Raw genomic sequence first — 69673 nt, 5'->3', positions numbered from 1 at the left:
ACCCAGAATCAGGGTCAGAATTTTTGAAGACCCACATGGTGAGCTTTTTCACAATCATGTCTCCCATGTGGGAAAATTCTGGCCAACCTAGGGAGGCTCAGACAATATAAATACTTCCTGAGCAAGGCAGACTAGGGGGTACAAAGCAGAAACGGGATCTCAGTCCCACCAGGCTCAGCTTCTCCCAGAGCTTGGGCCCAATGCATCCCTGCTGCAGAACAGCTGAGGGCCAGGAGATGGCTGGGGAAGTGACACAGAAGTATTTTGTAAGCAGATAGTACGTCTGTAAGTATAAAGTTCTCACATTCCTCTTGAATCAAATTCCCACCTGCAATGCCACCGCACGGGGCTTAGTTGCAACCATAGCTTACCCAAGAAACAAGCAACCAGGGGTAGCTGTGTCATCAGCAGGGCTCATCAGCAGGACCCAGGAGCAGCTTTAGCTGGTGGAAAGAGAATAGATACAAAACAGGACTCATAATTCCTCACCAGAGCAGCTCCACCTATAGGAGTGCTAGTGTAGACAGGGCACAGGGGAGTCACCTAGCTCAGTGGTTAAAAGACGGAGCCCTGTCTACACTGCAGCCTCCACCACCAATAGAGTTGCACCGCAGAGGGATTGTGGGTCCCATTTCTACTTGTGTGGAAGCAACCTCAATGCATGCAGAGGGAGGGATGGCCCAATTGACTGGCAGCCCCTCAGACATGTCTGTCTGTCTGTCTCTCCTGAGTCCCCTAGTGACACAGCTATTTCCGGTAAAACCCCCAGCAGTGCCAACAGAAGAGTCATTCAGGTAAGGGGCTAGTGGGCTTTGCCAGCGTAGCTCTACGGGCAAAGCATTTATAGTGTAGACGAGGCCTCTGACTGTTCCAAAGTCCTGGCCACAGATTTTGAAGGGATGTTCCCCAGGATACCACAGAAAACCCAGGCTAGTCTCACTGGGGTGAGCTTAAGGAAAGAGCTTATGAGCCAGTCACAACTATTATAGGTACCACTGGCTGTGGGAGGTGAGCTAGTGTGCGCTATAGGGTCGGGGTGAGTACACTGTAGCAGGGAGGTGCATGTCTTGACGCGTTCTCATTCAAATACACCTTAGACTGTAGTGCTGAAGAACCCTTCTTCCCACCTCTATCTTAACACCAGTCCAAGGTGAGATTCCCACATGCTCCTCTGATACTTCCCCCGTAGTCGGCACACAAAAGCTCACAGAGAAACACATGACTCACCTGCCTGTCAGGATATCTAGGCTCCATCAGCAAGAATACATTAGAGAGCTGCACTCTAGTTCAGTGGCTCTCAATCTTTCCAGACTACTGTACCCCTTTCAGGAGTCTGATTTGTCTTCTGTACCCCCAAGTTTCATCTCACTTAAAAACTACTGGCTTACAAAGTCAGACATCAAAATACAAAAGTGTCACACAGTCATAGGACACTGTTACTGAAAAATTGCTGATTTTCTCATTTTTACCATATAATTATAAAACAAATCATTTAGATTGTAAATATTGTACAGTATCTAGGGCAGCATAAACTCATTGTCTGTATGAAAGTTTCATTTGTATGGACTTTGCTAGTGCTTTTTATGTAGCCTGTTGTAAAACTAGGCAAATATCTAGAGTTGATGTCCCTCCGGAAGACCTTAGCATACCCCCAGGGGTATGTGTACCACTGCTCAAGAACCACTGCAAGCTAGCTGATTCGGCACAGGAATCACTGGGAGAGGTTCTCTGCCCTATGTTGTGCAGCAGGTCAGATCCCAGTGGTCCCTTCTGTCCTTAAGATCTATAAGCAGGACAAAACAATGATTCAAGTGACGCAACATAGGGCAGCAAAGAGCTTGACAACAATGCAGGGAGTATGGCATTACCGTTATTTACCTGAGTAGTCCTGACAAAGCACTTGGAGCTGCACAAGACGCAAAGATAAAAACAATCCTTGCCCCAATGAACTTACATTCTGAGAGAGGCAGTGAGCCCCATCCTGCCCCTATGTTAAGGGAGCTACACGCTGCTTCCCTGGCACAACGCCAGCTCACTCCCCACCCCCGGGGAAGGGCACATCAGCAGGCATCCCTGCACCCCGGAAATCCCTAGCAGCTTGAAGGGCTCCTTTCTACAGTGCTTTGAGATCCTTAGATGAAAGGTTCCATTTATTATATTACTATCATTTATATTGCAGCAGCGCACAGAGACCTCAGCCAAGATCAGGGCCGCATCGTGCAGGCATTTAATAGTTAAGCACGAGTTGATGCGTTTTGCTGGATTGAAGTTGTAACGTCCATGAAGTCCAGACGAGGTGGTCATTTCCCGGAAGCGGCATAGGAGAGGTTGATTCAGGTACCTGTAATAGTTCTGACTGTGCCTCTGGGGTTTTCACAGGGTGGCACTTGTCCAGCCTCCAAAATGATATTGACAAGTGACTATGTTTTTCCACCGGTGCTAGCTTTCTGAATCAGCCTGGCAGCAGCTGGTTCAATCAATGACACTGTTACAGCAAGCATGCCTTGTACATGGTAGCATGGCTGAGATCCGGTCTAATTCAAGGTGCAGAATAAGGTTGTTCTAGGTAGACAAAAAACAACATTATATGTGTCTCCATCATAAACACCAGATTCACTGTGGTTGGCTGGACCCACCACATAAACATTAACAAACGTTGAACACATCCTGTGTGAACAATATTGGTCAGCCAAGCTTTTCCATGAACACTGGGACGCTAAACCAGCACGTACATTTCAATCATGTTTTCTCTTCCAGGGATGGACATTCTGAAAACACATCAAAGGCCTTAAGCAAGACCTGGATAAAGTGATTCATTAGTTCACATCTGCTTTGTAGCCATGCTGACTGAGGCCAGCTGAGCATCTGGCCTGGAGAACATTACCACCCGAAGAGCTAATTATTTATTATAGCTGAGTAAGCACATACCTGAACTGCAACAGCAGAGGAGGTAATGAATGTCGTTTCGCAGTTAGTTAGTGACCTTGTGGAATGATTGCTACCCTGGGAAATCAGGAAGGCTGGGTTCTTATCATGACACTGATCTAGAAAATGGCGCTCTGTGCCTCAGTTTCCCCATGCCTCTAAAATGGAGACAATGATGCTGCCCCACCTTTGTGATTTATGGCTAAAAGCCACTATGCCATGAAGGATTATTAATCCTGATTGTAAATGCAATTTATTATTAAGAACATAGACACGTTGGGGATAATGCTACTACTGACCTCCCTTGTAAAGCATTGGGAGATCTAGGGATGAAAATAAGGGCATGAGAACTAGGTAGCAATAATTATTATTGTTATTATTATTGCATTCCTTTAAGGAAGGCTGGCTTTGGGGTTAAGTCACTGGCCTAGCACTCAGGAAACCTGCGTCCAATTCCCATCTCTACTGAATACTCCCTGTACGACCTGGGGAGAATCATTTCATCTCTCTGGCTCAGTACAGTACTTCTGGCCTCGGCCATCCTCTCTAAGACTCTTGCCCTGGGTCCCCTCCATTGCCTCCATTCCTGGACAAGCTCACTGTTCCCTTCAGGAGATCCTTCCTGGGATCCTTTCTGAGTCTAATTACATCCAGTCCCCGGCACTGCTCCTCAGACTAACAGACAGTAGACATCCAGATCCTCTCTCAGGGCTGCAGGGTCTGTCTGCCCTAAAACGGAGCGGTGGAGAGGAGGCTAGTCACTGCCTTGATCTGGTTAGAAGGTTCCCTACCAGTTTCTCTTCTTGGGCAAATTTCCCCCTAATAATCTGTGGCCTGCTTCACCCTTTTAAGCTTGTCTTCTCCAGCTGCAGCATGCTTCACAGGTGCATCTGAATGGAATGCTCGCTTGGCTTGGTGTAGAATATTTGGTCAGTCATTCTGCTGTGACAATAAGATTGTATATATATATATATAAACAGTAAATAATGAATTCACATGACTGTGGCACTTCTGGGTAATTTTGGCTGCTAATATGGCTCTGAAGCACTGAGGTCTGAGGAGCACTGCTCTAGGTGTTACTGTAATATACATAATAACAGCATCTTGCTCCTCAAAGAATTCAAAACCAAGATTCTTCAAAATCCAAAATTGTCAAACTCGGGGGCCTAAAGTTAGGCACCTATTTAAGCACCAAATAACAGATTTAGATGCATAACTTAAGGTGCCCACATTCAACGGTTTTGGCCATTGTATATACAGATCACCTCACTCACTATCTAAACGCAACGTCCTCTGGAGTGAAGCACAGCAGCTCTCTAACAGCACAAAGCTACAACAGCTTAGTGGGGAGAGAGAGGAAAGGAGAATACCGTATCCAGAAACTGCAGGGGAAAACTGCAGGGGAGATTTAACCAGGTTATCACGCCTAACTCCTGCAGAAAGTGCCAAGGGCTCTGTACTGGCTAGAGCTGGACAGAAATTTTCACTCACATTTGGATGAAAAACAAAGGGAATTTGGTGAAAATGCTTCGGAATTTTTGTTTCCCAGCCAACTCTGCGTTTTAACAGCTACAGCGAAGCAGCAGCGTAACAGCTTCTAGCTCCCTCGCGAGGCACTGACTCAGAGGGAATATCCAAAAAGGGACCTAGCCAAACCCTGCTGAGTTTGGAACTCGTACCAGGACTGAAGCCTACGTTAGCGTGACACTCTGTCTGCCATAGTCAGCTTAACTCTCCTCTTATTGCGTCATTGGCTTGGCATCCTTCCAGATGGCATCTCCAAACCAAGCAGAAATGGAATGCGACGGATTTTGCCATTCCTGAAAGAATGTGCTGGTGGGTTCCATGCAGCATTCCCACCCCTTGGGCATGACATCTCTTCGACTGACAAGCACACATGTTAGCTCTTCGCGGAACGCATTCAGTCTGCAAAGCTGCATCCTCCACCCCACACTCTCCCAGCAGCAGGTGGTGTGACAGCACGCAGGAGGCAAGGGTCCCAGCTGTTTGCTTTCAAACAAAGCATCCACTTTTGCTGGCCATTTCCTTCATTTTTATCAATAATGAATTCCTCCTGATAGCAAAACTCTAAGCATTTCCGTAGTGCATTTAGCACAGGTTGACGTGCCCAGAAGCTGGGTAGTTACACTGCATTAAGTGTCACTCTTCAAGAGCCTCCCTTTTGATCCATTCCGTCATTTTATGTAATTCCTAAGACATTACCTCATGACCATCCCCTCTCACATACCCTGCTGTAAATACGCAGCACATCTGCTAAAGCCAGTGAAATTGTCCTACTGTAAAATCAGTGTGAGTGAGAGCAGAATCAGGCATGCTGAACCAAATTCTAAGCAGTTGCACCAGGGTAAATCCAGACAGCTTCATCAAAGTCAATGGCAGGCTTTTCTGAAAGAAACCCACAAATACCACTTCTTCCATTGTGAATATTCGGGAATTATCCCTTAGGAGAACAAGTCTGTCTAACGGTTAGTGCAGTGTGACAGACTTCAGTGGGTACAGAAGTCTGGTAGAGGGCAAATATACTGGTCACTGGATGAGTAGTTTTCTGTTCCCGGAGTGACCAGAGCAGGAGCTGCACTAGAGTAATCAGGAATCTGCTAGAACTAATTCAGGCAGACAGGCTGATTAGATCACCTGCAGCCAATCAAGGCAGGCTAACCAGAGCACCTGGGTTTAAAAAGGAGCTCATTCCAGTCAGGTGAAGAGGAGTCAGAAGAGGGGAAGTGTGTGAGAGGATCTGGGAGCAAGAGGCACAAGGAGCTGAGAGTGAGAGGCTGTGCTGCTGGAGGACTAAGGAGTACAAGTGTTATCAGGCACCAGGAGGAAGGTCCTGTGGTGAGGATAAAGAAGGTGTTTGGAGGAGCCCATGGGGAAGTAGCCCAGGGAGTTGTAGCTGTCATGCAGCTGTTACAAGAGGCACTATAGATAGCTGCAATCCACAGGGCCCTGGGCTGGAACCCAGAGTAGAGGGCAGGCCTGGGTTCCCCCCAAACCTCCTAACTCCTGATCAGACACAGGAGGAGTTGATCCAGACTGTGGGGAAAATCACTGAGGTGAGCAAATCTGCCAATAAGCGCAGGACCCACTAAGGTAGAGGAGGAACTTTGTCACAGCAGTAAAAAATGAGTCCAGAGACCTGGGTTCTTTTCCTGGCTCTGTCACTGACATGTGGTTAAGGCAGTGGATCGGGAGTCAAGAAATTTGGCTTCAAATCCGCCCCCCCACCCACACACACACTTCTGAGTGACATTGGGCAAGTCACTGAGGAACAGATTCTGATGCCCTTATTCTAGTAGTAAGGGCACTGGGCTGGAACTCAGGACGCTTGGGTTCTATTCCTGACTCAGCTACTGGATGGCCTTGGGCAAGTCACTTGACTGCCTGATGCCTCAGTTTCCCCTTCTATACAATGGGGATGACAATAGTGACTTCCTTTGTAAAGCACTTTGAGATCTACTGATGGAAAGTGCTAGATAAGAGCTAGATGTGATTGTGGCTCTGCCACTGGCCTGCTGAGTGACCTTGAGCAAGTCATTTCCCCCTCCCACCATTTGTCAGTCTTGTCTATGTAGACAGTAAGCTCTCCTGAGTAGGGACTGTCTCTCACTGTGTCTATGTACAGCACCTAGCATAAAGGGGTCCTGAGCTCTGTTAGGGCCTCCCGGCCCTATGCATAAAATGGGGATAACAACAGTTTGTCAGCCTTGTCTATTTACATTGTAAGCTCTTGGGGTCCAGGACTATCTCTAACTACATGTTTGCAAAGCTCCTAGCACAACTGGACCCTGAGCTCTGTTAGGGCCTGCCAGTGTGACCAAAAAACCATAATAATGACCCCAGGCGTGTCCCTTCCCTTCCCTGTGCCTCAGTTTGCCCATCATCAAATGGAGAGAGTAATAATATTTACCTGCCTCACCAGAGGGCCGAGAGGCTGAATTAATGTTTGCACCTTGAGTTTGTCAGCTGAGCAGCTCTGGAGAAAAGCAAGTTATTATTGTGTCAAGCTATAACTTTCTGCTGCACCCGTTAACGACTGTTGTGTGCCATAAGCACAACAGTGTTGCATTGCCTCTGACAACTGGCCAGCTGTGCCTTCACCCATCACGTCAGCACACCGTGAAGGAGGTGTCTCATCACAAGAGTTTTTTTTCTCCCAGCTTGGACATTAATTGTTCTAACCACTCGGACAAGCCTCCTTTGCATGGGACGTATAAGAGCCAATCGGGTCTCAGTGCTGGTGCAGTAGGCAACAGCCAAACAGCGGCTGAGTTTTAGCATGGACGAGGAGTTTAGTCTCTGAACTACAGCAGATCTTGCCTTGGGAGAGGAATACTGTGCAAAGCTGATGTGGCACCTGGCCTTTTAAACTGCGTTAGAATGAAGGACACATGTAATTAATTATTCTGAATAATCAAGTCCCCGCTGTGGGAAGAGGGACCTTTTGCTCGGCTTCCAGAGAAAGGATGGGCTTGTGGTTACAGTGTTGGACTGGTGCTCAAGAGAGAAAGGTTCGAATCATGGCTCTGTCAGATTTCCTGCACAATCTCTGGCTCATCTGTCCTTGTTCTAGTACCAAGGATTGGGGCCCCATTGTGCTCGGCTCTATACACACATATAATGAAAAAAGCTGGGTAGCCTCACAGTCCAATCTCTCTATATCCCAGTTGTACAATGAGGATACCCACTCCCTGCCACTGATTTCCTGGGTGACCACGGGCAAGTCACTTAATTGTTCCATGCCTCAGTTTGCCCATCTGTTAAATGGAGATGCAAATCGTAGAAATGCGGGGCTGGAAGGGACCTCAAGAGGTCATCCCCCCTACACTAGGGTAGGATTAAGTATACTTACACCATCCCGGACAGGCGTTTGTTCTTAAAAACCTCCAATGACAAGAATTCCACAACCACCCTAGGTAACGGGGGCTCCCATCCTTAACTGTCCTTGTTAGCAGTAACACTTCCCTACCACACAGAGGTTCTCAGATAGTACAGAGATGGGGGGCCACATAAGAACCTAGCTAAACAGACTCACCACAGGAAGCATAATCTCGATAAACGCTGCCTTCACTTGGATACAAACGACAACAGACTCTCAGCACCCCGCTGCAATTGACAAGCAGCTCACCATTAGAATAACCACCGTCTTTACTGGGTGGGGGTTGAGCTTTTCATTCTGCAAACCACTTAACTGGAGAAAAACCTTCTCATGGACCACCACCAATCAGCCACTGCTTGGTTCTCAAGACCACTCATTCTGCGGAGCCCCACAAAAGGTGGGCCAGGTCATTGGTGACCCATGGGCTGCTGCTTCAGAAGCACAGCCTTACAAAATCCATCTGCAAGGCTTGTTACGACAGTTATAGCCTGTACTGGCACATATGGGAAGGTTTTTTTCTGAGCTACTGCAGACCCAGGGAGAATGACTATCAAAATCCAAAGCCAAAAAAATGTCACCAGTTTCACACAACTGAAAAACTAATAGATCAGCTCTTTGGAGTAAAGTACACAGGCTCTGAAAAGCACTTCAAAAGCAGTCAGAGAAACAGATCCAGATGCGTAACACCATCCATCCAGAGAGCCTGGATGGCTTGAGTGCTTTCAGTTAATCCAGCTTTGAAAATGCAAGACAACAACCAGCCTGGAATGAGTCTTAAACTCAAGAATCGGTATCTAGGACCAACATGTTTCTTCTTCAGGCCAACCTTAGCACCTCTCCATCTAAATCAGGAGTAGACAACCTATGGCACGTGTGCCGAAGTCGGCACGCAAGCTTATTTTCAGTGGCACTCACACTGCCCGGGTCCTGGCCACCAGTCTGGGGGGCTCTGCATTTTAATTTAATTTTAAATGGAGCTTCTGAAACATTTTAAAAACCTTATTTACTTTACATACAACAATAGTTTAGTTATATATTATAGACTTAGAGAAATAGACCTTCTAAAAATGATCAAATGTATTACTGGCAGGCAAAACCTTAAACTAAAGTGAACAAATGAAGTCTCAGCACACCACTTCTGACAGGTTGCCGACCCCTGATCTAAATCAATATGAGGTTTGGTCCTTCTTAGGCTTTTGAAAGCCTCAGCAATAATTGTAGTGGTTGAATAATTACATTTATAGGGCGAAATCCTGTCCCCCAGTGAACTCAACTGGAATTTTGCCATTGACATCAGTAGAGCCAGGACCTCCTCTATTGCAGGGAGGTAGTCATCTAGTCCGGCCTCTTGCATAGCACAAGTGTGGGGATTTCACCCAACAGAAAGAAATGTTCCTGGGCATCTTGGAAAAAGCTTTGGCCTAAATGTTCCAAAAATGACCAGTGATTCTGGGTGCCCATCCTGAGATAGCAGATTTTCCAGTGGAGTTGGGTGCTCAGCACTTTCTGAAAATCAGGCCCTTTTAAAGGTCTCTCAGGTAGGGCCGGCTCCAGGCCCCAGCGCACCAAGTGTGTGCTTGGGGCAGCATGCCGCGGGGGGCGCTCTGCCGGTTGCCGGGAGGGCAGCAGGCAGCTCCGGTGGACCTCTCGCAGGCGTCCCTGCAGAGGGTCTGCTGGTCCCACGGCTCCTGTGGACCTCTCGCAGGCGTGTCTGCGGATGCTGCACCGGAGCCGCAGGACCAGCAGACCCTCCGCAGGGACGCCTGCGGGAGGTCCACAGGAGCCGCGGGACCTGCGAGTGGCAGAGCACCCCCCGCGGCATGCCACCGTGCTTGGGGCAGCGAAATGGCTAGAGCTGGCCCTGCTTTCAAGTTGGGTCTCCAAAATCACTAGTCACTTCTGACAATTTAGACCTTGCATAGTTTTTTCCCCAAGAGCAACAGCCAGGATGGGAGCTGATCTACTGAGAGGAATTCCCGAATGGCAGTCTGACTTTTCAATCCCCAGGAGCATCGCTATCTAGCGGCTAGACAATTGCAGGCTCTATCAGACTATGGGGCCAGCCCCACTGGTGAAATCTAAATGGGGTCTGCATGGAACCTGAAACTCTCATCCTATTTTTTTTTGTTATTACTTACAGTCTTGACTGTATTTTCGATTGGCACGGTCTCTCACCACGGCACGTGCATGTGCAATACCAAGCACAGTGGGACCCAGACCTCACTCAGTACACATAATATCGCTACGACCAACTGGGTCTTTGTCCCAGCTCCGGCTGAAGGCTCTGACATACATGCAGCAGGGCTGCAGGCACTGCACAGCTGCTGTACAGGGTTGCCCTGGCCACTCCCCACCACTGCAGCACTGAGGAGCAGTGAACCTGTCTCCTCTCTCTTCTCAGTTCTCCCACGAGGGCTGCCCAGACACTGTGCAGCACCCGGGGCTGAAGAATGCCCCAGCAGCTGGTGTCTGCTTCTGGGCCCTGTCAGCAGGGAGCTGGGTAAGAAGAGTGGCTCAGGTGTTCAAGGGGCTCAGTGGAGGGAAGAGACAAAGTCTCCGTGGAGGGTGAACAGTATCAGGGGGATGGAACAGTATTAGAGGCTTAGAGGGGGTGCACAATGGGAGGACGGTCTTGATGGGGGGCAAGAGGCTTATAGTGAGATGTACAACGGGGGAAAGGGGCTCAGCATGGCGGGGGTGGGATAGGTGGCTCCAGGGGGGTAATGGGAGGCAGGGATACAATAGGTAAATTTTACCAGAATCCCACCCCCCCCTTACACACACACAATCCCGAAGTTTTCAGGCTCCCACTCCCCACAAACCACCCCTCACCATCAGGCTGGCTCCCTCCTCCAGTTCCTACTCCCCCATACTCCCCAGGCTGCTCTAAGTTTCTATAGTTAATCGACACAGATCACCGGAAGGCTTTTCTCACGCTATGTCTTGTAGTTTATCTATGTGAATGTGGTCTCCAGCATGAGCCAAGGTGGGGTCTGAACTCCTTTGCAATGATTAAAAGTAGGGGCCTGCCAGTAAAAAACAAGAGAAAAAAGGAGGATGACAGGACTCTGAGTTATGACTCCTGGGTTCTACCCCTGGGGGCTCGTCTCATCACCTCTGTGTGCCTCAGTTTGTCCATCTATAACATGGGAACATCATTGCTCACCTAATTCCAACCCAGAGGTGGCTGCGTTTTAATGATGGATGAATGATCCACTGTATATCTACACAGTATATCCACTGGAATATACATGGCTAATTCTCAGGGCTGTTTGGTTTCATTAGTGTTTGGAAACTCCTCCAATAAAAGGCACCAAAGCAGAACCAAGTGTTATTAACCTGGACCTGGTTTGTTGGCCTTGAGAATGAACCATCCACCGGATAACCAGTTCAGCCAGGAGTGCCTTGCCCAAATTGTTTCTGAAATGCTTGAGCACCCATTTCAAAGGGCAGCAGACAGTATTTTCACTCATGTGAACACATGAAGAAAGAGGATGGAGACCGTGTTCCCAGAGAGTCTGGCTGAACAGAGAGTCAAAGCCTCCGACTGGAAAGAGGTGTGGGCTGAGCATCAGACTGGGAGCCAGGAAATGTGATTCACACTCTGCCACTGATTTATTATGTGACCTTGAGCAAGTCACTTCACCTGTGTGCCCCAGGTTATCCACCTGTAAAATGGGCATAATCAGACTCTAGTTCACAATACAGTTGTGAGGATTAACTATTGTTCCATAAGACTTTGAAGATGACAAACACTATACTTATGTTCATGTCCTGTATTATTACATCCTCTCTCCAGTGTCAGAGCACAGGGCAGAAACCAGTCTCTTCCATCCCTCTCAATCACTAGCTGCTGCTTCTACCTGCTCTCTGTGCTGAGATCGACTGTTCCCTGCTAAGGGTACTTTGTAAGGTTTCTCTTGGGCACCCTTGTTTCCTCACACCAGTTGGTTTCCACTTGACAGCTTCATGTGGGAGTTTGTTTGCTGGCCTCAGGAGCATATGTCCCAACTGTGTCCTTCTAATTGTGATGAAGATGAGCTGCCAGTTGGTGATTCCTCAGATCTCTTCAGTAGTGGCAAAGTAACTCCATCCAATGCCCAAAATCTTTCACGGGCACTTATTTTCACACACGTCTTACTTTCTGTCTAACATTTTAATAGCTCTCCAGTGGTCACAGCCATGGGTTGGCACTGAAGTTACATCTACACCGAAAATTCTCAGTTTTATCTCTTGGTACTACAGATCTGTGGTTTCATGCATTGTAGAGTTTAGTGAATACTTGGGCTGTCTTTCCTAGCCTTGGCGTCACTTCTTTTTTGAGATCTCTGCTGGCTAGTGTGGTGCTGCCCAGGTAAACGCTGTTCTACTGTATTGATGCTTTCGCCTTCTAATATGATGTTATGGCTTGATGTATGAATTTCAAGGATGTGTGCTTTGGCTTAACTACATTTGAGCCCTGCGTGGCCTGCAGTTGTTGCCAAGTCATCTATGTAGCTTTTTGGGGGTGTAATATTAATAGCTATCAGTCGATATCAGTCAATGTTTCAATAGCCCCTCAACAGTGCAAAATCCCCTATGCATCTTTCCAAATATCTGCCTTAATTACCAAGAAGGGGAGAGTGGAGTTGTAGTCTTCCAAGCAATGCTCAACAGGATGCAACAATTCTGCCTCCCTAAATTCTCTTTGTCATCTCAACTGACTACGGTACATTCTTCATTTTTGTTTCATGTTGCAGACCCAGAGCAGCTGCCACATTCCAACCCAGAAGTGGCTGCGTTTTAATGCTGGATGAATGATCCACTGTATATCGACACAGTATATCCACTGGAATATACACAGCTAAGATTTTTTAAACCAACTAGTTTTTTTAGAAACTGCAGAGCACCTGCCCCTCTGAAAACTAGGCTCCTTTAAGGTCTCAGGCTGGGCACTCCAAATCATGAGTTAGTTTGGAAAATCTTTCATAAATGATAGCCAGCTAGCTAACCTGGGTCTATAAACAAACACACACAGATCCCCATTAGTGCTATATAAAAATACAATATTATTAGTAATAAATGAACAACGGCGTTGTCAGTTGCAATGGAAGAGGAATTGCTCCATACAAGTTTAGGAATACTGGGAGTTGGCCAGGTTATTGGGAAGTTTACTGCAGAAAGGAAAACAATGATCAAGGGAAGCCACCTCCACTCCCAGTGGACACTTCGGTGTTGTTAAGAGACGATACCCAAGATATTCAATTCTATCTCCTGCTTCTAGCCAAGCTGCAAAACTTGTTTTGCCGTGCGGAGCCAGGGGTGATAACCAGAAGATGGGACTGTCGCTGGAGAAGAAAGAACTCTCTTTCCCAGGGGAGGCAGTTGTTGGGAAGCTGTTCAGACTCACAGACACCTGGTGGGTGTCTGAAAAAGCTAGGCTTGCTTAGGTCAGCATCACAGGATGGCAGGGCTTTAAGTGAGATAGACGTGCGTGTACACGGTGTGTTGTTTTAAAATCCTGTTTCTCTAAATCCTGCGTTCCTACTGTTGAAATTCAACAATACGTTGGTCACTACCGGTCACAGGCTCCCGAAGGGAAGAACCACAGGTGCCAAACATGGTCGGACCTGCTGGGTAAGCCCGGTCGATACACTGAGTGTTGTAGCCCAAGGCTCGGTCTACGAGTGGGAAAACTGTGATGTTTCACCCCAGAGGAGAGAATGGCACAAGGCCTGATACCCGAAGGTATGCACTCAGAGAGACCAGGAAGGGGACAGAAGGGCAGACAGCCCTGTCATCTTGACAGCAGCATACCCCACAAATCCTCCTATGTTGCATCTACCCGACAATTTTAGAGCAATCTCCCACCGTTGCACTAGTGTCGGTGCCATTCCACCAGCGGGATCTACAGTGTGGGGTGCTAGTATGCACAGGGCTAAGTCATTTTTACCACTATGCCCTGTCTGCTCAGAGCAGACCTTCTAGACAATACAGTCGTATAAAATTGCTAGCATTCGGTCTAATGCTTCCACTGGCATTAGAACCAGTTGAGTTACACTGTTAGCACAGCGGTGAAAGCCCTCCTTAAAACTGTCCATTTAAACAGGGCCCCTGAAGGGTCCTCTGCCTCCCAGGTCTAACTCTCACTTTCACCTATCTTGGAGCACCAGCCTTTTCCCCCTCTTCTGTTGGGGATAAAAGGAATAGGAAAATGATCAGGATTGCTCTGTGTCTATGCCCACATCCACTCATTAGCTACAGTGTTTGATACTAAAGTTGGATCAAAGTATGGAACACTCACATAAAATGCATCACCTCCAGTTTCCATTCCTTTATGTAAGGCTACATAACATTGCCAGCTCTAAAGAGCAACTAAAAACTTCACCTACTTTAATAAACCAACAGGGAGAAAATCTGCTAGATTCTTTAAGCCAAGTTCTGCTCATTCACACCCAAGTAGCTCCATCAGAATGACTCCAGACTGCCACCAGTTTATCCAAGAATAGAATTTCCCCTTGAATATTTTTTTTAATCATCAGTTTCAAAACATAGCTACTATTTTGTAGGACCCACTGAAAAACAAAATTCTGTTCTTCCCCCTGTTGGCTGTGCAGTAGAAATTCCTTTCCATGTGACCCTGAGCCAATCTCTCTGAGCCTCTGTTCCACATCTGTAAAATGAGAGTACTAATCCTTCCTCTGTCAGTCTTGCCTATTTAGATTGTAAACTCTAGTGCAGCGATCGTCTTCTCCCATGGCAGCAGACAGTGCTCAGCACAGTGGAGCCCTGATCTCTGCCTCTGGGGCCTCTGGATGCTGCAATACAAATAATTAATAAATCATACTCTGTGACAAAAACTCCTTCCACTGTCATGGTGACTGATGAGGCACCTGAACCAGAGTGCTTTGGCATGATGAGTCACAATGTGTCATCTGAAGCTATTTGTGAAAGAATCCCCTTGCAATTTCACCTCTGCTACATAGTCAGGGACACAATCAGGTAAAAATACTGCCTAACAAACAGTTCCTTACCTGCATTAGTAGGAGTACCTAGAAATTATTAAAACAAAGGAGGTTTTTTAAAAAAAATACCTTTAATAATGTATGCTGCTCAGTTACTTTCTGCCTTTCACTCAGCTGGGACTATGGAAAAGTGGGTCGCTTTCATTTTTGTTTCTAGGCAGCTTCACTTCCTGGTTTTGCAATAGCCCAGGGCTGCAATTTAAGGACTGGAAACTCTTGAGGTAAATGTTTTAAATCCATATTTGTAAATGTTGCTTTATGGAGCCAGGTTCTCCCAAGAGCTCATTTTTGTTATAATCTGATTTTGTAAGCTCTTCTATTTTTCCTTATAAATCTTACACCTACAGCCTATCAACGCAGTGTCTTTTTGGTTTTAGCTCAGGAAAGAGGAAAAACCAGATGGCAAAAATAATAGTGAAAAATATATTTTGGGCTATACAATGCTTTGGCTTTTAAGCATTGGTTCTAGCAAGGAGTTCTGCTTAAAACCAGACAGCAAGATATGGCGTTTTTATTTTCAATCTTTCATATGGATGTTGTCAATATAGAGAGTTTTTTAACATTGTGTTAAGTAGTTGACATTGTCACGTATAATCTACAGGTCTCTTAACGAGCACCCTATGAATTCCTCCATGATCCTGTATTTTCCACAGGACATCACTATAATTAAAAACATATATAGAAAAACACTGCATGATGCATTACTGAGCAGTCTCCATTTGATGAATTCATTGAGGGACTATACAGGTGAGTAAAAAATCATCTCTCACACACACACACACACACACACACACACACACACACACACAATCACATTCCTGGATCTAAAAAGAGTGCCTGAAAGGACACATTTTTAAAAAACACATCTCCAGTCAGAATGGCAGCATTTTAAACTCACTTTGCACAGGTGTAAATGATAACACAAATTGCAAAGCAACAGAGAATCAGAGCTGGTACTTCTATTGTGATTTTATTATTTACTGTTGCATAGCACCAGGTGTATTTTTTTAAGTTTCTTACCTGTGTTACTAAAGCTTTATATTATTAAAAAGTAGATTTAAAACAAAAAGCACATCAGAGTGGGCTTGCTTCTCATCTCATCTCCACTGGTGTAAACTGAGATAAACCCCATTATATGGGCTTGATTCTTCTCTCAAATCAGTGTAAATCAGGGGTAACCCACTGAACTCAGTGGAGTTACCTAGTGTAAAACTGGTCTGAGAGGAGAACCACCCCAATATTTACTTTTCCCCATTTGTTTAATTTTTTCCCTGCATTTTTCTATACATTAAAAATAGACTAATCAGTTTCCCTTTCATTTTTAGTCTGTTTCACTTTCCAGCAGCCAGGAACAATATTGTGTGTTTAAATTAGGAACATACAGGGGAATTTGCAAGGGATTTTTTAAATCAAAACAGAAAAGCCAGGATATGTTTTTTTCATTACATATGTATTTGTTTTCTTAAGGTCATGAAAAATATCCTATTCAGAAGATAAGAGCAATTTACAATTTGGCATAACATGTTACATTTTGTATTGGGGAAAAAAAACTCTTATTAAAAACATACTACTCAAATTTAAAAATGTCAGACGTCTGTGCCTAAAGTTAGGCGCCTAAATCTACATTCAGGGCTCTAAGGGTGACGAACTGAGAAACGAGCATTACTGACGTGTAGTCTGACTTGTGATTGGAATTTTCAAAGCAGTCAGAGCGTTAAGCACCCAATTCCCGTTTAATTGCAATTGGAGCTCAATACCTAACTCCTTTAGGTTTTTAAAAAAAAAACTGCTCTGTGTTCCTAAAGGTTTTATGCACTTTTGAAAAGTACTACTACTAGTAGTAGTTGTATTGCATTAGTTCTTCGGAGCCCTAGTCAGGGACCAGGACTCCACTGTGCTAGGTGCTGGCCAAAAATCCTACCCCTCCTTAAGAGTGGCCTGATTTCCAGAGATACTGAGAATCTCCGCTCCCATCCAGATCCATGGCTCAAATCCTGCACTAAATTCTGCATAGGTGAACCTCTGCAGCCACACTGATCTCATTGCAGGCTCAGACCTGGTGAGAGCTGCAGCTACTCAGCACGTCTGAAAATCCAGCTACTTCAATTTAGGTTCCTAAATCTTTATTTGGGAACTTAACCGTAGGCATGCAGATTTGAAAACTTTGGCTCTCAGAAATAGCTCTGCCGTTTCAAAATAACAGGACAACGAAATAACTTTAAAACTAACTGCAGAGTTTGAAACCCAAAGATGGAGTAAGAGCCTGGATGGGAAAATGACCCCCAGAAAAAGAGAAACCGATTCAATTCATTTTCATTATCCAAGCTGGGAGAAATGCAAAACAAACAGACCATAAAGAGGGACAAGTGAATTGGATTTTAAAAATTCTTTCACTTTTAATAGACTAATGCTATAATAACCTAGGTAAAGAAAAGAGTGTTGTTTACAACAATGGTTCTGGGAAAAAAAGTGGGGAGCTGGTGGTCGGGGCTGATCACATGGCACTGGCTTTTCATTATTTCCAGCCATTAAATCACATTAAAATAAGCTAAAAATACATTAAATACACTCTTACTGTACCACATAAGCAATTGCCGTAGCTACTACAAGAATGTCATGAAGTGGCGAACATGGGTCAGAGGTGGGCCTGAACAATCACAGATAGAAGGGAAGATGGCCACAAGACCATCTATTGATATGCAGTCCATGCTGTGAACGAGTTGCCTACATTACAGTATATTGCCCTGATTCTTCATTCATGTACACTGGTGCAAATCAGGAGTAACTGCAGTAAGGGATCATAGTCACATCCCTAGCAAGTTGAAGTTGACTGTATCCCTTCTATAATTATTTATTTCTATTACAGCAGAGCCTAGGAACACCAATCAAAGATCAGTCCCAACTGTGCTGCACAAGCAGGTAACAAAACCAGGTCCTGCCCCCGTTCACGATCAAAGCGATTTTGTATATTTGAAAAAAACAGGAAATGTGTTTTTAAAACTGAGGGCTCAAAGCCACCTGCGAGCATCTCTCTAAAAAATAATAAACAGCACCAGGGGCTCAGAACGACAATGTTCCCACGCTACCTTTCCCCCCACAGTACTACACAGGAATTGTTTCTCCTTTAAACAAAAGAACAATGGGGGGGTTTCTACCCTCTTTTAATATTTATATGTATAAATGACAGCTCTGAAAAATAGTTCTCTTCTTGTCTCCTCCATCTGACCAGGTTTGTTTTGTTAAGGGGGGGAGAGGAGGAGGCGGTTCTTGCTGCTTTTTTGCTACTGCTGTTTTTTTTCCTCTTACCCACTTTCCAACATTGGCTTTAACCACAGCAGTCCTTTTAAATCACCCTTCCCTTCCCCTTCTTTGCATCTTCCCCACCCACTGGTGATGGCGTAGCGTAGCCTCTGCTGGGCTCCACCCCTCAACTGGAAGGGCTTAAAGCTCCCTTTAGCTTAGCCTGCCTGCCCTTATTTAATTTGGAGTGTGATTTTGCTATTTTTAGCAGCTGGATTCCCTCCAGTAAGGCTTGGAGGGTGGTTTTTTTGGGTTTTTTTTTGTCCCTTTCCTATTTCCCCCTCCCCACCCCCCCTCCCCGTGCAAATGATTTTGACCCAGCTTCCTTCCTCTTGGAACAATTTTTTTTATTTATATAAATAAGAGAGCCCTGGCTGGTCTGTATGTGTATGTGAGTGAGTCTCTCTCTTTGCCTGCCTTCTTGTTTCAGATCCGCATTTGCAATCAGCAGCAACCAGAAGGGGGGTTTTGGTTTAATTTGATCACAACACAGACACACAAGGAAAAAAACACACACACCACACAGATCCGAGATCGGGAGCAATTGTGAGTGTCTGGCTTTTTTTTTTTTTTTCGTTTTGTTTTGGGTGGAGATGGGGGGGCGGGTTAGTAAGTTGGTGTTTTGTTTATTTTGATGGTTATTTTGTAGTCGAATGGGCACCTGGGGGGGCAAAAAATCATTTTCAAATTGCAAATAATAATAATGAAGCCTGGTTTTTCGAATGTGCAGAGAGAGGCAAGCAAGGCATGCGGAATAAATATGCCCTTTGCTTTCCTTCTCACCATGCATTGCAGAATGGAAGTGGGGAGGGCTTTTGCTGAGGTTGGGGTAGGCACAATCTGCAAAGCTACCTTCCCTCCCCCTTCTTAATTTTTTTATTATTATTATTAAAGCACCTGATTTGGGAGGGGGAGGGGACTGCTATTTCTTCAGCAGGTCTCCGAGCTGATGGATGGAAGCCCCTCCGGAGACAACAGCTGAGCGCTGGGGAGGAGGAGCAGCAGCAGCGACAGGGGGGTGCCCTGCCAGAGAGCTCAGAGCTTGCAATCGGCTCCGGGCTGCTAGCGGAGTTCGCTCCTGCAGGGCTTGGGTGATGGTGCTGCTCCTGGTTCCCCTGTCCCCCCTTGCGATTTTTGCAAATACGCACACTCCGAGCCGGTTTCATTTTCAAATCGCGCGACAGCACTTTCCTCCACTTATTCATTTTTTTTTTGCATTGCATTTCTGCCAATAGCCAGGCAGAGTTGGGGTGGGTTTCCCCCCTTCTTTTATTTTCAAAGAGCAGGTAGTGCATTGGGCTCGCAAGAAACCCCGCCTCCTCCCGGCCCTTTAAAGGGGCAGATCCCAGAGCCATGTCTCCCCCTCTCCAACCAAGAAGAGACTGTGGTAAATCCACTGCTGTGTTTTGGGGGTGCGGGGGCGGGGGCGGGGGCGGACGCTTTCCTGGGGCTCTGTGCTGTTCGTTATGTAAAGGGGTTGCTTGTTTGCTTGTGTACTTTGGGTGCTGGGCCAGTGTGCAGTGTTCCCGGCATGCTGTGGTGGGCTGATCATACGGCAAGGGGGGGGGTTATTTCTGCAGTGCTGGGGCTCTTTGATTTGCCCATCTGGGGTGGGTGGTGGCTTGTTCAGGGGGAAATAGAGAGCGGGCAGGGAGAAGCTAAGGTGTCTCTCCATAGAGGTGCTTTTGGGGGGGGGGAAGGGAAGTGTCTCTACCAGGAACAATTTGTATAGTGGGGGTGCTGAGAGCTATTGAACCAAACTGTAAACCCTGTATGTGATGGAAACCACTTCAAGCCAGGGGGTGCAGCAGCACCCCCAGTTCCAGCAGCTATGGGCTCTCCCTGGCTCCCAAACTTCCCTTCCAGCTGCGGGCCAGGGCTTGGTTTCATTACGAGTCCAGAGAGGAAGAGATCTGTTGGTCTCTCCTTCTGTCCCGCTTAGGCTCAGGGTAAACTCAATTGCAATCCAAAGGTGTGATGACGGGGCTGGGGAGATACACCATGGCCTTCCCCACCGTAAACCTTACAAGGTTTCTTTCCACTCCCACTCCTTCCTCCTGTAGAGGGGTCTAGACCCTACTCCTGAAGTCAAACCATTCTCGCTGTGGTGGTTTTAATTGTAACCTCTAAGACACAGACTTTCAAAGGATTTATGGTGTTGTCCCTTCCAGGGGTCCCCTGCTTTTTATCATGCTTGTTTTAAGGGATGGCTGCTCTAATAGAGCGGGGGTCTTCAAAGCAGCCCCTTGGAATGTTAGTAAAGTTAGTAGGGAGGGAATTGCATGCGCTTCTTGTCCCGAGCCCCTCCTGTGCTCGTCAATAAAACCAGTTTTTATTTATTTTATCCCTTTGCTGTTGGGACTGCCTGCTCTGTCTTCTGGGTGGTGTCCCTGTGACACTGCTCTGACAAGACTTCTTGGGTGTGTGGCAACTGAGATCTAAGCAAGAGATTGTACCCTGTGGATATTGCTTTTCTTTTGTTGTTAATCTGTGAGGTGGTGACTGGGCTTGGATTGGTGGCGCTAGTGGCTGGTGCAAAGGAACTGTGAAATCAATCTTAAGTGTGGAGATTGGGGAGAGAAGCAAACATTAAGGGTATGGAACAGCTTCCAAATGAGATATTAATAAAACTGGGACTTTTCAGCTTAGAAAAGGGAGGACTAAAAAGAGATATGATAGAGGTCTAAAAAATCGTGACTGGTGTGGAGAAAGTAAATAAGGACATGTTATTTACTCCTTTTCATAACACAAGAACTAGGGGCCCCCAAATGAAATTAATAGGCAGCAGGTTTAAAACAAACAAGGAAGTATTTTTTTCCACACAGCGCACAGTCAACCTGTGTAACTCCTTGCCAGAGGATGCTGTGAAGGCCCAGACCATAACAGGGTTCAAGAAAGAACTAGATTAGTTCATGGAGGATAGGTCCACCCATAGCTATTAGCCAGGATGGGCAGGGATGGTGTCCCTCCCCTTTGTTTGCCAGAAGCTGGGAATGGGCAACAGGGGATGGATCACTTGATGATTTACCTGTTCTGTTCATTCCCTTTGGGACACCTGGCACTGGCCACTGTCAGACGACAGGATACTGGGCTGGATGGACCTTTGGTCTGACCCAGTCTGGCCCTTCTTACAAATGCCATGTTCCTTCCTCAGGTGCCAGCCAGTTGTGTGTGTCTGCTGTGCTTTAACTTCCTGCTTTCCTGGCTGCTGAGGTTTAGGCCAAAGGACAGAGAAACAACCAAGTGATCTGACTAGATCCTCGCACACCCCTGAAGTCTTCTCTTCATAAGCATGAGGCGAGGCCTGGCCTGCTCCTAAAACTTAGGTCGACCTAGTTCACTCGGGGCTGTGAAGAACTGTGTGCCCAGAGCACTGTATGTAGTTAGGTTAACCTACCCCCTGGTGGGAATATGAATGTAGACAGGATTCATCCCTCAACCTAGCTACTGCCTCTTGGGGAGGTGGATGAACCATGCTGATGGAAAAAACTCTTCCCTTGACACAGGCAACATCTACTCTACATCACTAGAGTGACGTGGCTGTAGTGTAGACTCTGCCTTAGACAGGGAAAAGACCTATCACATCCCTGCACAGATATAGGGCCATTTCCGAATCATAGAATCATAGATTATTAGGGTTGGAAGGGACCTCAGAAGATCATCTAGTCCAACCCCCTGCTCAAAGCACGACCAATCCCCAAATGGCACCCTCAAGGGCTGAACTCACAACCCTGGGTTTAGCAGGCCAATGCTCAAACCACTGAGCTATCCCTCCCACCTCATAATCCTGCACTGAGGTTGCCTGTTAGGGCCCCTGCAAAAACTGGCAGGGGGTTCAGCCCAGAGAATCTGCAAATCTCTTCCACATGGGTCCATGCAGCTCTTGAAGGGGTCCATTGGAGGGTAGGGCCATCTACTGAGAGGTTTATGTCTCTAGGATACTTCCTGGCTCTCTTCCCTCCATGCAGGGGCGGCTCCAGGCCCCAGCACGCCAAGCGTGTGCTTGGGGCTGCATGCCATGGGGGGTGCTCTGCCGGTTGCCAGGAGGGCGGCAGGCAGGCAGCCTTCGGAAGCATGCCTGCTGAGGGTCCGCTGGTCCCGCGACTTTGGTGGAGCCGCAGGACCAGCGACTGCCCACCGCAGCATGCCGCCGTGCTTGGGGCAGCGAAATGTCTAGAGCCACCCCTGCCTCCATGGCAACACAGCTCTGCCAAAAACTTCGCTACAGGGTCAGAATGGGGACCAGGAACCCTGAGTTAGCACAGTGGACTGTTTGCTACAGGGCTGAGTCCTGCCCCATGCAGCCCTAGATGAGGGGCTTTTCCAGAAGGCGGAGGTAACTATGTTGTGGGTCCAGCGCTCCCCACACCTGCATGTTCAGGTTTTTAGAGATGGAAGAGAGTGCTCAGAGGATGCATCACATTTGACAAGCGTCCTGACTTCTTAACTGGATACCCAAGTGGCCAAGAATTTTACTTAAAAACAAACCCAACCCAAAACATTGGAACCATGTTTCTGAGGGAGAGAATCCTTGAAGGGCTTTTGGCTGTAATGAGTAATACATAGGGGTGTTTACATGAGGCTGTGGCTTCTGAGGTTTACTTACTTGTGAGTCACTTCCACAACTGAACATGAGCCCATATGTACTGTTTTAAAAACCTAGAAGGTCTGTGCATTCACGATGTGTGTGTGGTTTCCTTGGGCTTTTATCACACTATGCAACTTGTTTAGAAATCTGAACTTCCCAGCTTGGCCATTTCAGACTATAGCAGTGAAGCCCTGCTGAGGACGGCTACATGCCCATCACCGTGGGACAAAAACTGTTGGTGTGAATTTGAGCAAACCAGCCATTGCTGAGGGCAATTGTCTGCAAAGGGGACCTTGTTCGGTTGCTACAGCTGGGAGGGTAGATGGGACTGACCACTGCTTGTTGGATAGAGATTTGTCCCCTCCGAACACAACTTTCAATGTCATTTGAATGGGATCCAGTTGCTGACAACAATTATCATTAAGCACCTGTTTTCCTGGGACATGAGTTCTCCATTGGGGGATTGTGAACATGTTTCAGGGTGTTGCAAACACCCCTTCTTTATAGATGGGAGGAGGGTCCTTGAAACTTTTTTACTACTCTATAAAGTATCCAGATTAACCTTTACCAAGGTGTTAGCTTCCTCGAGCTGGATGGCAGTCCCTTAACTCTAGATGGTCTCACATGGACTACATTAAGGCTTCTCTTGTGATCAGTTGGGGATGAGTTTGCTGACTGCTCTGCCACAGATTTATTCAGACAAACTAATTTAGATGCTAGTGTCACTTGTTTTAGTGAACCCGAAGGCATTTTGCTGGGCGTGGGTTTTGTTTCCTGAATGTTGCTGATCCTTTTGGAATTGGACCCATTCTAGTCACTGCTGACTTGGAGGAGATGTTATTCTGAGCACTGGTGGCCAGTGGCTTAACTGCTAGAAAAATGGACTTATTTTGTTGAGTGTGGTTGGGGGCACACAGAGAATTTAAAGTTGCAGGGAGTCCCTGGTGCATGCAATGTGTGTGTAGGGCACTGCACGGCTTGGGGGAAGGAATTCAGGGGAGCAGCAGCTGTGGAGGGCAGGGGAATCCCAGCTCCACTTCCAGTGCTAGGAGTCACAGCTGGAGACAAGGAGCATGAGAACTCAACAAGGGAGCCAGCTGGGGGTGCTCAGGGGCGCTTCCTTCTGACTGGCTTTAACAGCCGCCTCAAGGTGACCTTTGCACCACTTCTCCCACCCACGGCTCCTCCACAGAGGGTACAGTTTGGCTCCAGTGCTGCAGGGAATTAATTCAGACTAAATATTTTGGGGGCAAGGACAGTCTCTGTACAGCACCTAGCACAATGTCAGGTTGGAACATACTCCCCCTTCCATCCATGTCTCAGCCTGGCAGGATGTGACAATGGATAGTGCAGGATGCATTTTGCTCTGTATCCCTAAGATCTACCTGTGACTGAGAGGGACAGTACAAAGCTGCGGGATAGCATCAAAAGAGCCAGGCACTCTGACTGGATCAAGGTGTGGATCCTGTTGGGGTATTCTTGGGATCAGCATGAGATACACTGGAACTAAAGGCAGGGCTTATAGCAAAGGCACTAGGCTGGGATTTAGAAAATTTGATCCCTGACTACTCAGTGTGCAATCCAGGGCAAGTTTCTTTATCTTTCTACACCTCAGTTGCCCATCTGCCAAGCTTGGGTAAATAATCCTCCTTTTCTCCATCTTATCTTCAGCTGTAAGACAAGGCAGGGCAGGAACTCTTTCTTACTGTTGCACATGTACAACACCCAGGACAGTGGGGACCCTGAACTCAGCAAAACAAACAACAGAAGCATAAATGCCCGCTGGAGTATCTTCTCCAGCAGCCTTAGAGAAGTGTTCCCAAGACAAGAAAGGGGAGCACTGTACAGACCATGGGTTAAAAACTCGATAGGAAGAGGATCAGCCTGGAAGACAGAATTGGTAGCTAGAAAAGCCCTTTGAGGTCCTACTTGACCGTCTCCTACCAAAGCAGGATTATTCCCTGGTGGAGTACTCTGTGCAGCTACTTTTAAGTTCCCTAGGCAATGGGGCTCCTGCCACGTTCCCTTGGGAGACTATTCCATAGCCATCATGCATCTTGCTCTTTTCCTGGTAGCTCTGTCCAATGTGCCTTTACACTCCTCTACCTGTGTAAATAACCAGAGGGTGCATGCAGTGAAGGGTTGCTGGTTAGCACCAGGCATAGCAGGACGGACTCCCTCCACTGAGCACTCCTGACACCCCTGCCATTCCACCCCACCCTGACCTGAGCAGTGGGGTGCGGGGACAACTACATGCAACAGCAGGGCCCAGGCTTTCAAAAGGGGCCTCTGATTTTGGGTACTTGCAGAGAGATGGGCAAAGGGTGAGGCACAAAAACCTTTGTGTTCTGAAGGAAACACTAAGATTACTTGCACTGTTGTGCCCCAAGAAACTTATTGTTGATAGATCCAACACAGGTCATTGTGGGGAAAGAAGGGTGAGAACTGGCAGAGAAGAGTGCACAATTCTGATTGGACATGACAGATGCACTGACCAATGACCTCCCTCAGTTTGTAATTCTGACTGCCAGGACCTGGGTGGCTTTCCCTAGGATACCATAGAATATCAGGGTTGGAAGGGACCTCAGGAGGTCATCTAGTCCCACCCCCTGCTCAAAGCAGGGCCAACACCAACTAAATCAACCACACACGACTCTTCCCTTCTTTGTGCCCCCATTTCCCCATCAGTATCATGGGGCTGATTGTGACCTATATAACAGAGGTCATCTAGACGAGTGTTCTGTACTTACCCTTTCTTCTTCTTTTGTCCTCTGGAAGAAAGACGATGAGCGAATCTAGTGCAAAATCCAGCCAGCCCTTGGCTTCCAAACAGGAGGAGGACGTGTCTGAGAAGAGAGGACGGGGACGACCCAGGAAGAAGCCTCAGGTATGGAGAATTGCTTTCTTCCATGTTCCATGCAGACAGGTCTGTGGGGAGGAAAGGAAAAAATGAGGCATCTCCATGACTGACCTGCCACCTGGGAGGCATCACCCATCTAGCACCTTCTGGTGGTTACAGCCAAGGACTGGGAGTCAGGGCTCCTGGGTTCTCTCCCAACTCTGCCACTGCCTTACAATGTTGGCAGCCTGGGGCAAGTTTCTTAACTTGTGATCTGCAAAATGAGGCTACTCCCAGCATCAGAGAGTGCTGAATCTATGCTTATTGAGATTTCATCCCAAGATCTAGCATGGGGCAAAGCAATAGGTAAGATTAAATTCTGGCTTCCAAGCTGGGCCAGAAGGATTTAGGAGGCAAGGTCAAAAGGCAACACAAAGGCACAAACAGAAGGAAATTTCAGTGAAGAGTAACATTTACCCTAGGGATGAACAGAACAGAACAAAATGAGGTTTCACCTAAGGTACTTACTGACATTAAGAATCATGCCATATGTCCAATTTCTAGACATTAGGCTCACCACCATGGAAGCAAATACATGCATAGCTTGTCTCCTGATACCAACTTATAAACCCCGACTCTTTGCTACACGTGAACAGCAGAGACCCCCTGGAACTTCTTAGAGAGTATGAGTTTGCCAAACTATCCTCCCTCTCAGCTGCTCTCCTCTCCCCCAGTGGCGGCTGCATTTCTGGAGGTGTAGTTGTGGAGTCACTTAGTTATATAAACATTATGGTCTTCTCCTTGCTATGCCCAAAGTGTCCTCAGGAAACTCCAGCTAAGTAAAGGCGATGGTAACAAGATGACCTTAGAGGCTTTAGTTATAGCAGGGAAACTTACAAAAAAAAATAAATAAATAAAGAATTCCACCAGTTCTGCCTCTAGTTCAGTTGAACTGAGGGGAGTCCTAATATAGACAAGATTTCTGCAGCTGAATCAAGTTTTATGATCATGGTAGTTAAACCTGCTGAAAAGCAGGTTTCATTGACTGAAAAACACCAAAGCTGCCTTGTCTGCACTGGTCAGTCCTGCTGAACCAGTGGGAATTTTGTTTGTATAAGTTTCTGTCATGTAAGGCCCAGGCACTAACTCTGATTTCTCTGCTCACTGTCGTACAGCCAACACACTTAGTTAGCCAACTATTTATAACTCGTAGCAGGACCTGAAAGATGATGGGCTACACCTGCGGGGAAGGGAGAATTCCCCTGCCCATCACCTGGAACTGCAGCAGTTAACTAGCAATCTATGATCCCCTTAAACTTTAAGACTAATTGGGTTCAGCTGAGGATGGTCTAGTGCCTATGCAGATGAGGGTCTCAAAGCATTTTGCTAAGCAGGCATGTTACAGTGGCAACCACAGGGCATACAGCAGGTCAGTGGCAAAGCTAGGAAGGGAATCCAGGTGTTCCAATTCCCACTTAGTGTTCTAACCACTGGAAAGTGTCATTCCTCTGTTCCCTTTATTGTTGCATTATTACCTTAAGCATAAACCCAGGGAGCTGGGGAAGCACAGGAAATTGTGAGCACATCTCATTTGGGAGCTTAACTCTGCTCTCAGCCATTGCAGTTTCTCCACATTCACACCAGCCTAACCAAGATCAGCAACTGGCCCTTGGTATCAATCTTTTAACTGCCAGGAGCCAGCTGATTCCACCTCCTTCCTCTTCCGGCTGGTGGAATATCTGCCTAGCAGGGCTCGGATTGGTGGGGGGAGGCAGTCACTCTGTGGAGGTGGGGGCAGGGCTGCGGGTGTTGGATTACTGGTTTGCTAATAGCTGCAGCTATAAACGGAAAGTGCCTGGGTATTAGAAACTGTAGCAGTGACACCGGAATAATGCATAATTCACAAGATTGTTTTTCGTATGAGTCTCCAGGTGTTGGAATTTCAGAGTAGTCTCTCCTGGGCTTTGGGCTCTTGGGTTAACTGTTTTATTGTTAAAGGGAGACATCCCAGGGCCCACTCCAAAAATCAGCCCCATGGCGTTCTCCCTTACGTCTCCAAATCTGGGAGGAAAAGCAGCCTCTTCTCGGAAGGTTCATGCCTTTCCTCCCCCCCGACCACCACCAATGGCCTGTTCCATCAGAAGTCCAGGTAGCCCCCGTCTGCTTTGTCCCACATCCCTCCTGGGCGCAGCGTGACAGGTGCATTCTGTCCACAGCAGAGTGCGTCACCTGAAAGCAGAGCTAGTCTAAGTGCAGGCCCTCTGTGGCCATCGGTTCGTTTTGAATTCCCACAGCCCTTGGAAACTACAGGTCCCAGCATGCATTGTTTGCTCTTGATCTGCCTCTGCTGCAATGCAAACACTAGCCAGGTGTTTTGGTTGGCATCTGTGTATTAAGATTGAGGGGGGCGGGTGCAGTGCCGTGCTGTGGGCATTTCCATAACAGAGGCCCTATGATATGCATGCTTCTTCAATGCCGGGACTCTGATTTATTTTGTTTTGCTGGGATTCCTTCGTGCTCTTGGGTGCACTGGGATCCCACTTGGATGGGCAAGTGGGCTGTGAATGGACTGTGCTTGCCCCAGCCCTGACTCTCGGCGCTAATCACTGCAGATCTGGGTATCTGCTGACAAGTCCTGTCCTTTGTCCCCAGCAGGAACCCAGCGAGGCACCAACCCCCAAGAGACCACGTGGCAGACCAAAGGGGAGCAAAAACAAGGCCACTTCTAAAGGCAGGGTAGGTATGGGGTGGGAGAGGGAAAACCACATGACCTTCCCCATCCACTGCTTCTTAATGGCCATTTAAGATTGAAGTGACTCTTTGGCATTTGGGCACTGGAGCCTGGGGGTGTCTGGTCACAAGATGTCCCTCTCCCTTGGATTTCTTGGCATCCACAGGATTTCTGTTCTGGGAAGCTGGAGGTGACGGAACTTCCTGCATGCAGTGGGCTCAGTGGTGAGATTTCTAGCCCAGCTGTGCAGACAGACAGGGTTTGGACCAGACGAATGGGCATCCAGATTTTTGCAGGTGGCCTCTCCCCCGCCCCTGCCATCACCAATACAGACCCCAGGAACTCCTCATTAAAGGAAGTCAATGATCACTGATGCTTGTGTGGAGAGGTAGTGGGTGGAGGAACATGAGGGTCCCTTGGACTCATCACGTGAAGCCATTTGCATCCAAGTGGGACAGCTGGTGACATTTTGTTTCTCGGTGTCGGCGTAAGCGGCATCGAGGCAGCTGGGGTTTGGATGGCCGAGAATGGGCAGGGAAAGATTAGGACCTCCTGCAGGGAGGAAAATGGCGGTGGAGCAGGGAAAGCTCTTACCATAGACTCTGGGCTGCGATCAGCTGGACGAGGGGAGGGCTCACACCCCATCTTCTGTTTAACGGCAGCCTTGAGCATCCCACCATTATTCTAGCCAGCTGCAAATGGCGGATGGGCCCCAAAGGAATGGTGTGGGGCAGAGGATAGAAAGAGGCTCCTTTCTGAGCGCATCCATCCAGACCCAGACTCTGTAGCTGTGGTCAGTCATGTGCTTGCTCCTGGCCGTTGCTGTGCATGTGCTCCCTGACTCTCAGCCCCTGACAGGGAAGGAGTTCAAGAGGGGAGTGGTTCCAGAGGGATATTTTCCCCCAGTAAATGGGAAGGTTACATTGGAAGGGGGAGGTGAGAGTTGGGACACCTGGGTTCTATTCCTGCTGTGTGGGACCTTGGGCAAGTTACTTTCTCCTGTGCCTCGGTTTGCCCACCTGTAAGATGGGAATAAGGATACCCATCACACAGGACTGGCAGGAGGTGGGTGGACAGTTTTGAGATCCTTGCTTCATAGAAGGATAAAGTCTTATAGGTAAGGTGATACTTGGGGAGGAATCTGTGGCAGCAGTGACTTAGCAGCAGTGTGCTGGTTCTCTCAGGGTCACGTGTGTGTTAGGGAGGGGGATGAGGTTTCAAGCTCCCTTCAGGCCCCCCAGGAAGTCTTTGAGGACAGACTGTATAAATGACAGAGTATGAGACATCGCTGGGAAGGGAGGGGTAGAGATATACAGAGGGTTCGTGTGATATGTGTGTGTGTTTGTGTTTTAAAGCTGTTTTGAAAACATGCGACTCATATCCTGCAAATTTCTGAGTCATGGGGCTGTGGCCCGGCCATCAAATGCTGGAAAATAACTCTGATGGGGGGGAGGGTACGGGGGGGGGGGGAGGGATCTAGCCCCTGGGGCCATCTTTGTGTCCAGCAGCCAAAGGGCAGCCTGGGAACTGCCACTTGTTTGACGAGTTTGACAAGGTGAGGTATAAGACATCTGAGCTAAAAGACAATAGAAATCAAAGATTTCCAGGGACGGAGGCGACGAGGGGGTCTTTCTTCAGTCCCCTCTGTGGATTTAAAAGTTCTCTCTGTGTTTAGAAAGCTGCAGTAACACCTGGGAGGAAACCTCGAGGCCGACCCAAAAAATCAGTAAGTGGAACCTTCCTATCCTAATTGTTCTCCGGGGCCCAATTCTGCCAGGTGCTGAGCCCCCTCTCCTCCCAGTGAATGGAGAGCATGCAGCGCCTCACAGGATCAGGCCCTTGCACAAATGCAAGGTGAGGAAAGAGGCCTGCTTCTTGCAGGGAGGAAGCCAGTCTCAAGGGGGGTGGGATCAAGAGGAGTAGCATGAAACTCTGAGCCTCTTGTGTCCTGGAGGAATCACAGTGACTGCAGTCTGGGTGCACCACACTGCAGATGGATGGCTTCGCCTCTGTGCTGTAATAAGAGCTGGTCTCTGTTCTTGGGGCTTTCCAGGTGGTGGTGGGCTAATGAATGTACTGACCCTGGCTAGTCTGCATGGATATCAGTGCTCACAAATTGCTACACTCCATGCCATAGCCCTTGTACTGCTGATGGGAATTCTCCCTTTGCACCGAAAGCTGGGTCTGCGATCTGTCTCTTCTGTCGTTGTGAATTTCCATGAGAACCATGCGGTTCGACATGGTCCCACCCTCATTTGACTACTTTGCAACCACAGCAGCACCACAGAGAGTGGAAGGGGCTGAGGTGCAAGGAGCTGCATCTCTGTGCTGGACATTGGCAGCACGCGCCGTGCTCTGATCGAGCAGTGGGCATGCGGTTGTGTCTTGGTACTGGAAGCTCCTCAGGACCTGTGCTAAAATATAGCATGGGGGATGCAACCAAATCTAGGGGCTGGAAGTTCCTAAGGCTGCGGCATCGAAGTAGCAGGGTTGCAGTCCTACGTCCATGCCAGATGTCCTTGGAAACTGCACTGTGATACACCTTAGGGGTGTGATGCAATATACTGTGGTCAAGGGGACACAGTCACATCCTGGTGCCGGATGATGCCTGGCGGAGTACAGCGAGGGGACGGGTGTCTCAGGGGGGTGTCAGAGGGGTTCCTGGTGGGTAAACTGTAATACAGGAGGTGGCAATCCGCCTCTCTGTGGTCCATGACAACTTTAAATGGCTGTAATTAGCTCAGTGTTCTTTCCCTGCTCCCCGGAGTGACTAACAGGAAGTGGCTTGTTCTCTTCAACTAGCTGGCACAGGCCTGCCCAAGGCTTTGTGGTGTGTTACCAGGGTGGCATTCCTGCAGAGTGAGTGTGCAGCAAATTCCCTCTGCCCCCATACATTGCTCCTCTTGCTTCCCTTTCCCAGCCACTGAGGTTCTCTGGCTGTCACAGACCCTCCTGCAGTGCCTGGCAGTCTGAGCTTCTCCCAGCAGCACCCCGCCCCAGCAGCGATAAGCTACTGCAGCCGCCCCACCCTTCCCCTGCTGTAAACTGCTATCTGCTGCCCTAGGGAGCTCTCTGCTGGCTCCCTGAGCTCTGCAGAACCATGGTTTTCTTGCTTCTTTCCAGGTTAAGGCGGCACTGCCTGCCTCTTCCGCTGGATCCCCTTGTACAGCCAGCTTGGATAGCCTGGCAACTTGGGGCACTCTGTAAACAGTACTTGGATTCCTCCCACCTTCCCCCAACTGCCCCATGGGTTCCTCTGCATCCCACCAGCCCCCTGAGGATTTCAGTCTTTGCTGTCTCCAGCCGCCACCTTCAGTTTTCCCTTTCTTTGTACACCCGCTAAATTCCTCCCTGGTGTAATTCCATTCAAGCTAAGCATTACGTTGCTGTCAGGGTCACATTGCATAGCAGACCCCCCCCCCATCTCAGGCTCAGCATGTTGTAGCCTCAACCCTTGGCAAAAGCATCTTTGCTAAATGTGCCATGCTCACCCGCTGCTGGTTGGCTGTAATGACCCCACATTCAGAGAAGGGGAGGGAGCCTGGATAGTTGGTTTCCAATATCCTGCACCAATGCTGCGAGATGCTGCCGCTTGCCACCAGATTTGGAGGGGTCTCCTAAATGCAGCTTTGAAGGGAGTTTGTCTGGAAACGCAGACAAGGGATAACAACATATATGGTGCACAGTGCACTTGGCTGCTCGCTCTTCAAGACGTAGGTTCGAATCCCAGCTTGCATAGCAAGAGGGGAAGACTTGCTCTAGCCTGACTGGTAGAAAAATGCCTGTCTTGTCAAATTCTAGAACCATCCCTGGCTGAATGAGGCCGGAAATGGGAACAGCAAAGATCTAGAGTGAGATGCATTCATAAAAACCACAAGGACTGTTATGATCTAGTCTGGGCTCCTGCACAACACAGAACACAAGTGTCCCCAGCATTCCTGTGCGGTGAAGGGAGGGGATTGGGGTGCTTTGCCCTAGCATGAGCAGCTGGGGGCTGGGCTGGCACTGCAGGAGTCTAGTGCAAAGCTGCATCGCTGAAACTTGCACAATCCCTCATTCACTGCTATTCTAGAACAAACATAAGAATGGCCACACTGGGTCAGAGCAAAGGTCCCTCTAGTCCAGGATCCTGTTTTCCAGTGCCAGGTGCTTCAGAGGGAAGGAACAGAACAGGTAATCGTCAAGTGATCCACCAAGCTCACCTCAAATTATTTTTACAGTGTCTTTGGCTTTGAAATCTGCAAATTCCTTTGCAGGCGCTCCTGGGGAGCTGTTACCTAAACACCTGAAATTCTCCAAGTGAAACCAATGTCTAAACTGAAAACGACTTGGCCTGCAAGCAGGGCCTTGGGTTCGTACAGCTGCAGGATTTTCTAGCCGGCTTCCTCACTCCCCAGGTGGGGCTGCCAAACCCCTTTTTCTATTCTGGGTTGTCCTGGCATGCTGGTTAACCACAATCCGCTTCCCAGGAGCGGAGAAGGGTTAACCAGGGCCCATGCCTCACTTCCTTCCTTCGCTAAGTGAGAAGGTCTGTGTCACTGGAACACTTTGTATGGAATTGGCAGCCGCTTTCCATGCCGGCTTCAATGGTTTATTTTTTTATGAATGAAACACGAGGAAGTGGAGGTTGCTGACTCATGGCTGAGTGTGAGGGTGACTCAGACTGTTTTGAGAGCGTGCGTGTCTCTTTAAAGAGAGCCAGGCGGAGGAGTGCGTTTCAAGGAATGCCTTCGCTCCGGTTCATGCCATTGCTATGGCACTCAGCCCAGGGGTTCCTGCCAGCAGTGCTGACACCTGCCCCCTGTCTTGCAAGTTTGGGAGGTGGGGTGAGTAAGGGAGGGTGCTGCACTCCCGAGTGGGTGAACAGAGGTCCATTGCAAAAGAGGGAGGAAGAGCACAGTTGGTCTTACCGGGCATGTTGAGATTCCAGCTGCTACTGTGGTCCCCTCTTGTGGCCTCTGGGAAGCACTGCAGCTAGCCACTGGATATGTTTTTTGTTGGGCTATTCACGTCCATGAAAGTTACTAGTGTTGAGTATTTCTGCTATGGCCGAGGCTAAAGACCTACTCAGGACCAGGGCCCCAGGGTGCACACTACCACATTAATACCTGAGATTGGCCCTGCCACCATTAGCCAGCACAGGTGTTTCTCCCTGAGGACAGGAACCAGAATTCATTACAGGGGCCCATTGGAGACACAGATTTGGGGTGTCTCCTTGGCAGAGGTGCTATGGTCCAATGCTAAGAGCAGGGCGCCAAGCATCAGGATTCTTCCATGTTCAGTTGCTAGCCACCACCAAGTATGGCACGACCTTGGTTATGTGACTCTGTCCCTAACTCACTTTTTAATCTGTAGCTCTCAAAGCACTTTCCAAAGTCAGGCAGGTGCCCTTATCCTCATTTCCCAGGTATGGCAACCCGGGCAAAGAGGCGGAGTCAAAGTCACTGTGGCAATGCTGGGACTAGTTCGGATCTGTGCCTTGGAGTGGAGAGAGTTCCAAGCACCGGCTGGGCCTGGCGGTGCTTGGGAACTTGATTTGAAGTTAAATCTGGTTAGGGCTCCACTCAAAGGCCGTTGAGTATTTTAAACATACAGAGTCATCAAGGGGCATGTTTAAAGAGGGCTGTCTCTTTAATGGTGCACTAGACATGACGTAGGTTCGTACGCTGACCTGGAGCTACCTCACTCCTCCCTTCTCTTACAGCAGAAGGACGAAGAGGAGGTGAATGTTTCGCAGGAGTCATCCGAAGAGGAGCAGTGAAAATGCTTGAACCCCGCACTACCTCATCATACAACTTAACCAATTTCTCGTCAAGTTCTTGGACTGAGGAAGGAACGAAACAAAACAAAACAAAAATCCTTGGTGGGTTTTTTTTTCTCCTCCGCCCCCCTGCACAACTTTCTCACACTCAAACAGCAGCAGCGCTGGAATAGCGATCAAACCGACGGAGCGGCCGTCGCACTCGCTGACGGACGCTGTTAACTCGAAGAGGGAGAATGGGCTCTGTTGTTTCTCTTTCTTAGTGGACAGGGTTAAAATTTAGCCTACTGGTTTGTGTAGTTTCTTTTATTCCTAGTGAAATTTACTGAGGGAAGGCTCCTGTAGAACAGTTGCATTAATGTTTTGTTTTATTTTTTTTCCACACACACTTCTTGGTAGGGAAAGGAGGGGAGGGGGCTGCTTATGGCTGTCTATATTTTAGTTTTCTTTTTTAAACTACAGTAGTTGAGGACAGATCTGTCAAAGCCCCCCCCATCCCCACACACACACCCATTTTCCCTGCTGCACCCCTTATCTCCACTTTGCACAGAAGCTGCCGCCAGCATGCAATTGAGAGGGGTTTCTCCCTGCAGCCCTGAGAGGGGAGCCAAGATCCATGGGGAGGTTTATCTGACAGGGCTGGCTGAGCACCACTCCCTCCGATCGTCTCAAACTCCCTTGTCACTCACAGCGACAGAACTGTCTGATGCTTCCCCAGCTTCCTCCTATTTCCCACGGCTCTGATGTTCTGGCCCACCCTCCTCAGCTGCTGGCCTTGCGGGGAAGATTTGAAGGTGGAGACCTCGAGGCTGCCCTTCGGGCTTTTAGGTCCCCTAATTGAGAGAGCTTGAAGGGAGCTCCCTCTCCTGTTCAGCTCCGGCCGAGCTCCCCAAAGCCCTGTGCTGACCTAGGGGAACCATCACCCTTGTCATTTTCCCCTTTGGGCCCAGCAGCAGAGCAGGACTATGCATTACAATCACTTTGGGGGTAAGCTTCCATGGCTGGCTGCATGAGGGACTCTGAGCCGCAGCTACGTGTTAACGGTTTGTTTCAGTTCAGCCAAGGCATGTTCTGTTAGAACTGATGTGTGATCACACCCAGCATGCAGAGCCCCACTGTGGGAATATGCCACAAGATAGGGCTCTAGAGCAATGGCCAGGGATTCAGGAGACCTGAGTTCTATTCCTGACTCTGCTGCTGGCCTGCTGGCTGACCCACGGCAAGTCACATCACCTGTGTGCCTCAGTTTTCCCATCTGTAAAAGGGGGATAATGATACCAACTGCCTTTGTAAAGTGCTGGGAGAGCTACAGATGAAAACTGCTATGCAAGAGCTAGGTGTTACCATCACATGCATTTTGAAGGACTCCTAGACATGCCTACAGTGCATCCTACTGGTGATAGAGCAGTCCCCTCCTTGCAGTCAGAAGGGTGGCACAGCTGGGGCTTGATGTTGGAGCACAGAGCAGACACATGATACAGGGACCAGCTGGCAGTCAGATTCACCCCAGCCCCTACAGGTGACCAGTGCACAATCGCAAACCTGGAAGCAGGGCACAGCCAGATTTGTCTGCATTACGCTGGGGCAGAGATTAAAACTGACCTGCTGCCATCCTGAGAGAACCTTTAAGACTCAATGCTCAAGAACAATTGCCCTTTTGTTTTAAGTTACAAAGTCCAGCCATCCCTTTCTCTCTTATTACAGAAGCACTAATGCTTTTTGCATCCCTCCTTCCAGCTTACAACAGCAGACTTCCCTCTCGGCAGAAGACCAAACCCCCCACAACACACAATAGACGTAACACTGCACCGTTAGCTGCCTTTTCACGTCAGATCCCCCCAACCCGTGTGTAAGGCTCACAAGGCCACCCCAGCCCTCTGATTGCAGGAGGACTGGGGGATCAGCCCCAGAGGGGTGTCTGCCATTCAAAGGGGAATTTGCCTTTCACAGGCAGCGTTGCTGATTCTTTGTCTTTCCCATCAGCTCTCTGGAGTTCTCCATCAGGAATAGCATAGTGGGCTTTTTAGTGACACACGTACTTCCAGGCCAGATTTTAGTGTATTTTTTTTTTCAGGTTTATTTTTGTTGGTTTGTTTTTTCCTCCTCCATTCACAACTACCTCTGGATAATTTAAGTTCCATTCTCTTAACCATAGATATGCTGCTGCTGTTACTGCTGCTGTACTGGTTACAACGTTTATTATTCCAACATGGTCTTTCTGGTTTTTATTCCTCCCTCCCCCCTCCTCTGGGAACAATTCATTTATGGTAGAGAGCCAAAGTCAGGTGAATTGGGGGGGGGGGGGGCGGTATTTTCAAGCATTAGACTGTTACTATAGAAAGGGACAGAGCCTTTCAAAGGGGTGTGGTGAAGGCGTCCCATCAACCCTCTCCCCCGGGCTTTCCAGCCAATGTTAGTAAAACGAGAGAAAATTGTACAGCAGCAACCCATGACCTATTCCCCACCAGCCCTTAGCGCTCACAGGTGGGGACAACACCCCTTCCTGTCCCTCTCTCTGCCCCCTTGGGATTAGCTCTCTACTGCTTTGGCCTGGAAACATTCCCCGGCTGCGCGACATCACTGAACTGGAGATGTTGCTCTCTAGAGAGAGAAGGAGCCCAGGTCGGCCACTGGACTGGGCCTGAACAACGGCAGAGGCAGCCCCGGCCTCTGTTTCCCCACCTGCCTCCGGAGGGGACGATGTTCGTGAGGTGACTCAGCAAACTCACGGGAAGGCACTTCAGCACAACAGCGCTGTGTGCGGCAGCCAAAGGAGGGGCAGGGGCAAGATATTGTTTGCTCATTAATCCACACCAGGTACTTTTCCCATGCTCCATGCCTCAGGCTGGGGGATTAGATTCAGCAGGAAAGTACACAGCGGGAGCATCTGCCTCCAATGAGCTACGGGCCAGAGATCCCTTCGCCACACCACACTCCATCCCTGAGCTACGACCAACTGCAGCGGAGCTGGAGGTTATTACTATGGGGAAGGCCAAAGGGGTGAAAGCAGTTTTGGATTTTATGTTGAGAGTTTTCACTGGGTGTTCAAGTCACCTGTCCAGCAGGGCTGGGGGGACCATGTGAGTGTAAGCCGTGGCTGGAAAAGGCAGGCAGGTGGCTGACAGTTGGCAAGAAGGGGAGGGTTGTTGGCCCATTGTTAAAGACCTTTTGGTTTCCTAATTGCAGTTACTTGAATAAAACATTTTATGGATGTTTGCAGCCTCCCTGTCTCTCCCAGCTGGTGGGTTGGTTTTAGAGCAGCACCCAGCCCCTGCCACGCAACAACCAACTCTCTCCCTGGCAGGCAGACCTCTGCCTTTCAATCTACATACAGACACAGCACAGCAGAGGGCTGCTTCCACCAAAACCTCAGAGAACTCAGGTCAGAACAGCACCGGACACAAGGTCCCTTTTCTAGCCCAGAGCCACAAGGGGGACAAGAGTGAGAGCAGCAGCTCCTATTCTCTGCTATAATGGTTCACTCCTGAGCTAAAGAGTGCCCCTGGCCATATCCCCAGCACCTAGGGATATTTCTTACAGACCTCTCCATGGGGCAGGTAGAACATCTGACACTTCCCCCTCGTCTGTTGGCTCAGGCAACAATGGTGCAAGCATAATAGGATTTCTGGCACCAAACGGATCCTTGGTATAATTTTTGGCTAAGGTTGCAGGGCACGTACAACTCCACACAGGGCACGTTCTGTGCACTGACCTTGGGATTCTAGAAATACACCCGATGGAAGCAGTGGGACCTTCAAGTCAAAGTCGATTTGGAGGCAGTTTGTCCCAAGGTAAAGGAAAAGACAAGTTGACCCAGCCCAGGCAATTGAATTCCCAGGCTAGAAACCCAGACATTGCAGAGTAAAAGCTGCCCTTCTCCAGCAAGGAACCCAAAACCACACCCATCATCTAGATTTTCATTCATGCCCATCAACACAGCGCGAGCACCTCAGCAAGTAAAGAACTGCCGGTCTGCACACACACAGCTGCATAAAAGGTTAGAAACTTGCCGCCCTTACAAGTTTCATTTGGTCAATGGCTACAAATGCTGTGTGTTCCTCTCAACTTCTTAGCTCATGGGCTGCTGTCCACATTTCGTGATGGTCACCCGAAGCGCGCACACTCATGTTACATATGCCCTATAAACCGATTTTGCTACGTTATCATCCCCCATTCCTCCATGAGAGCCCGATCCTGCCAGGGGCTGAAATCTCTTCCCAGGTGCTCAGCACTTTCACAGGATTGAGCACTACAGTTCCATATGGCACCCCTGTTGCTATCGTGTCTCCAGACAGGCCTCACAGGCACTAATTACGACAGAAAACTGCCATGAAAACAGCAAAGGCTACTGTAGGAACGAGGCAGCATCTTCATAGACACCTATCGACCGGAACAAACCGCGAAGCCAGTTTTCAAACAAGATGGTGAGGAGGCATCTAAAGGGTTAGAGTTAAGGTGATATTGGCACTTTAGTTGAGTGTGCAGCCCTAACTCTGCATTTTCTGGCTTTCTAACATTTAAGGGATTTTTTTTAATTAAGGTTCTGGAATGGTTACCATGCATTTGAATGACTAATGTATGCCTGTAACTTCAGAATCATTGTAACCACAGTTGGTTTTAGCTGTCAAGAGCTATGCCATGTAGATTATTTTTTTTCCCCCCAAAGCTCCCTGTCACCCAGTTGGAAGGAGGCAAACAAAAACAGCCTTTTTACTGCAGGAGCTCCTGGTGTAGAAGATGATTTCTCACTGGGTCACAGCCACATGCAACCTGCTTGCATGAAGCACTCAGCATCAGCACCCGTCTCTACTGCATTCAGTGCAGGGATAGTGGAGTGTGAGGAGAGTCCTGGACATAAGGGATTCTCTAAAGAGCAAGCAGACAGGACTGAGCCAAGGCTCAGCCTTCCCCCACACACACTCCATGCCATAGTCTGGAGAGATCAGTGGACCTGACTACAAGGCAAGTGGTGGTGAGATTTCTGTTCTGCTCGGAGGACACAGTACCTTTTCAGTCAGGACATCCCAGGCCCAGCTCTGCAGTTGACAAAGGGTTAACACAACACAAGCTGCAATTCACATGGGTTTTGACTGCTCTAAGCGGAAAGACAGGAACTGCAGATTACAAAAAAAAATAAAAAGATGAGATCTTGCCAGACACACTCACATTCACGGTGCCTTTTTATTTACAAAATATAGAGATAAGCTACTATTGAATACAAAAATTATCCACGTAGAAAGATCCACCTTGCTGAACTATTACAGAGTTTGGTTGTTTTACTATCCAGTAGCTTTTGTGCCAGGAAGACTTCTCCTCCTTGGCAAATACATAAGGCCTCTTGGCTGAATGCAAAGACAGACAGTTTTGCTCTGCTAAACTCACCCTGGTTTTACTGCATAGCCAAATTGAACCCATCTCTGCCCTGGGGTGACTGGAATCACAGGACTGTTTCAAATGCACCCATCTGAATGGCCTTTTGCAGGGCTGAAGGAAACATGCTTGCTGTCAGCTATTTCAAGATCGCAGCAAAGGCTCCATTAAACTAGGTCCCCATACAGAGCAAGCAAGAGATACAGTAATCAGATTTGTGCATGGGACTGCCCCATGCAAAGTAACACGCTCAGCATGTGCTTCGATAGATAGGCAGCATGGCAGGAGGTTTGTTCTCTGTGCAGTCCGCAGATGCATCTGCAATAACACAACTGCGTTGGTTTTAAATGGCTTATACCGAAGGGGAGGCTGCGATAAACTGGGTTTCCTGGGGCTGAGTCTCTGAGCCACCCAGCGATGGAGTTTCACCAACACACTCTCAGGATCAACAGCCTCTCTTCTGGGCCTGCGTGAAAAGGCTCAGAGGGTTTTATATCTGCAACCAAGAGGAGGAAAGAGCTGTTCCTGGTCAAAACGTGCAAACCCAAGACTCAGCCCATGCCTTCAGTGCTTCGCCGGCGGGAACACTCAGGGGCAGCACGGGCTGACAGCGCTCGGAAGCTAAAGCCAGCAAGGACTACACCCACCCGCCGTACCTTGTAAAGGGCAGAACGGGAGGAGGGGGACAGAAGTCGAGCAAAACGGAGGGTGGAGCTTTAAACAATTAACTCCATGTGGGAGGACTTGACGTTAGCACAGAAATCGACAAGAAGGGAGAGGGGTGGAGGTGGTTAGTACATCGCCTGGACACTGGTTGCCGAGCTGCGTTACGCTTTCATGTCCATGAGCAGAGTCCGATGGGGCTGGTATCCACCCCACCCTCGCATCACCTGCAACAAACAATACATGCTTATTTGCCTTCAAAGTGCCAGGCACCCCCCCAGACCCTTTCATCCTCCTGTGGACACAAAAGCAAGGTCAGGGTTAACCTCTCGGTCAGATAAGGAAACCAAGGCACAGAGATTAAGCGATTTGCCAGAGGTGTGGAAGGCGTCAGGATTAGAACTCGGGAATTCCCAGTGTCCACTGAGGCGATGAAAAGAAACAAACGCAGTCTGCATCCTGAGGGGCTGGTTTTCCTTCCCTCCCCGCCCCCACGTCATGACCTGAAAATGAGCTGATGCACTGGAAATCCCATGCATCAGTCCACAGCCACAGAGGAGAAACTCTGGATGCTGTCTGGCAAGCAAGGAGATAGCGGCAAACAGCATTCCTCAACTGCATGTAATAAGAGGCAGCTCTTGAGATGCTGGAGAAGCCAGATCAGCAGGAGTGGTCAGTTTCTCTCATGGAACATGCATTAAAGTTCAGTTGAAGCCCAATGCCACAGGCCCCGTTGCCTGCCCAAACCAGTTGTTTTCATGAATTCGTTTCCACCACCCTGGAAAACCTACACAATCCTGCAGACCCAACCCTTCGGTTTGTGCCCAGAACAGGCAGAACATGGGCAAGTGCAGGGGAAATGTCCCCAGCACCTTCCCCTGGCCAAAGGATTCAGTCTCTCTGAGCCAGTCTAATCATGGCCTCTGCAGAGTCTGCTTGCCCCAAATTAGCACCACTTTCAGCACAAGTTTGTGCAGCATGTGCACTAGCCCACTTGAAATGGAACTGAGTCTAAACCACTTCATTTCACCAGGGGGCACCATAGTGCTTCCAGAGAGCAAATGCACAGCTTGCTGCTGAACCAGGCGGGATCTGAATCAGCAATCTAGCTCAGAAAAGTGCTATAGGCTGGTTTACATTATGAAGTTATGTCAATCTAGTTACATCACTCAGAGGCGTGAGCATAATTAAGCTGACCTAAACCCCAGTGTAGAATTCTTCCGTCCACCTAGTGCTGCGTACACCAGGAGATAGATCAGCTTAACCGCGTCACACAGCGCGTGGATTTGCCACACCCCTTAGCGACATAGCTGGCTTGACAATGTTTTAGTGTAGACTGACTGACTTACTAAGAAGGCGAGTAGAAACAGGCAAGGATTAAACCCTTTTGATCTAAATTTCCCTCTAGTTCTGATCTAGTGCATTAGGTTCATGTCTAGGACCATTGGCCTGAACAAGATCACGCAGCTTTGTCGGTGATCATCTCAGCGCTAACACGGCCCCAGCAATCAGCCACGCCACACTCAGCCTGAGTCACTGACCTAATTTCCACACGGCCGATGTTGTTTATCTACAGCGCTTGGCCTCTTCTCAACTCCCCGTCCATCACACCCTTTAAATTAGAGCTTGAGGCCCCACCTTTAGATTTTGTGAAAGTCAGAGTTTTTTTTTTTTAAATTCAATATAATTAAAGTTAAAAATTCCCCTGCTGTATTTGCAACCCAAACACTGCAGCCTTGGGCTAACACATGAGAACTACAATGGGAAACTGACCTGTATTCATCATCCAGGTGGAATGAAATGCAAAGCAGTACAAATGGTGGAAAGTCAGATCTGAACTTTGTAGTTTTTGTAATCTACAGTATTATTCATTTAATTTAAGATGTGATTTTTAACAGTATATGCCCACTTTATTCTGGAGAGCTTTTCATTAAATAGTTACGAATTCAGAATGTTCTACATATTTCAAGTGCATAATGCTTAATTCTTTCACAGATGGGGAAACAAAGTGAAGCGAAGGACACCCAGGCAGGTCAGTTACAGAGCTGAGAACAGAACTCAACTTTCCTGACCCACAATTCAATGCCTTATTCCCTCAGCTCTGCAGCCTCCTTTCACCCAGGGGTCATGTCACTACAGGCATATTTTAAAGGACAGGATGATCAATATGAGGAAGGGGAAAAATCTTGTACAGATTTTTACTGATCCTGGTAATTGAAGTATTACGGGTCAAAGCTCTAGTTACAGCAGATGAAGTTTTCAAAACCACATTTTTGAGAGGCAAGTGGGTATTTCTTAGTATTTTTTTTTCTGATGCCAGATTTTTTAAAAATATTCCTCCATTTCTATTCAATGGTTCCTGTGGAGTAACAACAGTGATATTTAAAGGAAAACAGTCAATGTGAATTTCTCTTTGTTTTTTGGCACTTGGTCCATTTAAAAAAAAAAATCCTGTTTCTGACGGAGCCCCTTTCAAAAGCAAATGACAAGGTTTTTCTGCTTTCTCGTTAAACTTTAGGGCTCTTTTCAGCAGAGGAAATACCAATGCTGCAAACACAAAGGTAACTATACCTGGGAATAGACCCAGTGAGTTACGTGGTAAAACATTTGCAAGACTGAAACCTGACAATAGCAAGGAAATCCTTTGAACTGACTACACAGAATGAGCTGCCAGAGAAAGGACTATTCATTTCATATATTCATAGATTCCAATGCAAAAAGAGGCCATGATGATTATCGCCTCCTGTGTAACACAGGCCAGAGAACTTCCCCAGAATAATTCCTAGAGCAGATCTTGTAGAAAAACATCCTGGCTTCACTGAAAAATGATCAGTGCCGGAGAATCCCCCATGACCCTTGGGAAATTGTTCCACTGGTTAATTACTCTCACAGTTAAAAATTTACACCTTATTTCCAGTCTGAATTTGTCTCGTGTCAACTTCCAGCCCTTGGATCGTGTTAAACCTTTATCTGCTAGAGTGAAGAGCTCATTGCTAACTATTTGTTCCTCCTGTAGGTACTTATAGACTGTAATCAAGTCAGTGATTCCTTGCCCTTCTCTTTGTTGAGCTAAATAGACTGAGCTTCTTGAGCCTATGACTATAACGCAGGTTTTCTAATCCTTTGATCATTCTCATGGCCGTCTGCACCCTCTCCAATTGATCAACATCCTTCTTGAATTGTGGGCACCAGAGCTGGGCACAGGATTCCAGCAGCGGTCGCACCAGTGCCAAATGCAGAGGTAAAACAAGATCGCATTAGCTCTTTTGGCCACAGCGTCACTCATGTCGAGCTGATTCTCCACCACAACCCCCAACTTGTGCTCCTAACACGCTGGTGATAGTGATCTTCACCGTTACCATTAACAATACTAGATACAAAGTTTCCATACCAAAAATGCGGTTTGCCAAGTTGACTGACCTTTTAAAGGTAGCATTTACAACAGACCTTAGGACTTCACCTCGAGGAGCAAACTCCCTGGGAGACTATACAGAAACCTGAATCACCCTGTGATTACAGGCCAACAGTGGCACCGAAAGGTTGTTACTTGCCCACATAACTAGCCACTCAACTACTGATCCTGGTCCTGTGCTCAGACCCCATCCCCCGTGTCTCTTGTACAAGACTGCTGAATGCACAGTGCTCTCCTGGGCAGATCTACAGCAGATAATTTAGGATGAGGAACATTGGCCGGAGCAGCCTGGATGCTCGATAAAGTGCCTCCCCATGTTCCTCTCCGGCAAGCATGTTACCCCAAAACCAAACTTGACCAGCGCCTGAGATGACCGGCTCCAAGTGGCATCATGCCCACTCATGCCGCCCACCCACAGCTGCCCTCGCGCGTGGCCTCTGGACCCGAGCAGCTCACCTTGGTGTCATCTGGATCCCCCAGCAGCTCCTGTTCAGCCTCGTGCAGGTCCTCTGCGGGGTCGTAGCTGTACATCGGTAAAAGGTGGTGACGTAACCTGTCAAACCTGACACACGCAGAGACGGGACTGTGATGCTGCTCTGGGAACCCGCAGCCCCGCCAATGACCCAAAGGTGACGCTGACAATAGGATCACATGGCCAGCAGAGAGGGAGGGACTGTCACGGGGGCTGAGATTTCCAGAGCCGCCTAGGGGATGCAAACACATTCCTTGCCTTAATTTGAATGTCTAAACAGCTTTGAAAATCTCACCCCAGGTCTAGAGCCCATGGGCCAAAGCTAGCACTCCTTCCTCATTCAACGCTACCATCTCGCACTCCTCTTCCATCTTTGTTCAATCCACCTGCTGGCTCCTCTTACACTCAGGTCTAAGCTCCTCGGGGCAGCGGAGTGCCTAGCACACTGGGACCGAGCACAACGATGAGTCAATGGGAATTTGGTTCGTGCAAGGACTGCAGCATTTGAGCCCACAGCTATTGCCACCATAGGTCACAGCCGCACAGAAAGGATCTGGCATCACAGAGCCGAGAATCCAAGTCAGGTGGAAGGTGTTCATTGCCACAGAAGGTGGACGAGGACAGACCCAGGGGACAGAGGTTAATTCTCACTGCACACCCTCCCTTCCCTTAGCACCATTCCTGGTCTAAGGGGAAGGCCCTAAATCTAAAGGAACTGAGTGAGTACAGCCAGTGAGTTCTCTCCCAGACACACAAAGGCCCCCGTGGCTCCCCCAAGTGAGTCTGGATCTACTCTGTCATCTCCAACTAGGCCAGTGCTGCAGATGCCGTATGACCACCCCTCTTCTCCAGCCAAGCAAAAACAAACCGACTTCCTCTCCCTAACATACCAGCAGCCCCCAGACTTAGCCACTTACCTCCTCTTCTTCTGAATGTACATCATCTGCAATGAGGGGGAAAAAAGCATGTAGTGAGCAACCACACAGCACATGGGTTGGCGTTGTTATATTTAAAGTGAGTTTGGCACTAATGAAAGGGGCTGGCCAGACCTGGAGACTTCCATTTGGATGGCGGCAGGACTATCTTTCCCCCCATAGCATCCCCTGTCAATGGGCCTGGCCAGAGATCTCCAGACACCTGATGCCAGATTTTTAGGACAGCTCCACATGCTGGAGGCTGAGCTCTTTGGAGACACTGGCCCTAGGTGTTGGCCAGGAGTTGGCCACCTGGGAAGAGCCTGTTCCAAAGAAGCTCAGTCCATACCACTGCCATCAGGCTGCCAGCGCTGGCATCTGATTTGTGATCCGGACACACATTCAGCAGGAAGCGGATAAATCCGTTCATTTCACAGACAGCTGCTGGGTGGCCTGCAAGCAGTACCCATCCAGCTGGCAGAGACGAAAGGCTCTGTACCCCATCACCATAGGCCAGGAAGGACCATTAGAACCATCTGCTCTCTAGGACCTCCTGCACAGAACAGGCCAGAGAACCTCACCCAATGATTCCTGCATTGAGTCCATGCCTTGTGATCAAGCTAGAGCACATTTCCTTTAAAAATTTTTAAAAGGTCATCCAATCCCCTCACCTCATTTATAGTCTACAAGACACCACCTCAGGGATGGGCTTTGGCCCATCATTGCCCACTTACAATGAATCCTCCCTTCACATGCAACCCCACGGCAGGTCTCCCCTCCTTGATTCGAACAAAACTGTTTGGGGAGCGAGGCTCTCTCGGGTTTGGTTTTAGATCTGAGCTCTTTGACTGAGCAAGCTGCCTGGGCCAGCCCGGCTCTCAGGACCCAGATGTAGCCAGGTGTTTGTGGAGGCCTCTAGCAACTGAGAAAGAGAGTTGAGGCACTTCTGTGGTTGTAGTTAAATGCTCAGTGCCCTCCCTGCAGGAGTGCAATCAGCCAAAGGTCAGAGACAAGAAGCCACCAGGCACTGTACCAACAGTGCAGATTCTGCCAGGCCAGCAGAGAACTGCACCCTCCCGGATCGCACTCTCCCCAACTCTTTGGGGACGTCAGTGCTGGGGAAAGGCCTCACATGGCCACCCCTCGGGTGGACTGACATCTTCCAGCCACAGAGCAGGGACAGCCCAGGCAGCGGCAACTCCAGCTCAACACACACCTGCATAGGTCAGCCCCAACATGGAGGGACCACGTCTAGGGGCGAGAGAGACATGTGGTCTCCATGGGGCCCATTCAGCCCTTGGTTGCTGCCAGAGCTCCCAAAGTGATCTGCACTGGGACCAGCAGCCACCGAGGCAGTTACAACTTTTGGTCAATGCCTGGATTTGAACCAGCGACGTAGAGGATCGCACCATGGGGGCTCCCAAACAAAAACAAGTCTCTTACCACCACCACAACGATGCCGATGACAGTGATGAGGAAGAAGGGCACCAGGACGTACCCTACTAGGGAGTCGCTGGAGGTCCCGGCGGAGGTGGGAGTAGTCGTGTTACTCATTGCATCGGAAGCAACTGCTTGAGGGGAGACAGAGGGATGGCTCCGATCTTCATCAGGAAGACAACGTCTTGGCTAACCCTCTTGGCCGTAAACAAACAATCAGAACAAGATCGTAGATTTAAGATTTAAGTTTAAGATTCAAATCAGTTTCTCCCACTCAGCTGCCAAATTCCAGCCGGGGGGTGGGGGGTGTGAAAGGATGTGAAGTCCCCAAATTGGTACCATGGCGTATAACGTGAGTCATGAGACTGACTGTGACATCCGATTCAAGCAGAGGAAACATATTCAAGCCATTGGTATGTAGCCTAGCAGCCTGCTTCAGGCCCCACCCAATGCCCATTAGGGTCAAGGGAAGGCGTAACAGGTAAGGGATTGGATCCTTAACGTTTAAACCTATGAGCATGAATAATGGGTAATGCACTCAGGAGGGGGATACTTTAAAAAGCTACCCATGCTGCATAGGGAAACTGCGCATTTAAAAACAAGCCTGAGTGCATCTACTAGGCACTCGCTGAGCATCTGCTTTACATCGCATCACTGCACTCACACAGCACGGCCCAGCCACAGAGCCCAAAACACCCTGCATCAATAACTTCACCCCCATTTTTGACAGATGGAGAAAAACAGAAGCACAAAAAAAGAGGGAAGCGATTTGCCCAAGACAGAGTCATGGCCCCAGTGCAAATGTGGGCCAGTCCCCTCTCTCTGTTCCCCCATCTGTTAAAACAGCGATGATGCGCTTCCCTTCACCCTCCTAAGTCCCCGGGCATGAGGCAGACATCTTGGTAATGTTTGTGAGGCACTGAGATGAAAGATGCCAGAGAAGGACACAGCCTCCTGCAGTGCTAGGTAATACCTGCCTGCAACCTGGGCAGGGATTAAAGCCCACACACCTCGCCACTGCCCTGTCGTGTTGTTGCATCTACTAGAGAGAGACGGGCCTGTGGCTTAGGCACTGGCCTTCGGGACCTGGATTCAGTTCCCTGTTTTGCCACTGACTCCTGTATGACCTTGGGCAAGTCACCCTCTTTTTGCCTCCATTCCCCACCTATAAGATGGGGATGGTAATGCTTTGTTTCTCCTCCCTTTTGTCTGTCTCACCAATTTAGATTGTAACCATTGTTCCTCACTACATGCACATACAGCTCCTAGTACACTGGGGCCCTGATCTCACCTGGAACCCTAGACATTAGCCTGACACCAATAAGAGCACTAGGCTCAAGGAAATGCCAACACATCTTCACGACCACATTGCTGCCACAGAAACGCCCAGATGAGGACGTCGCTTCAGAGATGGCTCACGGCCCGTAGCACAATAAGCCCTGGGTGCAGCGGTAACACGAATAATAATTAACATTGCGCCATTTGGGGATATGAGAAAAAACAGCCCAGCTCTGTCTCAAATCTCTCCTCCGTGACGCTGGCGCAGAGACCTCCCCCAGCAGCTTAATCCATGAAAGAATCTCTGCCGTAGACAAGTATATCAGAGCACGAGTTTGCAATACACAGCACATACAAAAACTCTCTTGAGATGGATTAAGACACACATTGAAATCAACAGCAAAGGCCAGATCTTGGCTCAGGAGCAGACCCCCGAGCTTTCTGGAGTCAGGAAACGCCCTGGAAGCCCTTAGCCAGGAGGATGCATCTCAGATGAGCACAATGGGCCTTTATTCGCTACAGGGAATTACCCAAAGACCCACAGCCACAGGGAGCAGCTTGACAGAGTCCTGTGCAGGACTCATCCCAGGCCCCACCACTGTTTAGTGTTTGTATTACCGTTGCACCTCGTGATGGCCCGCAAGCCCATTCTGTTAGGTGTTACACATCAACAAAAATGATCCGTGACCCAAAGAGCTTCCGATCCACCATCAGGTCTCTCCTCCTTTGAAGGGATGCTGGCAGCCAGTCGAGAGCCAGATTTGGGGGAAAGGAGGCAGAATGGTCCTAATAAATACTGTCGTGCTTGGATGCAAACATTCCCCACCGGCAGCCCAAACCCCACAGCATTAGTCTAGGCCATGGCATCATTAATCCTGGTATCCATGATTTACTTATCCCTGCCCCAGCGTGGGGGGATGGAACAGGAAGCCTCTTGAGGGCCTTTCCATCCCTACATTTCTGTGGTTCTGTCTGTATCCTCCAGACAGAGCACAGATGGCTCACAAACCTTGAAGGCTTATTTCGGATTCGGGGTGGGAAAGTCCAACAAAGAAAGAACAAATGTAAAGTCTGCATGAGGGCCAGCACTCAGACTCGTCCTTAAAGCCCATCTGGAACGGACACCGTAGCAGACAGGCATGGAGTCTCCTTGCGCTCAAAGGCCAAAAAAAAAAAAAAAATAGAAGTGTAACATCTATCTTATGTACACACCAGACTCATAGAAGTCAGCCTGCATTGTCCAAGCAGAAAAGAAATGCAATGAATAAGGCTCTAAAATCCTGCAACAGGCTCAGCATAGGTTATCGGCCTATTGACCCCCTATAGCAGGGATCTGCCTGCAGGGAGCCCATTGCAGGATCAGGGCGTACAAGCATAATGAGAAATTAGCACTTTGTTATCTATAGGGTTATTGCTAGAGGCACTTATTGTTTTTAACCTGCTGGCAGCGTCCCCCTTTACCCGCAGTGTTCTCCATCCCTGTACATATAACACCCCGTCCCAGGTCCCCCATCGTTAGTGCATGGCTCTGCTCACCACCAAAAACTCCACAGCACTTAGGCAGTGTGTGCAATGGCTGCTGCTGGTGAGGCGTCACTCCCAAGACGTGTTCATCACCCTCTCAGGAGGCTTTGCAAAGCCCTACAGCTAGGTCCTGAGGAAGGACAAGCACAGGCTCAAACTCAAGCCCTGCAAGAAAACCCTGCAGGCTAGCGTACAATCCCTGCAGCTTGCTGGGCTTTGCTTGCTATGCTTTCCCCTAACCCACCCCCCTGCAGTCCTGCTGCAGGCCCCAAAGAGACTCCTGACTTCCCCTAGTCTGGCCACCCTTCCCTTTCCGGTACCTCACCTGCCAGCTTCCACTAATTCTTTACCCTGCTGCACCCCACCCCACCCCTCTGCCTGCTGCACAGCACCCCCTCTCCCTTTACCCCACTACACCCCCACCCCCTCTCCCTTTACCCCGCTGCACCCCCCACTCCCCTTTTCCCCCTGCACCCCAGCCCTCTTGCCCTTTACCCTGCTGCACCCCCCGCCCTCTCTCCCTTTACCCCGCTGCACCCCCCTTTCCCCGCTGCACCCCCTCTCCCTTTGCCACCACCCCAGACCCTCCCTTTGCCCTGCTGCATCCCCCCTCCCCAAACCTGCCGGTTCGCCATTTGCTGCCCCCCCCAGTCCCCTCCCCTCCTTCTGCCCTGCTGCATCTCCCCGGCCTGCCCCCTCCCGCCCCCTCCCGCCCCCACCTTTGCATGCCACGAGCTCCGGGCAGCGCCGGCCCCTTACCTGCCGCCCGGCCCAGCGCACCCCCTCCTCGCCCCACCCATCCGGAAGGGCCCAGAGGCGCGTGACTGACAGCCGGCTGCGGCGGGGCGGGGCCTCAGCCGGTGCCGGGCAGGGGGCGGAGCCAGTGCCGGCCTGGCCAGGCGGGGGCTGCTGGTGCAGCGGAGAGCCGGCAGGGGGCAGCAGTTGCTCGCATCCGTGGCCAGGGCGAGCCGGCCAGCTGGGGCGGGGGCGGAAGGGAAAGGATGAAGGAGCGGGTGGGGGGCTGTTACCCCAGTAGCCCTGCAGTGGGGCAGCCCCCCCGGGGAGGTACTGTCAGGGTCACACCAGCTGGGAGCACCCCATCTGCAGGGGTGCTGCCCTCCCCGAGGCCAGCTGCATCTTTGGGGATGTTGGGGGGGTCTTACCATGGGGAGAAGGGGCAGCATGTAGCTATGGCAGTGGGACAGGCACTCTCTGCCCAGGGCCCTGGCAGCAGCCAGCTGGCCCTGCCGCCATGGCTTGGGGTATTGAGGGTGCTGTTTGGCACACTGTGCCATTCAGGCTTCTCCAGGCAGGGCCCCTCATTCCACCAGGGCTGCTGCTGCCTAGCCCGGGCCAAAGGTCCCATCCACCATCTCATGAACCCAGGGCCACGGGCGTGCTGTAGGCACCAGCATTGATGGTTGCACCGCAGACGTCACTAAGTCTTGGTCCCACACCCTTGCTTCTGCACTCAGGCTCAGACACTGCTGCGGGTCCACTGGCGCCCCACTGCCACCCAGCTCTGGTCAGCATCCTGAGACTGCTCCACTGGAGGGATGAGTGGAGATAACTCACCCTGCAATAGCTGGAAGGCATCTGAGATACCTCCATGGCCACAAGGAGGAGAAAACCAGGGATCTTCTAGGAGGAGCTGAACTTTCCTATTTGTGGGAAGGATGGGTAGAATCCAACAAAGACTTCAGGGCAGACATAATGGAGAAGTTTTAAATGTCCCTCAACTGCAGGTCTTCCACCCCATCCTCAGCCAACTGGCAAAGGCCATAGGGCAGTAGAGTACCCCCAGCAGGCTCAGAGGTCCCATCCTGTGTCCTAACAAATGGTATCTAAGGCCCCATGCCACATATGGCCCAATAGTCCATGAGGTTCCATGTATCATGTCTCCAAAGCCCTGTAGCACATATCACCTCAGTGCTCTGTGCCCACCTCTAAGCCTCCTCGCTACAGAAACATGAAGACCAATTGTGGAATGGTCTCAAGGTTAATGCACAGGAGAAGTGGGTTAAAGTCAGGGCACCTGGGTTCCACCTCCCCAGCTCTGCCAGTGACTGCCTGTGTGACACGACATTGCTGTGCCTCAGTTTCCCTATGTGTTAAATGGGGATGATACCTCTCTTGCTTTGGGGTGTCCAAGGTGGTGGCATGGTCTGAGAGTCTGTCTCAGTCCTATCTACTCTGCAGAGCAAACCAAGTTTATCCATGTGGGAGGACTACCGTGTTATAGAGTCTAGACAGAGATTACAGTGTAGACAGGACCGTGTCAGTTGATTACTCTGACCTGAACATGCATGTCAAGAAGGCAAACACAGCACCGATAGGTCTGAATGGAAATGCCATGTGTCTTCTCGAGCAGGTTCAAAAGGAGGAGCATGCACCCACCATAGACTATCAGGGTTGGAAGAGACCTCAGGAGGTCATCTAGTCCAACCCCCTGCTCAAAGCAGGACCAATCCCCACAAGCACACAAGTGCAGGGCTTATGAGCTCAGACAGCCACACAGGGCTGCGTGCAACCTATGGGGAACTCAGCCTGAGGCCCAGGCTCCTTGAAAAGTCTGCATGCTCCACAACCTATGCACCCGTGGCTTAAACCTGTCCATACCAGCAGGGGTCTCTGTTCTTCTGAGCTCTTTTGATCCTCTCTCATTCGCCAGGCCAGACCCTCAGCGGGCATAAATCCAGTCCCATGGAACGCCACAGATTAATGAGGCGCATGCTTTGTCAGGCCTGATGTGTGTGGATGGGATGATAACTGACATTTAAATACATGCATGGACCCAAATTCAGTGTCAAACTTAAGATGCGGAAGTGGAAAATGCTGACACTGTTATGGAGGAGGAGGGTTTAAGAGTAAGAAGAGAATTATCATTATATGTGAAAACAGCAACAGCTAGGAAAGGATTCTAAAAGGACCATATACCTAGGCTTGGCAGAATTAGATTTTTATTTTCTTATAATTTTGACAGATACAATGGATGTTTATTTTAAAGCATTTTCTTATCAATTTACATTTTCACAGTTACATGAAATTATGGGGGAGAGGCAATATTTATTTAATGACAATGGGCACTGTGAGTCAAAGTTAAAGCTTTATAACAATTAAAGCACAAATTATCAACATCACAGGTCAAAATATACCAAGTGAATATCCTGACATCAATCCCTATGAAGTTCCCGAGCAGCATTTTTCTTACTTTGCCTCTCTGTACATTGTGATTATGGTGGATGAAAATATTGTTTCGTGGGTTTGTGTCTAGGGGGTGAAATCAATCTTTACCAACACTGATCAATAAAATCTAATCCTTCCAAGCTTACATATAGCTATTTCAGACAGCGCATCATTAGCCTAGGGAACTCACTGCTACAGGGTATGAGAGAAGCAAATGGTTTAGGACAATACAAAAGAATAAGGCAGAAGGAGCCTGACTCTCCATTGCCCTGCTACCATTCAGATTGGCTAGTGCCTTTCAGTCACTTCCCACTAGCCTGAATGAACAGCACTAGAATAACAACAGCATCTGCAGGCACCGTAGCCAAGATGACCAGACCTTCCGTTCTCCAGCTGGGGTCAGGGTTCCCTTTGGGATACAGTATATTGGACCACTGGTCTGGTACCTGGTGTTTATTTCCCCCCACACACACACACACACACACACACCTTTCTTTGAAATATCTGGGAGATGCAGCTGCTAGGGACAGGGGAGCAGGCTGGACGAGCTGTTGAGATGCTCTGAACATTACTGGAAACTGTCCCTGCAACACAAATCGCACCCTGCATCAGCCCTCACGCCCTCCCTCCAGCTGTCTTCAGGGCATGTTGCAGAGACTGGCTGCTTCTACCAGCAGCTGCCGAGTTTGCATGGTTCTTGCAAACTGTTGCGTTCCTTAACACGCACCCAACCTTGCAACCTTCCCCCGACTCCTGCAGAGTCACGGGAAACCAAGGGGGAAATGGACAAGACTAGTCGGAGAGATCTCAGGTAGCTCCATCGCAGGCTCCAGTCTTGTTTGATTTCACAAGGGTGGGCCAAGGCTGCAGTCAGATGCCCTCCAGGGAAAGCTCAGGTGCTGCCCGAGGTGGTGTTGGCAATTACGGCAAACAAGTCAGAATGAATCCTTTAATCAGAAACTTTGGCTAAATGCCCTGGCCCGTTGTCCATGAGAGTCTCAAATTCATTAGCTAACCGCCGTGATTTGCAAATTTCTTCAAGCACTCGGACTTGGACTGCCTGTTGCTCACAGATGCCTTGCTGCAGAGTCACACCTGACACTGCATTGGTTAGTGATCGGAATGACACGGGGCACTGTTTCCATTCCTGGAGCGGATGATTTATGTAACTGACCAACAGCACATAAGCGGCAAATGTTACAAGTGAATCTACAATGCGCCTCTGGCAAGTATTCAAGCTGTATATCCATCTTTTGTGAGCATCTTATTATTATTATTCATTGTCTTACCACCCTAGAGCTTAGATCAGGACTGTACTGTGCTAGGTGTTGTACAAACAGATTTAAAAGTTTATTAGAAAATGTTTAAAAATAAACGATACAGAGAGTTAGAAAAGTCAGTTATTGATCATCGGGGGTAGCATGCAGAGTATAGGGGGATGCTAGCAGTTTGGTATTGAAAGGCACATAGCATATACCGTCTGCCATGTTCCCAATGCAGGGTGTACGGTGGGTGAGATCAAGATACAGTCAGGAAGCAGTGGGGGTACATCACTCATACATACAGGTTACAGACAGTCATGGGTAAAGATAAGTGGGCTGGGTAATGGGGATAGGATGACCCTCACATGGTGGAGTTCGGTTTGGTGGGTTCAGGGCTCAGGGGATAAAGTCCAGCAGGGGAGGTCCACAAGTTTCCTCCCCCTCGTGGGTTCACAAAGTCACGCGGGCTCACATTTGGTATTGGCGGTGGCCGGTGATGTGCAAACAGATACTAAGAGAGAATCTCTGCCCCTAAAGCGAAGGGAGGGAGAAAGGAAGCATTACACCTATTTTAGACACAGAGAGAAAGTGAGGTGCCCAAGGTCACCCAGAAAGTCGGTGGCAGTGTCAGTATCAAGAGTCTCCTGAGTGCAGTGCCTTAAACACAGGTCCAGACGGGTCATTTCCTTGCACATGCGCAAGTAAAGCTTAAGCACTAAAGGACACGAAAAAAAAATCACAAAGGCGGACAAACGCCAAAGTGCATTGGCATTCAAGTAGAACCGCGCGCGGAGAGTATCTCCCCTCAATTCACGCAGCTCTAGCACGTCTCCAGGATTCCAGTCGTGTCATTAGGGAGCGCCACTCTGTTACCAGGTGCCACCTTTCAAAGGAGACAGAAACCCAAGCCCCTGCTCGCCTGGGAGCATTGATAATGCAACGGCACTGTTTGCAAGAGCCGAAGCGTCCTGACAGTGCATCTCTTCTGCCTTCTTAAAATCCCCCTGCCGTTTCACTGTCTCTGGCATTCTCCACTTCCTGTCCTGTTCTGCACGGTTGCTATGCTCTGTCAAACAGCTGCTACCTTCCACACTAGTGGCTGTGCTGAAGTAGTGAGTCAAGCTATCTGTAGGGAGGAATTGTTGGCTAGTGGACTCAGTGGCTCACTCCCTGATCTGGGGCAGGACACTTAAAACAAACCAACCTCTCCGTGCCTCAGTTTCCCCTGTAAAACCGAGCTAGCGGAACTGATATCCCCCAGCTCCCAGGGTGAGGGTCGAGCTTGGGTAATGAATGCCGGGTGGGAAGGGCACAGGGTTTCTCTACAGCTGGCCTGGCAGAGCTTGGGTAGCCCTCTGCGCTGCGGAGATGCACAAAACATGCCAGCTGATTATCTTCGCCTTCTCGCTCGTGGCTAGGGGAGCCCAAACCTGGATCCTCCCCGCTGCACCTAACTCCCACCTCGGCTTAGCCAGGGGAGGAGGGCGAGCCTCTTTGCGCCAGTACCCTTCCCTCCTGCTGGCTGCTGCGTAATCCTCTTTGCGTGCGGGGAAGCACCCGATGGCACCGCTAACTGGGTCAAATGAGAAATGGATCCATCCAGCAAAAGGCGAGGGGGCTGCAGCTGCTGTTGCAGCCGACGTGGGTGGGGCCGGGGGAGCTGACAAGCCTCTCAGCATCCCATTCTCAGAAAGCCAGCGGGCATGCTGGGAGCCGCGCAGGCTGCTTTCGAGGGAAAGGCCAGGGAGGAGAGAACCCAGCCCTCCCCAGAGGATGCAGGCATTTCAAAGCAGGGAGGTCTTTGCAAAGAAATAGCAGGGCACTGGGGAGACCAGACAAGCGTCCCTCCTGTGCCCAGTGAAGAATTACCGAGCTGGCCTGGAGGAGAATCGCTACCACCCTGCGATGAGAATGGGTGCCAGGCAGCAACCCTGCTACAGCAAGCCCGCAGCTGCAGTGGGAGAAGGCGGGTAGTTGGGCTTGGGGGAGCGAGTTGAAAAAGGTTGAAAGGCCCAGGTTGCAGGACGGTCCTGGGAGAAGCCAGGGAGTGCGCTGGAGGAGGCTGCAGATATCAGTGCACCCAGCGCCGCCAACCCGTCTCCGTTCAACTGACACTGTAAGAAATTCACTCCTCTGCTATGCCTGCCTACCTAGGCTATTTATAGTGATTTCTAGGGCACAGAGCCCCTAAGCAAACGTTAGCATGCTGGGCTTGCCCACACCCTGGCAGGGAGGCCACTATCACCCCCATTTTACTGATGGGAAAACTGAGGCACAGAGGGTCAGGCTAACCCTTTCAGAATGGGCCCCTGATTTCGGGTGCCCTGCGTAGGCGGCCCCTCAGGCCCAATCTTCCAGAGGCTTTGGGCAGCTGCAATTCCCATTGACTCCCACTGACCTCGTGGCAGTTCAGTGCAGGGCGGGCTCCTGGGTGCCAGGGCACCCAGAATCAGCCGCCATCTCCGAAAACTTCGCCCTGAGTGACTTATGCAAGGCCGCACGGCAAGGCCCTAGCAGAGGTGGGACTAGAACTCAGCTTCCCAACCCTCTTTAGCCACTAGCCTTCTGACGCCCTCCCCCCAGAGCCATCCTGCCTGAGCCAAGGTGACCCGAAGAGCTCCCCCCGCTTTGCAGAGCTCCTCCCTCTTTGCAGAATGTCTATGGTGGAGCTGGGAAGGGCACCCAGCTGTCCTGTCTCAGAGTCCCTTTCAGTGGAGCTGTATGGGGGTAGCAGGGCAGAATTTCCCCTCCTTTTGTGCCTAGGGGGCTGTAATCTGTGTTAGAAGCATCTCAGTTGCTGTGCAAGTAGTGCACCCATAACCAGTAGCCTTAGGTATGAGCTCTACCCTGTGAGGGCCCCAGCCCACGTCCCCAGGCAGCCTGAACTCCTGGCTCCAAGATGGGGGCAGGGGGGTGTTTGCATTTTATTTGAAATCCTCCACAGCTTGGAGATCACACGGTTAAAAATAGACAAACTGGTGGCAAACTAAATAAACCTCAGCATTGGCCCTACTCCCCCAGCTGCCAAGTCACTCCTTCTTGGATTTCCAAATGGAAACCTTCGGGGTGAGCCAGGGGACCATGCCAGGTTCATCCCCTGGCTCTCTCTCCCTGCATCACCCAGGGAACCAGTCACCTACAGAGCCCTGGCTGAGGAGCTTGTATGCAGTCCCAGGACACTGGACCCAGCCTCTCCTCCCATTCTCTACTCTTGCCAGAAGAGACAGGCTGGAATTCAGCCCCCTCATGAAAGCAGAGGGGCACACCTGGGTTTAAGTGATTTGCCCAAGGTCACACATGGAGTCTGTGGCAGAGCTGGGAACAGACCCCAGCTCTCCTGGCTCCAGCCTCTGCCTTTCCCCATGGTACTAAGTGCACAGGCTTGAGGAACAAGGTTTCCTCCTAAGTACCATTATTATTTATGACAGGTTGGCACCCAGAAGTTCCAGTCATAGAATATCAGGGCTGGAAGGGACCTCAGGAGGTCATCTAGGCCAACCCCCTGCTTGAAGCAGGACCAATCCCCAGGCAGATTTTTGCCCCAGATCCCTAAATGACCCCTTCCAAGATTGAACTCACAACCCTGGGTTTAGCAGGCCAATGCTCAAACCACTGAGCTATCCCTCCCTCTGGAGCAGAGCCTGATTGTGCTTGGTCCTGTACAAACCACAAAACAAAACAACCATCCCCTGCCCTGAAGAATTTAGCGCTGCTGGGGCGCCGATATAAGATGAGGAATAAACCGACCTGCCTCCCTCAGAAAGGGAGAGCATGATGGCCACGGGCGGCCCCTCATTCAAGTCTTTCAGCAGCTCCGTGGGAAGCCAATCCAAAATCTGAGCTCCGAAAGAGGAAAGAATAAACCAGGCACCAAGCTGCTCCTGACATGCAGCGACTGCAAACCCACGGCAGGCAATTCCAAAGGGCGGCTCATCCTCCCTGCACAGATTCAACTGAAATGCATCAGCTTCCAAGAACTGCACTGGGCTAACATATTTGCTCTCCCTCTCTCTTGCTGGCAGAACGGTAAGTAGATGTGCCTGTTATCACGCTTTCCTAGAAAAGCCGGCGAGAGGCTCTAACCCTCCTGCAGAGGTTCAGGGTTTGTATGGGGAAAGGCTATAAAACCCCACACGGGCTAGGCTTGGACAGACACACATGCACCACCCAAGCCCCACGAGGTTGTGAATCCATGTTCACACCATTGGTTTGATTAAAAGGAAACAGGAGAATGTTTGGTGCTTTATAGACACTGTCCCTAGCCCCAGCTGAGAAAGGCAGCAGGGTGCAGTAGGGACCATCTAAGCTACTGCTCCCAAATTGCTTTTTTTAATAGAACTACCCAGCTGTGAAAATGCACGGACGCTTACCCCAAATGCAGTGATTATGCCCACACATCTGGACCTAGAGGTTACTGACCTGGAAGTTCAGCCCTTTGCAGGATACATGAGCACTAAGCCTGTGTGCTGGTCCTCTGCACGGGGGTGAATTTCATCCTGCCTTGGGAACATGGTAGATTCCACACACAGCAGGAGTAATACACCCCACCCCACCCCACCACTCCCACATGAATAGGAATCACGACTCAGTCGTGTTTCGAAGCAGAGATTCAAAACTGTCAGGGTTGTAACGTAGGACTTGCGGAGAAGGAGCTGATGGGGTCTGTGGAACAGGGTGAACCAGTCCTCCTACCTCCCAAGGACATTGCACCATGTGGGGGAGAAGCCACCCACCAGCCTCCTTGTGGTAGGAACAGCTAAGGCCTTACGGGAGTGGGGAAGGTTTTCCCCGGATGCACCAGTATACATCTGGCTGTGCACTGTGGACAGATCAAGAACTACTTCTGGGAAGGGGAGCCTGTGTTAGCTGCAGCAGCAGCAGCAGTTGAGCTTGGTTTTACTTGGGCCTCATGCAACTAGGAAAACACTGGAACAAAGAACCACATGCTGCTAGAGAAAAGAGTCTGCCTGTTTCACTCGGGCATGTCCGGAGAAGCCAGCCAAACAATCCTGTCCTAGGTCAGCTTTTTAAACTCCAAGTGGAGCAACTGTTGGGGTGTAAAGAGCATCATAGGATGAGCTTCAGTGTGTTTTAGCCCGAGCCGCTTCCACCATAGAGATGCCTGGAGATCTAGTCCCGCCCTAGGGAAACCAAGGTCAAGATTTTCCCATAGTGACCAGTGATTCTGGGTGCACAACTGGAGACGTCTTAAAAGGGGCCTGATTTCCAGGCAGCGCCAGGCACCCACCCTCTATCGGGCCCCTTTACAGTGTCTCAAGTTGGGCCCTAAAAAATCATCAGTCGCTTCTGGAGAAAAAAAACACCACAGCCCCCGATGCATATCAGGACTTAGTTATATTAAAGAAACATCATCAAATCTTACTCAAAGCAACCCACCCTCTCCCACTAACAGCCAGAACGGAAGCCCTGCCCAGGTGAAGCAAGCAGTGAAGCAAGCCGAAGTCAATGCACAGATGTAGCAATGGGAGAACAAAAATAGTACAATGAATTTTTTATTAGCATCCCTAGCTAGGGACGACAGAGCCTGAAAAAAACCCAAAATATGCTTTCTGCCCCTGACCTGCTTCCATCTGAGCTCTGGAGATCCCTGCCTTTCGCTCAGCCCCTCACACTTGTACCTGACCCCAAGGCCACGCACTGCAGCACTCCAGCTGAGCAACGCCAGGGACCCTTCGGAGTCCATCAGTGCTGGTGCCGGAGCAGAGTGGGTTGTGGGGAGAGCACCATGTTTTGCCAGGGTAGGATGGAAAGATGAGCAAGGTGTGTGTGTGGGGGGGTCTCTCAGAGCACATATGGGTACTTCAACAGGTAGTCCTTGAGCCTGACAGGCAAGGGCAAGGCCAAGACCTGCCGGGTGCTCCCGTTGATAATGAGCCTGCACAAGTGCTGCAAAGTTGGCACAGAGACATACAGGGGCTTGATCAGTTTCAGGTGGATGGCCGGATCCTTGGACACGGACGTGGTCTCCTGCTCCGACAGCCCCAGCTGCTCGACTTGCTTCAGCGAGGCCAGGGAGTAGAACTGGACCAAGGCCATGGCGTCCTTGAAGCTCTGGAGCTTGGGCTTGGCCAGGACGGACGAGTCGAAGCTGAAGCGGCCGGCGCTGTAGCAGATCCGGATGTGGGTGGGCCCAACAGAAGTTTTGACTGATAGGGTGAGCAGGCTGTCTGGGCTGGAACTGTCACGCATCAAGAAGGAGCCTTCCAGGGCAAGGCAGAGAACGCGTCTGGCCTCTGCTGCTGTGAGGGGACCCCAGTACCAACCTGCCCAAGAGAGAAAGTACCATCACATGCAAGTCAGCCCTAGTGCTTCACCCAACAAAGCTGGCCCTGGGGGACACAGAGAGGGGAGAGCCAAGGTGGAAGGAGCATGCTGGCTGTCCCAGGCAAGAGATTTCTGGGGGAGCTGGAGGACAAGGGAATAGAAGGGGCAGAGGTAGAAGGCCAATGGGTAGGCAGCTGGTGTGCTGTGACTGATGTTTTCATGCTGACCAGTATCGCCTCATTGCTTCCTCGTGTTCCCCCCAGCTGTTTGCTTTCTCCACATGTTGTCTATAGTCTGAGAGCTCTTCAGGGCTCTGAGGGCAGTGGGGCCCTGACCCCTAGGGCCAGGGCCATCACAAGATTCAAATAACTCAGGCCCATTTCCCCATCCCCTGGTGCAGACTTCTCCAGTAGCAAAGACGGCTCTAGGGGTCTATCCCCGCCGGTGTGAACTGACGCGTCAGGATTTAGTGAGAGTAATGAGTTGCCAGACTGACAGCCCCGGAGACTGATGGCCCCTGTTTAACCCAGGGTGAGGCCATGCTGCCCAGCCCGTGTTTTCTGACCCGGAGGAAAGCGTCTAAGGAGGAGACGGGAATTCAGGTCTCCGTAACCCAGCCAGTCAGCGATCTGTCTGCTGAGGCTACTGACAAGGCTACTGCATTAGAATCCCTGGAGAAGCACTGAACACCTGTCTTCTGGAAATCAGACGCATTTAAGGCGTCTCAAGCCGGACACCCAAAAATCACTAGCTGCTTTTGGCTTGAGATCTGGTTGGCTGGAAACCAAATGACCAGAACCAAGGGAAGCTGTTTCTAGGGATATCTAACACCTGGCCTGGATGGAGACCTGGAGAATAGTCTCTAGGGAACAGCCTTGGGCTGGAGAGGGGTGATGCTAGAGGATCTAACAGCTGTGCCCATGTCTAGTGCCTACAGTAATAGGTTTCAGCTTCATGGACCAACATCCATTCTCCCTTACCAGCTTGCTCCAGGTGGCTTATGGTGCAGTTGATCTGGGCTGAGTTCACGTCCTCATCCCTGGCCTCTTCCCAGCCATCCTGTTCAGAGCCATAAGGGTAAACACTCAGAGCCGGCTTCTCCCTGCAGATCACAGCATTGGGGGACTTCATGGTCCAGCGTTGTTCTGTTGGCCACGGGGGCTCAGGGAGAGCATCTCAAGGTGCCATCAAAGGGAAGTCGCTCAGGGAAGGGAGTGCTGCCAGCATCACTGGGGGCATCTCATTTGGCTTCTCAACACCTAAAAAGGTAACACAGAAGAGTAAGGAAAGGAGAAACCAGCATTAGGAGGTCCAACCTGTACAAAGCCATTCACCCAGGAGCTTAGCTTCACCAGAGACTATCGCTACCGACACTACCAACTGCCGCAGGGCGTTCCTTACAAGACTGCTGTGCTGAAGGCACCAAATCCAACGACAGTGATGAAAAGCAAAAGACAACAAGAAGGGACAAGAGCAGACAAGGTGGCTGCTGCAACTTCAGCTCTACCCCATTCTCTTATGGTCAAAATTATCCAACTTTCAACCAAGGGCTTTGGGGGTCAAAATTTCAATATTCTACCCAAACAAAATTTGGATTCAATCTGTAAATTTGACCATTTCTAGATCGCGGGGCAGGATTTTGATGTTTCGATGAAATTTCAGGACTTAGGGGGAGAAAAAAGTGAACAAAAAAAAATAACCAACCCAAAAAACCATGAATGTTTATTTCTGTTCAATTCTATACATGTGAGGAAATACAGAAGCCGCTTCAGAGTTATATTGGGAAGAGTTCGTAACATGGAACCATCTCTGCAGGGGAAGTGGTAGAAACATCCGGGAGTGGACAGAGCCCTGGAAACCATATCCTAGGCTAATGGAACCTGATAGGTTCTTATGTCTGTCTCCTAGCATTTCAGATAGACAAGACCAGCTTAAGAATGGGATAGACAGGATGAAACCCACCAAGCCCTCCGTCACCATGTTATTTGCCCTGTTTAAATGAAAGGTGATGAAAGGATAGACTGTATCCTGCCACCCTCACTGAGGTATCAGGTAACAAACCAGATTTCCCTGGGGGCCGGGAGGTGTGATGACCCATGCCATTAATATGAATCAATAGCCAACTCTAACTTTTGGTGCTCAAGGCGGAAGTGGATTAAGCAACGTCCAGGCTGGTTCACACCCTTGCTTTGTTAAGCATGTTTTGAGATCCCTTGAGCCTGGGAGAAGCGAAGCCCTGATGAGGGGACCCTAGAATGAGAGGGAAGCACTGGGTTCTATCCCATCTAATCGTTAGGGGAGCAAGATATCATGATACCTCCCCACCCTTTTCCGGACAGATTAAGTGAGTTGCCCAAGGTCATGCAGCAAGTCACTGTTGAAGCCGGGACTAGAACTCAAGAGTCCTGCCACCCAGTCCCTGCTCTAACCACTAGGCCACATCATCTCAAATACCAGCCAAGGCCACGTGGGCAAACACCAGACACTGAGAGATGGCACCATGATGCCTAGCACCAAGCCAAATGGAGAGGAGCTTGGTTTAAAGAGACAGCTAACTCCTGAGTTTATCTGCTCTGAACATGCGAAAAGCTCCATCAGCCCTGCCGGCACGCGAACTGATGAGTCTTAGTATTTCAAACCTGATGACCTTTCGAGGCCCTGAATTTAAGCCTTAGAAGTGCCCTGCAACAGCCCTCTTCTAGTGGAGGTGACAGCACCCAAAGCTTAGTAGGGGTGGGACTGATCCCACCCCACGCAGCTCACAGGCTCTTGAGGGGAGATGTTTTCAGAAGGCCCAAAGGGCAGTTCAGAGCACGCCAGCTGGTGGGGCGCACTCATCGGCCAGGACAGGGAAGAAAGCTCCCACCAGCGGCAGAATCTCAGTCCCTGCCTTCAGGGAGAAGTTTATTTCTCCAAACTAAAACAATCCCATATAAGTCATTAGACAGACAAACCAGGTCCTGCCACCTGGCCCCTTTCCAGATGATCTGCAGGCTCTCACCTGATCCCGAGCCCCCTGACCCATCACCAGGGAGGCAGATAATTAGCTACAAGGGGCTAAGCTCATCTCCCTTAACAGACAATCCCCCTCCCCTCATGACAGAACCCAACTCCCATGGGAAACCAATGGGAATTTGGTGCCTAACTCCCAGCTGTGCCTATGAAAGTCCTCCCCCCGGCGCAGCAAATTGGAAAGCACAGACAAGGAGGAAGGATATGGTGCAAGGGGACATGGGTGCAGGAAAAGGACCTGCATACAAGAGAAGGCAAACAAGACTAATGATGGTGGTGGATTTGTGCTGTCTGGCACCAGAGCCACCTGCAGCAGGAACCTGCCTGCAAACCCCTCCCCTGCCGGCTCTCTCCCCACCTCGAGCTGCTGCAGCGACTCCACCACACATAGGTCACACAGTGCACCGGTCCCCCCAGTGCTGGAGCATAAAACAAACACAAAGTTTGGCTAATTAAATCCACCTCCCCCTGCACCTTGGCTCCAGCCTCCATCCAACTGCTGCATTCAACTCATCTGACAGCAGCTCTCACCCTGGATAACCCTCTAACGAGAGCAGGTCTCTGGGACGCTGGCTGCCACCCTCGCCAAGGTGATTAAAGTAGGGTGACCGGATAGCAAGGGTGAAAAATCAGGACAGGAAGTTGGGAGTAATAGACATCTCTGTAAGAAAAAGCCCCAAATATCGGGACTGTCCCTATAAAACTGGGACATCTGGTCACCCTATGATTAAAGCCTTCACTTCCCCTCTGCTTGCCAGAGCTCCCACAGGCCAAGTGAATTAATTCCCGTCTAAGTCAGGGACAGGTAGGGGTCAAGCGAGCTCGTTTGTCCAGGCAAGAGCATTTCAGGGCAGACAGCTGCCAGGAGAGGGCTGCTCTGGAATCCTAATGACAGTGTATTTATATTGAGCTATACAGAGAGAGATTTGCTGTCTGAGGAATGAACTGACACTTGGTAAGAGAGACAAATGTGCCAGAGATCTGACACTTGGGGGGAAGGGGAGAAATTGGTGGGTGCAGAGCTGAGGCTCAACTCAGGTAGACTCCCCGACTTCCCCATGCCAAGATCAAGGGCCAATTCCAACCCCCTTTGCCATGGTGGGTTTGTGACATTTGACTGGTTTTCAAACCTAGGGTGTTGAAAATTAGCTCCCTAAATTCACCTAGCCTCACTCGGTCAGATTTGCTGAGCACCCTCAAATTCACTGAAGTCAACAAAAGCTGCAGGGGCTTGGCACCTCTGCCACCCAGTGCACTTCCCCTCTCCCACACTGTGTGGCCTATTCAGATATCAAGCTCTCTGGAGCAGGAACTGTCTCTTACTGTGTTACTGTGCTGTACAGCACCCTGCACAGCAGAGCCCTTAGGTGCCACTAGAATCCAAATAGCGAATGTTTCTTTTTAGGAGCCTAATGATGAGTTTAAGAACTTTGTTTTCGGTACTCAGGACCGAAAACTTCAATCTCTATTCTGACCAGGATTATTTCCACCATCTGAATGTGAGGGTCTCTTCAGAGAGCTAACACCTACATGGATCACATGAATAAAAACGTAGCACAGTTCTAACATTTCTCTCACCCGCACATGCGCGCACCATCTTCAAGGAGCTGTATTAACATCCACTCTTTAATCTACACAACGTCCCTGAAGGATTTCAGATGGGGAAACTAAGGCAAAGGGAGGGTCACTGATTTGCCCAAGATCTCACAGAGGTAGTCAGTAAGCTGGAAGCAAGAGAAGATTCAAGGCTATGAGGTTTCTATCCCACCCCTCCGCCAGCAGAACATCAGATAACAAGGTTAGTTAGAAGGCTTTTATCTAGCAGCATGCTACCTCTCTGATGGGCATTTTAGAGCACCTCAGTTTCAGGCTCTGGATAAAGGGTGGAACAGTGTTGCCTGTAATTGACAAGGAGGAATTGTCAGAGCTTTGTACAAAACACAACGGTGCAGGTGCCGATCAATAATATTCTCCCCAGACTCTGCTAAAATAACCCCCCATTGCAATAAGGCTCTGACTCTGCTGGTAAAATATTTCACCCTCCATGGTTTGTCATTTACCTCACTCCTTATCGTCTTGAAAACCCACCTTAGCTGGACAAATAATCAGAACACTGAGTGCTGGATCCAGAACCCTCTCCCAGTGAGTGCTGGATCCATTGGCTTGAGCACCTCTCTCTAATGGGCCCTATTCAAAACACCATCCAAATTTGGGACAGCCAAGATCTAAACTCCATGCCTTGAGTTCATCGCTGGTTTCTAGCCCCAGTATGATATCTGACCTTCAAAACTGATAGGGTCCTGCCACACTCGAGTTCTGATCCCTGTCCGCGTCTTTGGTCTCTCTTATGCAGGGTCCATTTTTGGCTTAAGCTACTCCTTAAAACACCAGCCTTTCAGTCCCTGACTGTAGTTTAATGATTTATGCAGCCCCAAGAGCACTTTAAAAATAAAATGAGACAATTGCTAAATAGAATTGGCAGAGTGTACACCACGGCCTTCTAACTATTCAGTTGCATGTCATAGACTCTATAGTGTTAACAGCCAGTTAAGATTCTCCTGCAGCTCATGTAACAGGGGTCTGTGTCTCTGAGCACAAGGATCCGAGATCTGTTCTTGCTGTTCCCATGAACTTGTGTCACAGTGGGCATAGTGACAGCTGAGAAGTCCCTGGGGGGCCCAGAGTCTCAGTTACACTCTTTTCAAATACATAAGGCAATCAGGATGCAAGGCAACAGACACTGTATTGTTCTGCAGTCTTTACTGGCTGGAGTGGAAAATAACATCTGCTTGAAGGAGGGCAGCCCATCCCACATGCAGGGGCTTGAGGAATAGAATGTAAATACTGAAAACTCACCTTCTCTGGATCATCTCCAAAGACTTTAAAAAAAAAAGTGATCTTGAGGACAAAGAAAGAAATAATAGAGGAAGGAAGAAGGATGCCTGGAAAGTCAGATCCTCCCTCTCCAGCTGGAAAGTAATCTCCCCAGGACAATAAAACAGTAACAGAACTTGCTGCTTCGTGACACTGACGTGCTTTGCATCCTAAAGGAGTGCTGAAAAACTGCCAGGACATACATTGCAACATACTTGACAATCATCATCAAACATTAACGGAGAGCTACCAAGCCATGTCCCCAGCCAAATCCCTCCCCTCTCTGCATTTTCAAGTGGATGCGATCTCTTTTGTTAGCCTGGCTCAAGGAAATGAACTTCCTGCAGGTGGAAGACACCTCCAGCTGCAATGTCTTCTAGGCTTTTTTATTATTTATTTGAAATCACATCCACCCATTTCCATCACCCGCACGCAGAGAAGTCACTGCATTTGGTCTCTACTGGAAATAACAGGGATAGCCTCAGGAGGTCACACACAGTGTAGCAACTCAGCACAGGCAAAGGACTGTCCTGCTTGACAGAGTCAGTGGGCCCTGGTGAACCAGGGCAACATGTCCTCCTTCACACATTTACAATCACTTGACTCAACATGTGTTCTGACACCACCTCGTTTCCTAGCCAAGAGGAGGCTGCAGGGCCCAGTTCATAAGCAGATGAAAGCATGATTGACTTCAGCAGAGTTTCACGGGCTGGCACCAAGTCTGAATATGTTCCGGTGACACACTTCCTGCCTCATGGGCCAGCCTAGCCATGTGGGCACAGAAATGGGCAACGGCCCATGACCGAGAAAGAAGAGGTTTTAGAAAGGAGACTCCTCTAGGCTGCTCTTTTGATTAAATCATTGGAGCAGGCTTGCTACTTGCTTTAATATAGTCTGTTTTAAGGAGCTTCTGGTCATTTCTCCCTGTGAACCATCACTCTATCCTATGGTTTAATGCTCTCCCCAGCTCTAAGCCTGCTGCCCCCCTGTCTGTTCTCAGGTTCTCTGTTACCATCTCTCCATGGCTCCCCAAACCCAAGCCTTTACAATAGGCAGTTTTACGAAGACACGTGTGACTATTCCCACTAGGATAAAGGTGATGGACACTCCTGGCACAGGGCTTAAGCTGATTGCTTGAGGGAGGTCAAGAACTCCACTTATGAATATACTGCCTGGGACAACGGGTTACGCACATCATGTGGAGCATCAAATATGGGCTTACCTGTCCTGATGGACCAATGGTCTGTGCAGCATGAAAGCTGGCCAAGGAGCATGGGAGAGGGTGAGAGCAAGATGCCTGTCAATCAAACCATAAGGCTGCGGCCCTCCTAGGCAGCTAGGCTGGGGAAGTCTGCAGTCAGATGTGTCCCGCTTTCCTCCCTATCAGTGAATGACACTAGAGTCTCAGCCCAGGGTTATTAAAAATGGCTCGGGCCATACTGCACCTCGGTGGGTTTCTTCTGTCACGCTGGAGAAAAGAACTTGCAAGGGGAGGGGAGAACCTGCAGGCAACCAATCCACACTGGAATCACGACCCAGACCCTATCTTCTGGGCTCTTCCTGGGGCAAGAGAACTTACACTGACCAGCCAGCGAGCCAGGACTCAGCAGAAAGCCAAGGAACCAACACCTCCCTTCCCCATTGCACCTCTCCCGGGGCGCCTCCCTGTTGTCCAACAGGCTAATGTTTTAAGCCAGGTTTGGGCTCCTGCCACCTCAAATGCCCAGAGACAAAGAGAGGGGCGTGCACTCCTCTGCACCTCGGCAGAAACAGCTTGGTATTGAGGATTGACTTACAAAGGCTCCTCAGTCCCCTTAATTTGCCGAGCACCCACGGACGGGGGTGCTGGAACCATTGGGGGGGGGGTGAGAGTCATTGAACTATACTCTAAACCCTGCATATGACGGAAACCACTTCAAGCCTGAGGGTGCAGCAGCACCCCTACTTCCAGCCCCTCTGGCCACAGAACCCACTGCCCACTCTCCCAGGGCTGTGCTTAGCTGGAATCATTGCTGCAGACTTTGCTATGCGCTGCAGCCAGGCAGGGTCAGCAGCCTCCCTGCTGACACCCACCCCTCCATCTCGCCAACCCCCCCGCCCCATACACGGCGCTGTTGTGCGGTTGTTTTAGGGGAAGGAGCAGCTAAGCGGGGGGCGCGAAGGGGAAGGAGAGTTTGGTAATAAGTGATCAGTAATTCACTCCCCCTTCTCTGGGAAAGGCGGCATTACAGACCCTAGAGCCAGGGAGGCTCTGCTCACCGAACAAAAGGAGAAGCTTTCCCAAAAAGGGGGTGCGGGGGGGGCGGATCGCGGAACGCCCAGCTGCTGCTCTTTCTTTGCTGATCACAGACACAACCCTCCCACCCCACCAGCCTTTGCACAAAAATCATCCCAAGGGAGGTGGGGGGGGACCTCCCTGCAAGACCCCCGTGTCCTTTATCCAAACCACCACCCGTCCCCGCCCTCATCCCAGGTGCAGCCCGGGCACACACCTGGGCATCGCCTCCCCGCCCGGGGCGCTCGCCTGCAGGAGCGGTCGGTACCTGTCTCAAGGACGCTGGACCGGGGATAAGTGAGCGCAGGAGGCTCCCTCCGGCCGGGAGCTCAGCGCGCCCAGGTGTGACAATCCCGGCCGGGCAGCCCCGGGGATCTCCGCTGCAGGGCGGGCGGGGGAGGGAATCACCGGCTGCTGGGGGAGACAAGGGGGTTCTCCCCTACTTGCTCAGCTGGGGGAAGGAATCTGCAGGTAACGCCCCCTCGCCGTGCCAAATGCACCAGGGGCCACTGGCTGGCGCCCCCCTGCCTCAAGCACCGGGCAGCTATCCGGGCAAGTGGCACCGCACGGGGGGGGCTCGTTGCAGCCTCCTCCCTGGGGGTGGGACTCCAGGCCCCGCCCCGCCAGCTCCGGACAGTGGCCTGGCAGAGAAGGGGGCTTCTCCCCGGGGAGCTAGGGGAGGAGTTTCGTGCAGCCACACCCCTGCCGGCTGTAGCTGGGGGCGCTCGGGAGCGGAGGGGGATCCAGGCAGTGTCTTAGGGGAGCGATGGGACACACACCACAAGACACGTGTAGGGTCCCTAGGGGAGCGACTAGGATCAACCGACAGGCAGCCAGATCGCTGCGGATTCCTGCCTGGAGCAATGAACTGTGCCCCCGCGCCCGCCTTCCTCCAAGCAGCCCCAGGGACCCACCCGCTGGGCAGAGCCTTTAATGGGGCTGCACGGCGCGGGTGGCCCAGCCGCACGCTATAGTGCAGAAGGAGCCCCACCTTTCCTATACCTATAGTGTAATAAAAGTCAAAGGGGACAGCTCCTGCTTTCTTGCACCTCTAGTTCAGCCCAGGATTTGATATCACTTCCGTCTCCCCAGTCTCCTCCCACGACCAGGCGCAGTTGTGAGCACGTTCCCAGCTAACACCACACTGATGAGCCCGCTACAAATAGGTCAGTGCAGCCTCGACAGGGATCGGGCTACCTGGCTATCTTTGCGAGACATTTTGTAGGAAAACCTCCCCTGCCCGCCCCTGGCTCCCCAGCCAATGGGCTACAGCAGAGATGATCTCACTCCTTCCCCGCCCACCCCACACACTCATACCTAGCTCTTCCCAGCACTTGGGTTTGCTTCTAGACCTGTCCGGCAAACCCTAAGGCAGTCACAGCTTGTGCCTGGGATCTGGGCAAACCCAATGTTCCCGTGACTGCAGGCCTGGGCCCAGAACAAGGTTGAACTTCACCCCAGAATAAGAAGCTGGATGGATGGGTGGATGGAGAGCTCAGCCTAAATTAGAGTTTCCTGGTGCTGGTTAGAGCCAAAAGCCAGCCAGAGCCTCCTGCTGCAGCTAGCTGTGTATCCCTGGAGCAAGGCCTATTTTAAGGACATGTGAAAGCCATCTTTAGTTCATTCTCTAAAGCAGAGACTCTGCACACACCTTCTCCCTCTCT

General features: G+C 49.9%; 3 protein-coding genes across 10 annotated transcripts; 1 reads left to right on the top strand and 2 right to left on the bottom strand.

The window, feature by feature from the left end:
• The first annotated feature begins 18261 nt into the window (after window positions 1-18261).
• Window positions 18262-34338, top strand: HMGA1 (high mobility group AT-hook 1). Of its 5 annotated transcripts, XM_030561351.1 has the most exons (6): window positions 18262-18351; window positions 18557-18672; window positions 25493-25601; window positions 28206-28289; window positions 29960-30010; window positions 33989-34338. In XM_030561351.1, exons 3-6 carry the CDS (start codon window positions 25500-25502, stop codon window positions 34043-34045), a joined length of 294 nt encoding a protein of 97 aa, XP_030417211.1. In that variant the 5' UTR covers window positions 18262-18351; window positions 18557-18672; window positions 25493-25499; the 3' UTR covers window positions 34046-34338. The 5 variants fall into 5 exon arrangements, with proteins under 5 accessions (XP_030417211.1, XP_030417213.1, XP_030417214.1 ...); XM_030561353.1 differs by lacking the exon at window positions 18262-18351 and having other exon boundaries at window positions 18416-18672; window positions 28209-28289; XM_030561354.1 differs by lacking the exon at window positions 18262-18351 and having other exon boundaries at window positions 18416-18672; window positions 33992-34338.
• A 4869-nt stretch (window positions 34339-39207) lies between these two features.
• SMIM29 (small integral membrane protein 29) lies at window positions 39208-49960 on the bottom strand. 2 transcript variants are annotated; one of them, XM_030561348.1, is made up of 6 exons: window positions 49875-49960; window positions 49128-49245; window positions 46320-46510; window positions 44880-44905; window positions 43947-44052; window positions 39208-40305 (listed from the first exon to the last, which is right to left on the bottom strand). In XM_030561348.1, the coding sequence occupies exons 3-6, from the start codon at window positions 46428-46430 to the stop codon at window positions 40243-40245; spliced, it is 306 nt and encodes a 101-aa protein (XP_030417208.1). In that variant the 5' UTR covers window positions 46431-46510; window positions 49128-49245; window positions 49875-49960; the 3' UTR covers window positions 39208-40242. The 2 variants fall into 2 exon arrangements, with proteins under 2 accessions (XP_030417208.1, XP_030417209.1); XM_030561349.1 differs by lacking the exon at window positions 49875-49960 and adding an exon at window positions 49835-49859.
• Window positions 49961-59060: 9100 nt separating this feature from the next.
• On the bottom strand, window positions 59061-69131 carry LOC115650853 (suppressor of cytokine signaling 2-like). Of its 3 annotated transcripts, none has more exons than XM_030561346.1 (3): window positions 69059-69131; window positions 60829-61107; window positions 59061-59847 (listed from the first exon to the last, which is right to left on the bottom strand). In XM_030561346.1, the coding sequence occupies exons 2-3, from the start codon at window positions 60977-60979 to the stop codon at window positions 59366-59368; spliced, it is 633 nt and encodes a 210-aa protein (XP_030417206.1). In that variant the 5' UTR covers window positions 60980-61107; window positions 69059-69131; the 3' UTR covers window positions 59061-59365. The 3 variants fall into 3 exon arrangements, with proteins under 3 accessions (XP_030417206.1, XP_030417207.1, XP_030417205.1); XM_030561347.1 differs by lacking the exon at window positions 69059-69131 and adding an exon at window positions 69001-69021; XM_030561345.1 differs by lacking the exon at window positions 69059-69131 and adding an exon at window positions 68278-68560.
• Between the last annotated feature and the right edge of the window lie 542 nt (window positions 69132-69673).

The sequence above is a fragment of the Gopherus evgoodei genome, chromosome 4, assembly GCF_007399415.2.
Source record: "Gopherus evgoodei ecotype Sinaloan lineage chromosome 4, rGopEvg1_v1.p, whole genome shotgun sequence".
NCBI classification, from domain to species: domain Eukaryota; kingdom Metazoa; phylum Chordata; order Testudines; family Testudinidae; genus Gopherus; species Gopherus evgoodei.
Note: the sequence above shows the minus strand (reverse complement) of the source record. Positions and strands in the feature narration are given on the sequence as shown.

Excerpts from the sequence above, each read along its gene's own strand:
- HMGA1 (XM_030561351.1), top strand. The coding sequence starts at position 25,500 with ATGAGCGAATCTAGTGCAAAATCCAGCCAGCCCTTGGCTTCCAAACAG. Across the intron at positions 28,290-29,959 it reads AGGCCACTTCTAAAGGCAGG|AAAGCTGCAGTAACACCTGG; the intron begins GTAGGTATGGGG and ends CTCTGTGTTTAG. Across the intron at positions 30,011-33,988 it reads GAGGCCGACCCAAAAAATCA|CAGAAGGACGAAGAGGAGGT; the intron begins GTAAGTGGAACC and ends CTTCTCTTACAG.
- SMIM29 (XM_030561348.1), bottom strand. The coding sequence starts at position 46,430 with ATGAGTAACACGACTACTCCCACCTCCGCCGGGACCTCCAGCGACTCC. Across the intron at positions 44,906-46,319 it reads TCGGCATCGTTGTGGTGGTG|ATGATGTACATTCAGAAGAA; the intron begins GTAAGAGACTTG and ends CCCTCATTGCAG. Across the intron at positions 40,306-43,946 it reads GGGATCCAGATGACACCAAG|GTGATGCGAGGGTGGGGTGG; the intron begins GTGAGCTGCTCG and ends TGTTTGTTGCAG.
- LOC115650853 (XM_030561346.1), bottom strand. The coding sequence starts at position 60,979 with ATGAAGTCCCCCAATGCTGTGATCTGCAGGGAGAAGCCGGCTCTGAGT. Across the intron at positions 59,848-60,828 it reads AAGCCACCTGGAGCAAGCTG|GTTGGTACTGGGGTCCCCTC; the intron begins GTAAGGGAGAAT and ends TCTCTTGGGCAG.